This window comes from Brachypodium distachyon, chromosome 2, assembly GCF_000005505.3.
Source record: "Brachypodium distachyon strain Bd21 chromosome 2, Brachypodium_distachyon_v3.0, whole genome shotgun sequence".
Classification (NCBI taxonomy): domain Eukaryota; kingdom Viridiplantae; phylum Streptophyta; class Magnoliopsida; order Poales; family Poaceae; genus Brachypodium; species Brachypodium distachyon.
The window spans coordinates 4991019-5055789 of record NC_016132.3 but is presented as its reverse complement, the minus strand read 5'-3'; the positions used below and the strand labels follow the sequence as shown (position 1 = coordinate 5055789).

Genomic DNA, 64771 nt, shown 5'->3' with positions numbered 1-64771 from the left:
TTGTTAGTATACCCGAAAAACAGAATGGGCCATGTATCAATTACTAATTGATTCATTGGGGCAGTGGAGTAGTGGACCATGACTTCAATTTGGTTGTTGGCAGATACAGCCATATAAGGAGCTGGAGCTTTGCTTTTTTCAGCCCCCGCTTTCAATTGCCGGTTCACATAGTAAAAGACCCATGGCACCATCATAGCAAGCTTTTCTTATCGCATCATTTCCCGGTGGGGGCATCACGGGTCAGTGAGCGAGGATTGGGATGGCCGGATGGGCACCTCATGTACTAGGAAGGAAGCAGCAGTAGGTGCAAACATTTCCTTCTTGTGGGCCAAGGTAATAGATGTGTGGTGTTTCTTGCTTGCAGATTGCTGTGCAGCATTTCATCGGCTGCGTAAGTGCGTAGCGTAATGCTGAAGTGTGATTCACTGTATCTACTGTTTTTCTTGTCCTTGTCTTGTCACCTTTTTATTAGTGGAGTATTTTGTTGTGTGGAATTCAGTAAGTTGTTACAACATACCTATCTATCTTTTACAGACAGAGACCCGTCGAGTAAAATTATCAGGTCCTGCCCATGGATCTTTCAATTCTCGAGAAACTTGAGTAAAGTTCCTGTGAAAATAGTGTAAATCAAAGAAAAAATACTACCGGAGGCCATTACTGCCACCGAAATGGTTTCCATGCTCCGTTGGATGATTTTCCGATATCGCGGTATCAAGCTAGAATTGTTTCAATTTGTAGGACGGGAAAGAAACCTCATCCTTTGGTGCACACTAACCGATGAAGCTCAATCCTCTCTCGAACTGAGCTATTTAAGCTTTTTAGAACACAAAGTTCGAGTAGTTCGGTGAAAAAACGGTCAAGCTTTCTTCCATCCTTCCTAGCTCCTCAAGCTTGCACCCGTCTCGCGCATCACTGCTTACTTGTGATCTAGATCTGCATCCTGATAAGATGCATCCTATTATGATCTTATGTAAAACTTATCACCACAGATAATAAACAGGGCAGAGTTTTGAAAAGTACAACTCGATCTTTCACCTCAGCTTATGGTGGTTACTTTACCTATTTAGGAAGTATAGCCTATATGTCATCATACCTTGTCGGATCATAACCATCCTCATCTTGTCAAGTTTATATGGCTAGTAGTGTGAATCAATCAAAGAAGACCATGCACATGACCATCACTTTTGTGTAATGCACAACACATGGATCCCCCTTGTTTGAATCATAGCCCTTAGTTCCATGCTTGACATGTCAGACCAACCCATTAGCATCGGCAGGCCGTTAACGAGTTCGCCCTAAACCATGTCGACGGCTTCTTCTTCGTCGATGGTATTAAGGTCCGCCAACAAAAATCTGATTGGCATTGTCCTCGCTACTAGCATTGGCGGGCAACCACTGCTACACACACATTGAAGCGTGAACTGTGCAATACAAAGGTACTTTAGGAGATGCAACATTGGCTCACCATCCAATTTTATAAGATGCATATTGGTCTAAAAAGGTATACACAGATTATGAGATATGGAAGGGAGTTAGTCCCGTATAATTTGCTTGCAAATAACCTTTGACAAAACGAATTACACACATCCTTAGATGTAATGAACGGTGGATATTGCAGGGGCGCGGTATAAAAGATTATTGTAATCGCCCTTAAGATTATAACAAAATGTGTACATGCTAGGTGTAATCCGCTTGTGGATGTCATTGATGTAACCCTTATTTGATCCATTAAATCTTCCTTGTACAAAATTCACGCCAATTAACATGAAACGGAAGGAGTAGTAGGGTGAACTGAGTAACTAGTTACAAATCAGAAACAAATTAGTGATGGTCACCGTTAATTTGGAGAAATTGGACCCAACTAAATAAAGCTGACACCGGTGGTTTGCCTGTCTAGATCTACTCCAGCCTAGGAGTAGGTTTTACATGTTGGACTACGGCAGTTATCAATACCACGCCCCGCCGCTTTCTCAAGGTCATCCTAGTACTTCGGTACTCTCTAGCCCTAAAATCTAGTCCCTGCTAAACCAGCGGATTAAACTTGGCATACTTTGCAGTTAACTCACCGTCATCCAACCAAACCCGTCGGGGTTTTCTACCAGCAAAACAAAGCGGAGCGCAGGCTATCCAAGCAAGCAAGCAAGCAAAATGCACTGCGTTTGTCCTGGCCATGGTCCAACAAAACAACCAAAGTAGGAGGACCACGATCAAGGGCAAAAGCAGCCACTGTCCTCGAAAATTAAGCCCCGCCTTTTCACTCCCCCTGGTCCATACTGTCCCACGCTATTTTTGTCAGCTCTCCCCTCGCACGACGATCCACTCACTACATAACGCGGCCTGGAATCTTTTCAGGCCGCCCGCCTTTTGCTCGCCTCCATTGATTACTCCTCTACTAATGTTTGATTAGTCCCCCTGACAGAGTTGACTCCTCCTAATAAGCTAACCGCGCTTGAAAAATGGAGCGTTGGTGCCAATGGCGGCGTCACCCCCCGCCTCCCGATGCAAGGACTGGATTCTGTATTTCAGTTTTGTCCATGCTCGGCTCGGGGTCTGTTCTGTTTGCTGCGCTACGATTTTACAGAAGTTGCACAGCAGATTGTTCGATATTAATGCTCGTTGCTCAGTGTTGTCAGGTCGGTGAAGTGGAACGTACCGAGAGGCCGAGACGCCACCAACAGATGGTCACACGGTACAGTACACTCCCACAGGAGCAGTGCAATGACGGCAGACGCGGATGGACTAGCCGTAGAGGGTGCTACTAGACTGTTGGGGCGCCCGGTGCTGATCCTGCTTGCAAGGTGGAGGGCACTGATCACAGTGGCACTGACAGCTTAACACTACCCGTCACTCACTTGTCACGAGCTGCAGGGCCATTGTACTGTCGGCGGCTACTGGTCAAACGACAGTCCTTTTTTGCTCGAGTGAAGGGATAGGATAGGATAGGATAGGCTCGGATCCGATGGGTTAGTTTTGTTTGCCGAAGTAACAATGGCGCCCGTAGCGTAGCGTAGCAACTAGCAAGTGGAGTAGAAACGCCAGTTCAGTACGGCATGTGCCCGGCCGGGGATCGGAAGATGCTTCCAGCCGAAGACACCAGGAAGGAAAATGCCATGGGGGGCGACGGTTGGTGGATGCCGAGGACGACGACGGACACATGGGGTGTACGTACGTGCGTGCGGTATGCTGGATCGATCGATCCAGCACCAGCGGCGGCCAACGCAAGGGGACAGTACAGCACAGCGTCTGTACTGGCGGTTCTCTCTGCCTGCTAGATCCAACTCCAAGATGCGCCGGCCGTACTGCCGTTTCGCAGGAACCGGTAAAACTGGCCGTGACTAGTAAGATGTTTCTGATTTAGAAATCAATCCTTTTGGGTTGTGACAGCAGAGTCAACTGGTCAAGTTCCCGAGGAGCACTGCAAGTCAATCAGCATCTTGTTGATAGGGCTTTTCCTCCGAGGCAAAGGCGGACAAGCTAGCTCCGGTCAACTTTCTCTCCGCGTGGCTCGCGGCCGAACCTGCTAATGGGCCTCCATCAAGCTCGCCTGAACGAACCGCGGCGCAGTGCCGCGAATTGCCCGGCTAGCGGGCTGGGGCCCAAGTGCCTGAGCCCAAAGACGGCTCGAACTTGTCGTGCACGGGCCAGGGGTGCTGGGGGCAACACGGCCATGCTCCTCGCTTTGTCAGGGGCGGAACTGGAGAAAAACTACCCAAGTGCACAACTTTGACGTTCACACAAAAGTAAATGCAATTTCAACCAAAAATATATCGATAATAATGTGTTTCAGAATTCTTAGAACAGCTAGCGTGTAGTAGAAAACAAGTAATCTTTAAGCGCGTACCAAAATGAAGAAACTAAGGACGAATCCGCTTGTCGAAGTTAGGTGGCATTGACAAAATACATCGTCCAGTCTCAAGCACTCGGTAACCTATAAAATTGACGATCTGACTAAAAAAAATTCAACTAAAAATACATAGCAAAATCACCAAATAAAATTACTTAATTGAGAACGTACCTTCAATATTTACGATCTTTTAGTTTTATGAAGCGATCAACCACTTGTTTATTGGTGACCTTTTTCATTTCTTCTCTCTCGATATAGCAAATGAGATTATCACTCAAACTATCATCATTGAGCCGATTGCGCAAGTCCGTTTTCACAAGTTTTATAGCTGAAAAACACCTCTCAACTGTAGCAGTGGCAACAGGCAACACAAGTACCGGTTTCAGAAGCCGATAAACCAAATGATAGCAAATATGCTCCCTTGTCTCTACCATTTTTTGTGAAAGCTCACAAATGGATTGTATGTTCAAGAATCTGGCATCTTCTCGCACATCAGCAATATAGAGGCTAAGATGATAGTTAAGATCTCTCAATTCTCCCAAATCAAAATCATCTGGGTAAAGCTTAGCCAAGCTGACCAGATTCTCCAAATTAAAATCATGAAATGAGTCTCTTGGACTAAAAGCCGCTGACCTACAAGCAAGTTAGAAGATGTCTCATTGAAGCGGCTATCAAGCTCTTGAACTAGCCAATCAATAACATCATTGAAACAATCAATCTGCTAATGATGTCTATTGCTAATTCCAGTTATTTGTCGTTTCTTTTTTGGATTGATGTATGCTTCTTCCATTTCCAACATGACAATATCATGTTTCTCACAGAATGCCTGCACCTCGCACGACAAAGATTCCCATCCATTTTCTCTAATCCCAACCAAATGAGTTCTAGTTGATTTGACACAATTCATTGCATTCACTATATCTTGATCCTTCCGCTGGAGTGCTAATGACAAGGTGTTGGTGGTTACAAGATAGTCAGCATGAGATGCAAAAAGAAGACAAAATCAAATGACTGGAAGTACACTAAAAGACCAAGTGCTTGATCTCTATTTGTTCTGTCCCTGTCTTCCTCTTCCACAAACTCAAGCACTTTGATAACTGCTTGGAACATATCAACCAGACTCTTTAATGTTCTATAGTGAGAACTCCATCGAGTATCTCCAGGTCTTTGGAGACATTGCTCTTGATTTAATCCAGTTCCAGTTTTAAGTAGACCACATCCTAAGGCCTTCTGCACTTGATCAAGATTTATATCCCTAATCATATCTCTTCGCTTCGAAGATCCACCCACCACATTTAATAAGGTTGAAATCATATTAAAGAAATTACTAATGTCTTTATGCTTTCTTACCACAGCCACGACAACTAGCTGAAGCCGATGTGCAAAGCAATGAACATAATAAGTTGTACTATTTTCTCTCATAATCAATGATTGGAGGCCATTGAACTCACCTCGCATATTGCTAGCACCATCATATCCTTGTCCTCGTACTTGCTTGAAGCTCAGCTTATATTTTACAAATAGAGATTTGATTGAAGACTTGAGGCAGGAAGAAGTTGTCTCTTTGACATGAATAAGACCAACAAAACTCTCTTTAACAATTCCACAGCTATCGACATACCGCAAGACCACTGCCATTTGCTCTTTGCAAGAGACATCTCTTGACTCATCAACAAGCAAGCAGAACACACTACAACCAATTTCTTTCAGAATAGAACTAATTATCTCTTCTGCAAAACAAGTAGCTATATCTTTTTGTACTTCTGGGGACGCCATAAGAGAATTGCCCACAGCATCTTTTCCCAATGCCTTGCCATAAGCTAGATCATGCTCTGCTAGGACATCACGAAATTCTCTAAAATTCCCCTTGTTTAACGATTCCTTTGACTCATCATGGCCTCGGAAAGCCAATCCTTAATTCAATAGTAATCTAGCGGTGACAATTGAGGAATCTAGTCGTGTAAAATAAGCACGCCTCGTGGCTTCACTCTGTATATTGATAGCAACATCAATATGGTCATCTCTTCTTAGCAAAGCATCACAATTTTTAAACGCTTGATTATGGACACTACCAACATCACCAATATGCTCTTTCAGACTTGCCTTTCTGTTCCAGGCGTTCCAACCTGTCATAACAAATGCCCCATACCCAGCTTCTTTTTGACTGCCACGGTCCCTGAATAAGAAGCAACAAAAACAACATGCTTTTTTTTTGGATTCGCTATACTCAAGCCAACTCCCAAACTCATCAAACCATTCAGGATTAAACCTTCGATTTTTACCCCCAATCATTCTATATTCAAATCTACAGCTGCGAGGGGAAGGTCCTCTAACCAGGTACTTTCTTCTCACGAGATCTTTCAGATTAGGATGGTAATCTTCGATCATTTTTCTTTTCCCCGCATCATATTCAATCTCCTTTTTCCAATCAATATCTTCTGGACGAACAATCTGTTCTTGTGACGATGATTTTTTTTCCAGAAGATATCTATCCATGTTATTAGTTACCTACGTTTGATCATTGAGCAGCTTAATTAATGGAGCGTAATTGGGGAAGAACAGATCGAGTTCAAGGCAAGAATAGATCAGGGAAGAACCTGATCCTGACGGCCCTGCTGACGGTGTGATGAATTTCGCGTGCAGTCCTCGCCGGCTCCGATCCTCCGATCGTCGATCGAGTTCAAGGAGCAGCGGCGGCGGCCGCCGTGATTTTTTTTGTCGAGTTCTAACTTCTGCCTGGAACTGGAAGAGGCTTGAACCGGAAGACGAGAAGACGACGGCATGACGAGACAGGGGCGAGTGCAACGGGCGGATTGAATCACGAGCAGGGCGCACGATCGATCGATTGATGGACTTTTTCTAATCGACTTCTTCTAGGCCTGCAAGTAGCGCCTGGCCTAATAGGCAGGCAAGCCTGCTGTCGCGTACTCGCGTGGGCTTCAGGTTGACGACGTGGGCTTGGCCGGCTGGAGCCTGGTGCACAACAATCACACATCCCTGGTTCACCAGCATAAATTATGTATAATTAGCACTAAAATTATTTTTTGACCCTAGTGCCTGTGCACCATGGTGGCTCCACGTAGCTCTGCCCCTGCGCTTTGTGCGTGCACGCGGCACGCCGCCGGCCTGACAAACTATCATGGCCGAGCGGCCGAGCCCCAAGGTGCGCGAATGTGGCCCTTCATGACCAAGAGCCTCCGTGGGCCATCTCTGGATGAGTATTTCAGTTCCAAACTCTATAAAAAGGGCAAAGTATCCGGTGAAAACTCTCGTTCAGTGCAAACTCCATAAAAATCGCGTTTAGAAGTTTCAAAAAATTCTAAAAAAAATACCATATGTTGGGACTGTAATGTTCTACAAACCTATAAAATTTCAAGTTCAAAATCAAAATCATTTGGGAGAAATTAAAAAGAGAAAATTACAATGAATAGTGTCAAACACTGAAAAACCAATGCAGAATTTGTCTTTTTCGCTGCTACCAAACGAAATTGAGTTTGGACTTGAAATTTTACACATGTATAAAACATCATTTTTTAACACATGTGATTTTTTTGAGAATTTTTTGAACTTTTTTAGATGGAGATTTCACGGTTTGCACCGTGGAGATGGTTTTTACCGGATACTTCGCCAAAAAATTTACCAGACGTGATCCAAATTTCATAAGAAAAAGTTGCAAAACCTCATCCTCTATTATTTTTTCTCTTCTGAATGCTGATCAGAAATCATTTTCCGCCATGTTAGGCTCACGTACCTGCCTGATAAAGGCGGTCGGAGGGAGTACGTTTATCACTCTGCTAGCTAAATCAAATTAGATGTGCAGACGTTTGTTGACCGGTTGTTCTCAGTCGCACACTTCACCTCGCATGTTTGGGAATGTAAAACGTATCCATCTACTACAACTTGATCCGAGTGCTCATTTTTTATGTTACGGATACCGTAAGAAGCCGGGGGCCCTTTCTACTACTGGTAGCAAGTTAAACTTGCAATCCAAACTTACTCAATCCGATCCATATCAGTTGTCGAAATCTTACATGTATCTATAGGTTTTTTGGACATAAATACATTCATATTTAGACAAATTTGAGACAATTAATATATATCAGGAAGTAGATCATTTAAGTATCCTCATTAGGCCCTGCATTAAGGCCAAGTGTCGTTGTACTTAAACTTGCAATCCAATTAACATGATGGGAATAAGATCATTATATCACTGGTCGCCGCAAAAATTATGCTCCACACTCCACAGTACTTCACTTCTACTCTTCCCCTACTTTTAAATCACAGTGCACTGTCGCTCTCCCTCCACTTTCAATCTTTTAAATTCCAACAGGAATCCCGCCATACACACAACAAGCACACAGTGATCATCCACAGCCAGCAAACAACCATGGCCGAGCCCTTCGTGCACGTCGTCCTCTTCCTCCTTCTCGCCACTGCTTCCCTTCCGATCGCCGTCGCCGCTTCGCCTCACAAGTTTCGTCTCCCGGCCACCGAAGTCGCCGCGATCGATGCGCTTGTACCGCCGCCTCCGCCACCGCCATCGGACCAACCCAGCACCTTCTTCGAGGTGGACAGGCCGCACCGGCCACCGCCGGGCAGCTTCGGCCCTTGCTCCACGTTGCTTCTCTCCCACTCCTTCGCTTACACCTACACCAAGCCCCCTGTCACGGCCACCTACACCCTCCCCCGTGCCTCGCCGCCGCGGGCGGCCGCGCCTCGGCGATCTCCCTCGCGGTGCTCGAGTGGCGAGCCGCCTGCCGCGGCGTCCAGTACGACCGCATCTTCGGCGTCTGGCTCGGCGGCGTCGAGCTCCTCCGCGGCTGCACGGCCGAGCCGCGCGCCAACGGCGTGGTCTGGTCCGTGTCCAAGGAAGTCACCAAGTACGCGTCCCTCCTCGCCGCACGCGGCGGCCCCTCCACGCTCGCCGTCTACCTCGGCAACCTCGTGGACGAGCAGTACACGGGCGTGTACCACGCCAACCTCACGCTCCACCTCTACTTCCGCCACCCGCAGCCGCAGCCGCAGCCGCAACCTCCCCAGCAACCAGGCCTCGGCCCCGCGGACGCCATCGTGCCCGTCTCCCAGAGCCTCCCGTTGAACGACGGGCTGTGGTTCCAGATCGAGAGCGGCGACGACGTCGGGTCCGCGAGCCTCGCCGTGCCGCGCAACGCCTACCGCGCCGTCCTCGAGGTGTACCTCTCGTACCACGGCGCCGACGAGTTCTGGTACACCAACACGCCCGACGGCCACGGCCCGTTCCGCGAGGTCACCGTCCGGGTCGACGGGGAACTCGTCGGCGCCGTGTGGCCGTTCCCGGTGATCTACACGGGCGGCATCAACCCGCTCCTCTGGCGCCCGATCTCCGGGATCGGCTCCTTCAGCCTCCCGTCCTACGACATCGAGCTCACGCCTTTCCTGGGCAAGCTGCTGGACGGCGACGCGCACGAGTTCGGCCTGTCCGTGACCAACGCCCAGAGCGCGTGGCTCGTCGACGCCAACCTCCACCTCTGGCTGGACCCCAGGGGCGCGCCGAGTACGGCGGGCATGACAAGCTACGACGCGCCGCCGCTGGACACGACCATCGCGTTCCGGACGGACGAAGCCGGCAGCGAGCTCTACTACACGACGGCGTTCCGGCGCGTGTCCGCCACGGGGTGGGTGCAGACGGCGTCCTACGGCAAGGTCACCGCGACGTGGAAGCAGCGGCTGAGCTACGAGAACACGAACGAGATCCAGGGCGACGACGAGCGGCAGTCCGTGAACCAGACCACGGACGCATACTCCGGCGTGCACGTCACGGCCGGCCGCGGCGTGGCGTACTCGCAGGAGGCGCAGCAGAGCTTCCCGCTCTACATGTACGTGGGGGTTGCCAGTGAGGCCCCCAACGGCTCCTACACCGTGGCGAGGCACGTGCGGCAAGGGTTCGCGGAGGAGAGGGCCGCCGCCGGCCGGTCGGGGCTCTTCTGGTCCAGGTCGCTGAGCAACGCGCAGGAGTGCGCCGTGGACGTGGACATGGACGACGAAGGGGACGCGGTCGGCGTGTCGTGGGGCACGCGGCAGAGGTACGTGTACGAGGCCAGCGACGGGTGTTACTCCCGGGACGTGACCAGCAGCGGGTACGACATAGTTTCTGATCACTCTGACGAGGTCTGCGTCAAGGGAGCTTCTTCTTCTTCTTCTCGTGCCGGCGGTGCCCGCGCCGTGCCGGATGAAGCTTTGGCACGGATGAGCTCCTGAGCATGGCACTGCTCTTGCAAAATGGTCGATGTAAACGTTGTATGGCCGCTACATATAGAACCACGAGATGTATGTTATTTTGTTGTAATAAGAGAGAGATCGCGACGAACACCTGACGAGAATTTGTACTTGGAAAATAGGCATTGCAGCTTCAGTTCAGTTCAGTTCGCGCACAAAGAAGCTGTAGGTCTTGACACGATGCGCTCAGAAAGATGATCGAAATTAGGGGGGACGGGCCGGACGGCCACAGATGGCGATGGAATAGAAGCCCGTTTGACCTCGGGCTGGTATGGATCTGGAAAGGCCTGACATAAAGCATCTGGCCTAGAACATGTTGAAAGACTGAAAGTACTTCTTGACCGGATCATCAGCGTTGAAACAGAACAACTACCCATGCAATTTCTATGAAGCCTTATGGTCTACCTCTTCCAGGCCTGTTGGGCTTTCGGTTGGGCTTAGAGCCGAAAATCCGAGTCCAGGACCAATGGAGAGCTTTACTTCTTGAAATTACAAGATCCATCTTGAAAATAAAATAAAAAATACATGCAAGTTTTTGTGGGAAAACGTCGCAGTCTTTCTTCTGCACTCGCCGGTAGCACGCCGCGAGCGAAACTCAATGCCGTCTCTGGACCTCCGAACCACATTAGAGACAGAAAAATGTTGTTGACGTACCAGCCGGAAAGTCGTTGGTCGGAGCCAGAAGACGCCGGCAACAATGATATGAGAAATAGACTACCGTCCCGGCGAAGAAGACGACGAAAAGGGTTGGATAACAATTCCAGATCCGGTTAGAAGGATCAGGGAAGACATAACCTCAATAACTCAGCGAAGTTGAAGCTCACCGAACCTCGCCGAGCGGAGAAGGAACCAACAAACCAAGACAGTAGACTACCTGTTAAACAAGAAGACAAAACTACTTCAAAAGAGCAGCGACCAAACGCCCCACACTTCTCAACGTTACCGACGAGATCGCTATCGACGAGGTGGACGAGGAGTTGAGAAAACCTTATTCTTGATATGCACGCACAATGCCGCTATCGCCACCATAGTGTCGCTCATGGTTGAACCAAAACTAACTTTAGTGATCTACTATGGCACCAAACGCAGGTCTATTGTCCATACCCTCTCGTACCGCTGGAGCGGCAAGCGGAGAAAGTAGGGACCCGGAACGGTCGCCGGCTGGCCGGAATGAGAAGAGAAGAGATCTGTTGCGGGGGCTAAGTCACGGGGTTTGCCTAGCGGCGGCTTTTTTGCGTTTATCGTAATCTAGCTCAATATCAAACTTAACCTAATAAGTCTGTATGGTTTTACTAGATGAAAGGCTAACGGTGCATGTGATAGACAATCCCCTATGGCTGTTTATGCTAAGGTGCTCGACATCACAGGATTAAAGACTGGCAATTTCGAAGGATGTCTTTTACAGTGCCTTCAAATGGCTGTGAGCCGTCCAATTTAATAGATCTAAAGGTCCCTATCAGTTTATACCGGTGGTAAAAAACAGGAGTAGCAAAAGAGTAGCAGTATGATGGAGGGCAAGATCGGTAGAATACCGAATAGAAAATTTTCTCTTTTTAAGAAGATGGCCCAGGCCCATATGTCGGCTATCGAGCAAGCCGTCCCTCGTGCTCTCGGTCGCTCGAAACAGGGAAGAGAACGTCCCTCATCGCTCGAAAGACGGAGGAACGGCCTAAGGATGCTGGAGGAGCAAGATGCTCGACGACGAACAGATGGAACGGCGCTTGTGTTGTTTCTCTCACGATGGCGGCGACGGAGTGGTCATTCGGTAATTTTGGCCTGAGCCTTTAGACTAACAAGGTTGTTGTATCTAAATTGTCTGATTTTTAGTCAGAGATTAGTGGAATCCTCAGCCGTTGGATATGGTTTGTGCTCTAAGATTCGAAAAGAATGATGAAAAAAGAAGAATAAAATAGCATATACTCCACAAATCTGCGACACTTATTAATGGATCGGAGAGAGCAGATACTAATCTGATGTTTCTGATTTGTCAACTCAGATTTAAGGTTGTTGCGCACTTGAGACGTAACCACACCCTTAGAATAATTCTATTACTCTCTTCTTCTTGTACGGAGTAGTATCCAAAGTTACCGTAAAAAACCTCTTTTAAAGTGCCTAGCCAATTTATCGCTTGTATGCGAGATTGCCTAAAAGACCTCACTTTTCCCCTTGCAGAGCTGCTCGCTGGATTGCTCCGGCCGCTGGAGCTATGAACATTTCAGAGAAGAACCTGTGCTCCTAGGGTGCGGTAATTGCTTAGATCAACAACAACAAGAAGGATCTCATCCCTTCGGCTGTTTTCTTTCTGCCATAAAAGAAGGAAATCGAACATGGATGATGCACACCTGCTCACCGATGGGTGGCGGCCACTCTGTCTTCTGGCCCGTCATGTGTGTGTTTTTCTCTATGCAGGACATAACTTGCATACACTAGTATATATCCTATGATGATGTTTTAAGCTAATAAAGTCCCTGGCTTTGGCTAAAAGAAAACCCTACCATGATCGAGTCTAGGTGGAACTTTGGAAGCGGTTGTCATGCGCCTATGCATGTTCATCCATCGAGACGGCGGGACCAAGAAATCCTTACGTTCTTTGATCATTGGTCGTCCAAATATCATCGGTCGCTGGACGCCCAGCGAGGCAACAACCCAGGCAACGCCAACAGAGAAGGGTGAAACGATCGAACCAAAACCGAGAGCACACACTTCCCTAGCTAAGCTAGCGCTCGTCATCCCAAATCCCAAATCCCCACGGGACGTGGCGCCGCCAGCCAGCCCGCCAGGCTGATACGCGGTCCCGACCTCCCTGACATGCACACAAGAAGGCTCGCTCGGCCGGAACGGCCTGGGAGCGAGCATGCACGATGTTCAGAGCCAGACAAAAAGCGTTAGGAGAGACGTCGCAGTCAAGCGAGCCAGGACCCAGCCACAGGCGACCGAGCCACCGCCGCAGCAGTTGCGTGCCGGCGCCCGGCCCAGCCTGTCAGTGCGCAACGGGCATTTGAGCGGTGTCGCTAGCGGTTGGTGCGAGGCAGCCATCGCAGAACGGGGTGGACCGAAGAAGAAAAAGCCTTGGTGTCCGGCTGGGCTTCGATCCTACGGAGTAGTTCCGACCAGTAATCCTGATCAGGCGGAAAAAAGTGCGTTTGAAAACGAGGCACCGGTGGATTCCAGCCTAGTCTCGGCAAGAAAACGACAGCTAACTATGAACGATCTGCGTGTCACCACAGCATTTCGAATCCGATCGATTGGCTTTTAGGTGGGGGCTGTTAACGAGTAACGAGACGGATCTCGACCGGGGTCAAGCTCGATCGGCCGACAGTGTGAGCGTCTCAGATCGGCTCGGCTTGATTGCACGGTGGAAGACGAGTGGCTTACATGTTCTCTCTCACGAGCTTTATTTTCTTTCGGAGGGGGCAATAATTGTGCTAAATGTCCGGCTGAGTATGAGTGGGATTACTAAATACATTTGCCACGATTGTTGTTTTATTAGGTTCATGAGCACGTATGGGATTGTGAGCACTATATTAATTTTGAAAACCACCATATGGCTGTAGTACTAGTGGTACTATGTGCGAGTTGATAGTGATAGATACGCGCCTTGATTCCACCTACATTTGTATTGTGATTAGGTGCGGGAGCCAGCGGCCGACAGTGTTGATAACTACGAAAACAATCCACTGGTCCCTCCAGCATGGAGTCCATGCCGTTTTGTTAGATGGCTGAGACCGTTTTCGCTTTACGACACTAGTAACATGCAACTTACGGAGTATTCAGCCACAAGTATCTCCTACGTTCTGTTTTAGACGATGGTTTTCTGTGTGCGGCGGTATTGACGCTGAAGATCGTCCTACGTCCTACGCAATACGGAGTCATTTCGGTGGGAACTTGGGCGGGGTGGCCTGGAATTGTGTTTCCAGCTGTGTATTGGGGTTATGTGCACTCGTCACACGTTTTCTTCTGTATTTTTCTGGGTCATTGTACATTTGTACATGGACAGTTCAGAGGCACTTCGGGGTGCCTTATTCGGCGCCAACAAACCGGATTGTCCTTTCTGAAAAGAAAATCGAAATATACATTCTTTATACACCGAAGGCGTCTCCCTTAAATTCCCGGCCTTCACGAGGACGGACACAGTCACACAGATCGTACGTGCAAATCACCAATCACACCATGCCTGCTTCCTCTGCTCCCCGCACCCTCCTCCTCTGCTCCTGCTTCCTCACTCTGCTCTTCCACTCCACCGCCGCTTCGCCGCGCGGCCTTCGCTTCTCGGCCGAGGACATCGATGCGGCGGCGCTGCCGGCTTCAAACCGGGCCAGCACCAGCCGCAGCAGCAGCAAGGCCAAGTCTACCTTCTTCGAGGTTAGCCGGCCGATCCACCCGCCGCGGGGCAGCCGCGGGCCCTGCTCCACGCTCCTCCTGTCCCACTCCTTCGCGTCCACGTTCAACAAACCGCCCATCACCGCCGCCTACTCGCCGCCGGCCTGCCTTCCCGCCGCAGGCGCCGGGGATGTCTCCTTCGCCGTCCTCGAGTGGACCGCCGAGTGCCACGGCGTCCAGTACGGCCGCACCTACGGCGTCTGGCTCGGCGGGGTGGAGCTCCTCCGCGGAAGCACCGCGGAGCCGCGCCCCGGCGGCGTGACGTGGTCCGTGCACAAGGACGTCACCAAGTACTCGTCGCTCCTCTCGGCCGGCAACTCCACGCTCACCGTGTACCTCGGCAACCTCATCGACGACAACTACAACGGCGTCTACGACGCCAATCTCACCCTCCACCTCTACTTCCGGGGATCCGCCGCCGCCGCCGCCGCCGCCGCCGACCGGTCGCCGTCCACGGCCGCGCAGGCTCCTGCGGACCTGATCCTGCCCGTGTCGAGAAGCCTTCCTGTGGACGACGGGCTGTGGTTCGTGGTCCAGAACACCACCGACATCGAGTCCGCGCCGGTCGCCGTGCCGGCCAACGCGTACCGCGCGGTGCTCGAGGTCTGCGTGTCGTCGCACGGCTTCGACGAGGCGTGGTACATGAACACGCCGGCGGAGAACGGGCCGTTCCGCGAGGTCACCGTGCTGCTGGACGGCGACGTGGTGGGCGCCGTGTGGCCGTTCCCGGTGATCTACACGGACGGCATCAACCCGCTCATCTGGCGCCCCATCACCGGCATTGGCTCCTTCAACATGCCCACCTACGACATCGAGCTCACGCCGTTCCTGGGCAAGCTTCTGGACGGCAAGGCGCACGAGGTCGGGTTCGCGGTGACCAACGCGCAGAGGTTCTGGTACGTGAACGCCAACCTCCACCTCTGGCTGGACCCCAAGAGCTCCGTCACCACGGGCGGCCTCGTCTCCTACGACGCGCCGAAGCTGGCCGGCAGCATCGTGGGGCACTCCAAGGACGGCTTCGACGGGGAGTACCGCGCCTCGGCGAGCCGGAACATCTCGGCCACAGGGTGGGTCATGAGCTCCACCCATGGCTACGTCACCACGAGCTTCACCCAGCGGCTGGTGTTCGCGAACACGAACGTGGTGAGCCACAAAGGGGACGCGCAGGACATCAACCAGACCATCGACGCGCGCACGGAGGTGGCCGGCGCGTACTACGCGCAGCGGGTGCACCAGAGCTTCCCGCTCTACATCTTCCAGGGCGCCGACGGCAGCGGCTCGAACCAGCGGCTGACGCGGCGTGTGGAGATCGGGTTCGTGGAGACCCGCGAGGGGCCGGCCAAGACGAGCACGCTGCGGAACATGCAGAAGGCGGAGGCGGAGCTGGTGATGCGGGCCGACAAGGAGGCCGGCGCGTCGTGGCGGATGCACCAGGTGTACAGCTACGGCGCCAGCAACGGCGCCTGCTACGTCAGGAACGTCACCAGCGTCGGCTACGACGTGCTCTTCGACCATTACGACGCGTCCTGCGGCGGGGCGAGCCGACGTTGACGCCTGGATTTAGCAAGTGTAGATGACCGCCGGGATAACGGCCGGAAGGGACCCCGGTGCAGACTGTAATGGGGACAGATGCGGGCCCTCGTAGTTTCCTTTAGTCCTTGCGTGTTATGATGTGTCCTTTCGTGCCCTTAGCTATGAATAAGAACAATGATCTGATACTCCCTCCGTTTCTTGAAATATGGCATATTAGAGCATCTCTAACCGCGCCCTCCTTTGACGTCCGGCGCAGCCGTTTTTAAGCCATTTGGGCGTGCCGGCGCAATTAGTTTTTTAGGGTTCCGTCATGACCAGCCGCGCCCCCAATACGAACTCCCAAAAAATTGAAAATAGACAAATTTTAACTAAATTCGGTGAAATTTAATTAAACATAAAGTTTTTTATTACATAATTCTAAAATAAAACAAACGGCCCGCGCGCTAGTCGCGGAAGTCGGCGAGGTAGGCGTCGGAGTCGGAGTCGAGGTTGATCGGCACCAGCTTCACCTCCGTCTTCGGCTTCTTCCCCGCTGCCTTCGCCGCCTTCTTCTTGGCCGCCTCCCTCGCGGCCTCGCTCGCGCTCCAGGCCATCTGTCATGCCGAAGCCGAGGCGTTCTGCCTCCTCGGCCTCGCGCTGGCTGGCGCGCTCGCCAGCAGCCCCGGGAACTCCTCGGGTTGCCGTCCGATCGGCTTTCGAGCGCCTGGCACTCGTAGGTCGGCTCCGGCCGGACCAAGCGGAGGTGGTGAGAGGGCATTTCGATCCCTAAGTGTTTTGGTGTTAATGACAACATGAGTCGTGGACTAATTGTGCTCGAGTGTTTCAGATGTGAGATCAAATGGCAAAAGACGGTTCGTTGTCCTCAAAAAGGAAAGAAGCGTAGAAGGATTTACGGCTTTTTATTTATATTGAGTCGTAGGAAATCCGTACTATTAAGAGGGAGTTCACATGGGAATGGTTTGGGTGAATCAACTTCACGTACACAAATCTACTATATTTGCACCCACATAAAGCCATTTTCTAAGTGGGAGAGAGACCACCTCATAATCTTAGGCTAAGGGTTTTGTGCCTAAATGTCTCCAGGGCGGCAGTGCGGCTCTATCCAGGCCGGTAGTACCGGGACTGGTAGTTCCGGCCCAGTACCGGAACCGCACCTAAACGCTACTGTCTTCTAGCGGTAGTGGGGCGGTACCGGAGCGGTACTACCGCTGGCGGTAGTACCTCTTTGCTACCTCTCTACCACCCGGCTGCGCAAAATACACTTAACGGCCAGTTTTTGAGGCGCCCTTTAAATAGGAGTCGTCCCCTACCTCGGGACTTCTTCTCCACTAAGTTATTCCTCTCTCCCCTAAATATAAGAGCTTCAAATTTCTAGATCTCCCTCCCTAGTGCTTTCCCACTCTTGATTCTTTGAGGATTGGAGGAGAAAATCTTGATCTAGGGTTTCACCAAATTGAAAAGTTGATTCCCCTTGTTTCCTTTGTGGTGCATCTACCTTTGTGGTAGAGCACTCCTCCAAATGAAGACGTACACCGACCCCAATAGGTGGAACTCCGGTGAAATCTTCGTCTCCCTGTGTGGTATCATTCTTGCCCCTTTACTTACTCGCAAAGCTTAATTGTTTATCTTGTGCTTCGGCTTTCAAGCAAGTTTCAATTGATTATCTATTGCTTGTGCTCGTGCTTCGGCTATTGCATCATACTAGGGCTGTTCATCATTTAGACGTTTTAGTGAACCCATGTATTGATGCGTGTATCCCATAAAAGTGAAAAGAAAAAGTAAAATTTGTTAGTTGTCTATTCATCCCCCCTCTAGTCGACCATACCGATCTTTCAATTGGTATCAGAGCCTCGTCTCTTAAATAGGGCTTAACCACCTTAAGAGTATGGCCGACGTGAGTGAGGTGGTTGGAAACAAAGCTACTATGGGCACCAAAGTGAGTATGGACATGTTGATTAAGCTTTTGAGATATCTTAAGCCATCCATACTCATTGAGGTTAAATCCGTAGTGGCCAAGTGCCTTAAAGCCAATGCTCCCACTACATCTTATACCAGCACCGAGTTGCCCAAATCCTCACCCGTTGTGGAAATGGACAAACCGGGTGTGGATGCCAAAGCAATAAAAGCTAAGGCTAATGCTAGTGATGTGAGAGCAAACCATTCCCAAGAAATAGGCGGTTTGGGGTCATATTGTGAGGTGTCCTCATCTCAACATTTTGCATCCCCTTTCATTTCCATGCCTCATTTTATCCCTCAAGGCCCTCCACCAAATCTAAATGCATCTAACTTTTCTAATTTGTTATTTTGTATGAGATCTTATATTTGTAGTACTTCAATTGAATTATGGAGAATCATTGAGGATGGGTACAAGCAACATGATCAAAGAAACTTAACTTCGAGAGAGTATATTGATTTTCTACTCAATGCAAGTGCATTGCATATTATTGAAAAGTCTCTTCAAGTGGAGAATTTTTCTCATATCCATTCGTGCACCACCGCCAAAGAAGATTGGAATTATCTTGTCACAAACCTTGCTTTGAAGGCCAAGGTGTCACATCAAGAAGAAGAGGAAGAAGAGAGAGAGAGGAAGAGGAGAGTTGTCCCGAAGCAATACAATATGCTTATAATGAACATATGGCTCTAGCTTCAAGAACATCTTGGGACAACAAGAACTTTAAGCCAAGTAATTCAAAGTATATTACAAGCTTAAAGCCACAAAGCATGTCGGTGGCTCAAGAAGAATACTTGTCGGGAGATGATGAAGAAGGACAAGATGACGAGGTAGTGGGAGTGGCCTTGTTGCCATTTCCACCACCTCCTCACCTTCAATCTCCCTGTTCGACTCTCCCAATGAAAAAAGAGATTTACCAACAAGTGCCTCATGGCCAAAGGTAACAGCGTAACTCCTTCCAATAAAATAATCATGCGACCAAGTGTATCTTTGATGAATTGTGTGGAAGAACAAGATGTGGCCAAGGTTGAGGTAAATGACTTTGATAAGTTCATGGCTAGCATAAAGGGAGAGACCAAGAGGTATTTTGAAGTCCTCTTGGGACCAATGCCCTTCTTGAGGAGAAAGAAGAGATCATCATTGAGAAGGAAGGTTTTGAACGTGAAGCCGCGAATGAGATCGTGGAGCTCTCTCAAGCTTTGGAAGAAGAGCAAGCAAATAGGGAAGTTATTGATGAATCTCTTACTTTAGAACTTTCTAAGGTTAAAGGTTCTTATAAACATGCTATGTCGCTTGCGGATGAATATTTGGCTAATATTGAAAATATTGAGGATGGTCATGCTAGACCCCTAGGGGACTTTGAGCAACTTGAAAAGGAACACAAATCTTTGAAGCGTGAGCTTAAGACACTCAAAGAGTCTCGTGATAATCTTCAATGTTCTCTTGTGGAAGAAATGGGTTCTAATAGTCCTCCTAGTGTTAATGTTGCTTCAACTAACCCTTGTTGTGAGCATGTATCTCTTGTGGAGGAGAACATTAGGTTGAAGGCCCAAATTGAAAAGGGTCTAGCCACTTGCATCCAAGGGGATAAGAACCTAAATGACCTTTTGAGCAATCAAAAGGAATCTAGTGAAAAGGAAGTGCTTGAGTATGTGCCTAATTCCAAAAGCAACAACAACAACAAGAAGACCAAGCCTACTCCCCAAACTAACGTTTCTTTTGTGAAGGAAGGGGAGTTGGCTAAGGAGAAGGCTAAGAACAAGAAGAGTGGCAAGGCCACTTATGATAATAGTGCCGGTGATTTTAATCCCTCATATGTTCTTTGTCATGCTAATGATGGGCATGTTTATGCCAAATTTGTTGGTTTTCTTTACGAATATGTTGAATGGTCTATTTGGATTCCTAAGACCCTTGTTGCTAACAAAAGGGAATCGGTTGAAAAATGGGTTTCCAAGACCAAGACTTGATCTTTTAGGTGTTTGCTTCCGGTGGTGCGCCATGGATAATTGGTAGCAGTGCTACAAATCATATGACCGGGAGCATGTAAGGATTTGGTTGTTGAGCTTAAACCTTATTCATCTAGCTACAACCAAGTTATATTTGGGGACTTTTCAAATTAAAAGATTGTGGTTGTGGTACTTGCATTGAAGGTAAATTACATGAGAAGAGAGGCTTCCCCACAAGAATATATTGTCACTTCCAAGAGGCCCTTGGAGCTCCTTCACTTGGATCTCTTCGGCCCTCCAACTAATGATAGTCTTGGCGGTAAGAAATATTGTTTCGTCATTGCTGATGATTATTCTAGGTACACATGGGTATATTCTTGAAGTTCAAGAGTGAGACCCAACAAACCATCATCGACTTTGCCAATGAAGCCCAACGCCAATATGGTATAATATTTTGGCTATTAGAAGCGACAACGGCACCGAGTTCAAGAACTACACCTTGGATGAATTTTTGAGTGATGGGGGTATCAAACGTCAATATTCCGCTGCATTTACCCCTCAACAAAATAGTGTTGTGGAGAGAAAGAATATGACTCGTATGGAAGCGGCAAGGACATTGTTGGAGGAGTTTAACTCTTCTTACAACTTTTGGGCCAAAACAATTAACATTGCATGCCATGCAACCAACCATCTCTATCTCCACAAGATCTTGAACAAGACTCCTTATGAAATTCTAGCGAGACACAAGGCTAACCTCAAGTACTTTCGGGTGTTCGGTTGTAAGTGTTTCATTTTCAAGAAAGGTATTCGTTTAGCTATGTGTGAACTTAAACTTATGAGGGCATATTTGTTGGTTATGTTTCTTACCCCCATGCTTATAGAGACAACAACAAATCCATTTGAATTGTTGAAGAATCTTGTAGCATGGAGTTTGACGAGAATAATGGCTCACATGTGGGGCAAGTTGATCTTGTTGATGTAGATGTTGAAATTCCTCCCCAAGCCATACGAAGAATGGGCATAGGTCAAATCATGCTCATTGAGAAACCCCGTGTGGAAGAAGGAGAAGAATAATGCTCCACTCAAGTGGAGTCCTCACCTACACAAGATCCACAAGCAAACCAAGAACAAGAACAAGTCTCTCTTGTTGATGACCAAGTTGATCAAGGGCAAGATCAAACTCAAGATGTTGGTGATTCATCATCAAATGATGCCCAAGATCAAGATCCTCAAGATGATCAGGCTTCCATTGAGCGTCAAGATATATCTCAAGAAGCTCTTGATCGTCGTGCTATGAGGATCGCCTCACGTCTTCAACAACAAGAACACACCTTGGACAAGGTCCTAGGAAGCGTGAGGAAAGGGGTAACAACTCATAGATAATTAGCTAACTTTTGTGAACATCATGCTTTTGTCTATTGTGTTATGCCTCAAAAGGTACATGAAGCACTCGAAGATCCGGTTTGGCTTAATGCCATGGATGAAGAATTAAACAACTTCGAGCGCAACTAGTGTGGTCATTGGTTGAGAAGCCATAGGATTAATTGCAAGAATGTCATATGGACCAAATGGATATTTAAGAACAACCAAGATGTCCTTGGGCAAGTGACAAGGAACAAGGCAAGATTGGTGGCTCAATGTTTTCCCAAGTCGAGGGTATTGACTACAGTGAAACTTTCGCTCCCGTTGCTTGCCATGAATCTTTTCATATCTTGCTTGCATATGCATCACATCGTAATATTACTTTGCATATGGATCACATTAAAAGTGCATTTCTCTATGGTCCACTAAATGATTTGGTGTATGTCAAAGAACCACCGGTATTTGAGAATCCTAAATTTCCTAACCACATCTATAAACTTGATAAGGCGCTCTATGGACTTATGAAAACTCCACATGCGTGGTATGAGCACCTTAGAGAGTTGTTAGTAGATTGTGGGTTTGAAATTGGGCTAATTGATCCTACTCTTTTTACTAAGAGATTTGGTGGTGATTTGTTTATACGCCAACTATATGTTGATGGGATTATATATATTTGGTTATTATAACAATGCTTTGAGTGATGATTTTCTAAGCTAATGACCGATAAGTTTGAGATGTCTATGATGGGTGAATTGGAGTTCTTTCTTGGATTCAAAATCAAACAATTGAGAGGACGGATTTTCATTAATCAAGCTAAATATACCCAAGAAATGCTCAAGAGATTCAAGATGGATGATGCCTAGTGTGCAAGAACTCCAATGCCAACATCAAGTTCTCTTGATCTCGATCCCAATGGTAATATGTGGATCAAAAGGTATATTGTTTTATGATTGGATCTTTAATCTACCTTTGTGCATCTAGATCGGATATTATTTGAGTGTGGGTGTTTCTGCAAGATGTCAATCCGCACCAAGAGATTGTCACTTATTTAGTGGCGGTCAAAAGAATCTTTTGATACTTGGTTCATACCTCAAACTTTGGATTATGATATCCTAAAGGTTCAAGTTCAATTCTATTGGATATTCGGATTTGGATTGGGCGGGAGACAAAATGGATACGAAGTTCACATCCGGGGCTTGCCAATTTATTGGTAGGTCTTTGGTGTGTTGTCTTCTAAGAAGCAAAATTGTGTGTCTCTATCTACCACCGAAGCCGAGTACGTCGCAGTTGCAAGTTGTTGTACACAATTGTTATGGATGTAGAAACCTTATTGGACTTTGGAATCACTTGTGAAAGGGTGCCTCTTTTGTGTGACAATTGGAGTACTATCAAGATTATCCACAACCCCGTGCAACATAGCAAGATGAAGCATATTGAGATTCGTCATCATATTCATTTGAGTACACGTGGAACGTGGTGATATATATTGAGCTCTCATTTGTAGCCACCGGCAAGCAACTAGCTGATATTTTCATGAAGCTACTTGACGAAGCAAGATTATGTCAATTGAGGTGTGAGCTAGATATCATAAGATTCAAGTAATGTGGTATGATGAACTTGCACACCTACCCACGGTTGACATTTATCTTGTTTTGGTGTAGGCATGAATGTAGGGAGAGCATAGCTCTATTCATGGGCAAATGCTACTTCTACTATTCATAAATTGTTTTATTTACTTTGTGCTTAATTGTGAGTTTTGATTCTTGAGCCCAAGATTTTATCTTCGAGGTGTCAAGATCATATTTGCTCAAACATGGTGGCTAAGGCCACCACCTCCTCATGTGAGGAGTTGGTTCTTATTTGGAATTCATTGCATATCTAGTAAAGTATGACACTATATGATTATCTATGGAAAAAAACACTCATAATTGGTTTTTAATTTGCTACTTGCAATTTGAGTGTGTATTGCCATATTGTATACTTTGTGTGCATCTTATCCTTAGCCTTTAATCTTACCTTGAAACCATCTATTCTCAAAGCACAAGTTCCATGTTTTGAAACTCGGAGGTTCCACCATTTCACTGTACTACCGCTCCTCCCAGGGCGGTACTACCGGACGATGGTACAACCACCCTTCACAGGGCGGTACAACCACCGATAGTGGATTTCTAAAGAGTGAATGGGCCGGGGCTGGTCAAGTGGGAGTTTTCTTCCTTCTCCATCCGTGCCCCCAACTATATAGTTCCTCCACTCCCTTCTTTGGCGAACTCCCCAAGCTAATGTTTGGATCCACCGGTTATCCGGTCCTCCCAAACATCTATTCCACGGGAACCGTTTCCCTTCGTCTCCTCTATCATGAAAACGGGTAATTTTCTCTAGAGTTGATGCCCTAGGTGTTTTTGTGAGCAATGTGCCATGTCTATTGGTAGAATCTAGTCTTGGAGTAGCTTTGTTTCCAGGAGTTTGTGTGCTTATCTATTCCCTCGTATCTATAGATCTTTCACAGGTGCTAGCTCAAGCAAAGCTATGGAAAGAAAGTGATCAAGAAAAGAGAGATCTTTAGAAAAAGAAACATGCCGAGTCAAGGTTTAGTTTTCAAGGTGACTTCGGTCATTGTGATGATATTGTTCTTGAGATGCCACATAGAGCACCAAGCAAGAATGAGAGTGTGTTTGGAAAGATAGAAAGGAAGATGAAGAAAGTGTTTTGTTTCCAACAAGAATGCAAAGATCATCCATTTCAATGAAAAGAAGATGTTGAGAGCAATCAGTATGGATGATGCTAGTGGAAGCAAATCAAATTTGTCACCCTTGAAGAATGGAAATCAATTCATGGAGTTTGAGATGAAGATGAAGTTTTCCACGTCAACCTCCAACCCAATATGAAGAAGATGACTCCCAAGACAAAGAAGAAGATGAAGCCTCCATAGCCTCCGGTTGATCTCCTTTTTTGGGACATTCTTTCCTTTTTGGTGTCTTGATGCCAAAGGGGGAGAGGTTTAGATAAGTCTCGGAGAGATTAGCGAAGAGTTGTGAGGTTTAGATTGCTAGACTTGCGGGGATTTGCAAGGGTTTTTAAGTCACAAGCTTGGTTCTTTATACATTTCATTTGATGGTGCTTGTGAACTTTATTTGTGTGTGGTTTGATTGATACATTTATTTATGCCATTTGTGTCATTGCTTTGAACTAATGATGACCTTTTTAGGTCCTTATGCTTTGGTACATTTTGTGTAAGACATGTTCTTTGTATGCTTGATATGTAATAGCTTGTCATGTGCTTAATGTTCACTTTGTGATGTGTTTTGTGCCTATTATGACTTGCTATATATCATATGTGCTTTATATCTATCTCATGTCTTACTAATCATGTGTGGAGATGCTTTTAGTTTTGCCTTTGTAGAGTTTGCTTCATCACATGATCTATTTGGCAAAGGTATGCCCTTCGTGGGATTTTTTGTGAGACATGGTTGCTTTTATATGCATGAGTCTTTATAGCTTAAGTCATTTGGTGTTATTGTGTTTTACTCTATACCTATGATGTGCTTTGTTTTTATGGTCTATCTTTTCATGCATATTTGCTCTATGTCTATATCATGTCTTACTAATTGTGTTGTGGAGATGTTTTTAATTTTGCCCTTCTAGAATTGCTCCATGACATGATCTCATTGCAAAAAGTATGATTTCAATTGTTGGATGTATCTAACCCATATGCTTCATGAAAGCATTGCTCTATATATATTGTTGGATAAGTCCATGTACTGTTCATCCACTTTTGATATGCCTCTTGGAGGCATGATCTATATCTTGTATGAATGATCCCTTACATATCTATGTGAAGCTCTCGTTGAAATATCCTAAATCCTTTGCAATTGAGTTGTTGGTTTATAAAATCTAGGGAGCGTTGATCCTAGAATATGTGCACTTTGCATTCCAAAAGCAAATTTGAACGGTGCATATATCTAGGGGGAGCCCGTCTACAGTTTATATCCCTTTACTTTAAGCTCTATTGTTATATCTTATTGCAAATCGTTGTGTTGTCATCAAACACCAAAAAGGGAGAGATTGAAAGGGCATTTCGATCCCTAAGTGTTTTGGTGTTAATGACAGCATGACTCGTGGACTAACCGTGTGCTCGAGTGTTTCAGATGTGAGATCAAATGGCACAAGACGGTCCGTTGCCCTCGAAAAGGAAAGAAGCGTAGAAGGATTTACGGCTTTTTATTTATATTGAGTCGTAGGAAATCCGTACTATTAAGAGGGAGTCCACATGGGAATGGTTTGGGTGAATCAACTTCACGTACACAAATCTACTATATTTGCACCCACATAAAGCCGTTTCCTAAGTGGGAAAGAGACCACCTCATAATCTTAGCCTAAGGGTTTTGTGCCTAAATGTCTCCAGGGCGGCAGTGCAGCTCTATCCAGGCCGGTAGTATCGGGGCCGGTAATTCCGCCCCGGTACAGGAATCGCACCTAAACGCTACTGTCTTCTAGCGGTAGCGGGCCGGTACCGGAGCGGTACTACCGCTGGCGGTAGTACCTCTCTGCTACCTCTCTACTACCCGGCTGCGTGAAATACACTTAATGGTCAGTTTTTGAGGCGCCCTTTAAATAGGAGTCGTCCCCTACCTCGGGACTTCTTCTCCACTAAGCTATTCCTCTCTCCCCTAAATACAAGAGCTTCAAATTCCTAGATCTCCCTCCCTAGTGCTTCCCCACTCTTGATTCTTTGAGGATTGGAGGAGAAGATCTTGATCTAGGGTTTCACCAAATTGAAAAGTTGATTCCCCTTGTTTCCTTTGTGGATTTTGTTACTCTTGAGATTTTGGGATCCCTAGCTGGAAGGTGTCTCTTCAAAGCCTCCAATCTTGTGAGGAGGTGCTTGAGGATTCGGGAAGGAGTTTCCAATTAAGTTGTGCAATTGTGCTCTTCTCCTTGTTTATAAGGGTTCGACGTTCGCCTTGAAGGAAGCCACTAGTGGAACTCACCCCACCTTTGTGGTATTGTGAGAGCTCATCCCACCTTTGCGGTGTGGTGAGTTGGAGGATAGAGTGAGCCCTTGTGGTGCCTCTACCTTTGTGGTACAGCACTCCTCCAAATGAAGACGTACACCGACCCCAATAGGTGGAACTCCGGTGAAATCTTCGTCTCCCCGTGTGGTATCATTCTTGCCCCTTTACTTACTCGCAAAGCTTAATTGTTTATCTTGTGCTTCGGCTTTCAAGCAAGTTTCAATTGATTATCAATTCCTTGCGCTCGTGCTTCGGCTATTGCATCATACTAGGGGTGTTCATCATTTAGACGATTTAGTGAACCCATGTATTGATGCGTGTATCACATAAAAGTGAAAAGAAAAAGAAAAATTTGTTAGTCGCCTATTCACCCCCTCCCCCTTTAGTCGACCATACCGATATTTCAGGTGGCCGCGAGGTGGCGAGGGCACCCGACGACGGGAGGACTAACCCGGCTCGTTCTTGATGCGCAGCGCCGGCAAAGAGGCGCTGCGGGAGGACGAACCGGAGCCGGAGGGACCGGCCCAATACCAGTGCCGGCCCGCCGGAGGCGGAGTCTCCAGCCGAGGTTTTTGCCGGCGGCGATGTGAGCCAACACCAGGTTACCAAGGACCGGGTCAGGATATGACTCCATATGGGTAGTGGTTGACCGTTTGACCAAGGTCGCCCATTTCATACCGGTAAAGACCACTTATACCAGTGCTCAGTTAGCAAAGCGCTATACGTTCAGGATTGTATGCACATATCCTTAGACAGCTTATTTAACGAATCGGGGAGTAACGAAATAGAACATCGTAGAATTAGAACCAATTTTCCCTTGAAAGAATTATGCACTTTTTTTTTCATTTGTTATGGATGTTGATTTCATAAATAATGCTATTCCGTATATTAGGAGAAACTACCAAATCTTCCTTACGATTATGCAGCAAATGGTCAGCAAGTATAACACTATATGGGGTACCCAAAGAAATAGTCTCAGACAGAGGTATCCAATTTACCTCAAGATTTTGGGGACATCTACATGAGTCTCTAGGAACGAGACTGGAATTCAGTACAACGTTTCGTCCGCAGACGGATGGACAGACCGAAAGAATAAATCAGATCCTTGAGGATATGCTGAGAGCCTGCGCTCTAGATTATGGATCCAATTGGGATGACAACCTACTGTATGCAGAATTCTCATACAACAACAGCTTTCAAGCAAGCATTGGAATGTCACCGTTTGAAGCTTTGTATGGTAGGAAGTGCAGAACACCATTGTTATGGGATGGTGTAGGAGACTATAGCCTATTCGGTCCTGATATGATAAAAGATGCAGAAGAAAAGGTTAGGCTTATCCGAGACAGACTAAAGGTAGCTTCAGTCAAGACAGAAGAGCTATGCAGACTCAAAACCTACGAAGGTTACCTACGAGGTTGAAGATAGGGCGTATCTCAGAGTCTCACCGATACGCGGAGTTAAGAGATTTGGAATCAAAGGAAAGCTAGCATCCCGCTACATTGGACCTTTCAAGATCCTATCCCGCCAAGGAGAGGTAGCCTACAAATTAGACTTACCAGAAGCACTTTCAAGTGTCCATAATGTGTTTCACGTATCGCAACTGAAGAAGTGTCACCCTGAGATGGCCGACACACAGTTGAGACACGATTCCGCTCGAGGAGGTCCAGCTGCAAAGTGATCTCACCTATGAGAAGAAACCGATCAGGATCTTGGATACAGCTGAGACACATACCTGATCCAAGACCATCAAGTTCTGCAGGGTACAGTGGGACCATCACACTGAAGAAGAAGCCACATGGGAACGCGAGGATGATCTTCGAGAAGACCACCCACACCTCTTTGCTAGCCAAACCGAATCTCGAGGACGAGATTCATCTTATGGGGTTAGGTCTGTAACATCCCAAAATTTTAAACCTTTTCATGTGCATTGCATTCATGAGCATCATGCCACATTTGCATTTTTGGATCGTGTTTTAAATTCCAAAAAGGCTTTGAAAAGAGTTTTCTCCATTTTTAAACCTTAGTATTTTTACCCATTTGAGTTTTAGGATTTTAAAACCAATAAGGTTTTGAGCATAAAAGGGGTTTATTGCACTATTAAGCTGCCCCATATTTTTGGTGTTTAAATTTGGGTACAAAAACTATTTAGTTTTATTATTTATAAAGCCCTAAAGGCAATCGTATAAGCAAAACTATTTTTAAATATTTTATTTTGAGGGGAAATTAGTCCCAAAAGTTGAATCATATTGTAATATGATTCTACAAATTTTTCTGGGATTTATTTGAATTGATTTGGACTTCAAAATCAAAAGTTATAAGGGAAAAACAGAAAAGGAAAAAGGGAAAAGAAAAAGAAAAAAAAAGAGGAAGAAGGAAACCGGACCGACCCAACTGGGCCGGTCCACTTACCTCGCGCGCCCACAGCCCAGCCCGCATGCGCGCGCCCGAGCAGCTGGCAGGCGGGCCCCGCCTGTCAGACTCATCTTCTCCAGAAGGCAAGCCCGTGGAATCCCCACGCGTGACGGCCGCGTGCCATCGCCGGGATTCTTCACTTCCCGTGCTCCCCGTTAGTTGCCCTGCGCGTCCATATAAAGCCCCGGACCCCCTCTCTCTATTCCCCCTTCTCGCCGTCCCTATTGCACCCCTAGGCCGTCGAAATTTCTCGCCGAACATTGCTTTTGCCGCTGCCAAGTCTTGCACGCCGCTGGCGACCAATTAGGTAATCGACGCCGCCGCTTGCGCCATCTTCTTCCCCTCTCCTTTGCGCTGTTTGTGATGCACTTCGTTTTGTTTATGGTGCCCCACAACCCCGACCTCGCCGTCGACTGAAGCACCGTCGTCGCCGCCACCTACCGGAGGAGCTAGACGACGCCCCCGGCCACCCCAAGGAGGACCGGCGCCGCCCTCTTCTCCGCCGCGCCGAGGCGCACCGCCTGCGCCTTTTTCCCGAAGCCGAGGACCACCGGAGCCGCCCGCGCCGCCACTTCCCGAGCCGCCGCCGCCGACGCGCCCTCGCCGGAACCCTAGCGCCGCCGCCGGTAAGCCTTGGTTGAATCTCACCCGTCCGATCTAGAACCGACGCCTAAGATTAGATCACTTACTCCCCGAACCGGTATCCAATCTCGGCCGTCCATCATCACTTAAATTGAATCTAACGGCCCATGTTTTATTCCCACCCGAACCGGTACGCGCCAATAGGAAGCCGCCACGTGTCGCGGCTTAAAAATTAAAACTGAATTCCCGGTTAGATTATATGGCAATTTGCAGAAAAACCCCTAGAACTTCAAATGCTCATATCTTTTAATCCATTTGGCCAAATTTGATGTTCTACACCTTTTTGGAAACCTCTCAGCCTCTAGAATCTTTTGGCATAATTTAATCTTAAATTTGAATAATCTAAACCCAGTCAAATTACAGAAAGGCTTTTAATGTCATTTAATTCATATCTTTTGTTTTAAAAATCCTTCTTAATTGAAACCAGTGCCAAAATTTTTGGCTTAATGTTCTCTGTTCATTGTAACAGAGAAATAACTTTTTGATTTAATTAGTTGGCTGCTGCTAATAAAACCTTGTTTTAGGCTTTTAAAACCCTTTTGTAAACCTTGCTTTTAACTTGTAGTTTTAAAATTAATTTGTTTAATCCTTTTGACCAGAGGACTAATTTAGTGAGTATGTGAAACTGAAACCTTTCTTGTCGAATAAAATAAACCAAATCATGTCGCATGCTTGCATGGCATCATAGCATACTTTCTTTTGTCGTGTTGTGAATTGTTTGTTTATGTATGTGTATGTTTGTTTATTTTAGTTTACTCGGAGAGCAAACCATGCGATTGTGACTAGTGTTTGAACTCCAACTGCTATCAAAGCAAGTTCACTTTGACCATGATCGTATTATTTTAATATGCACTAGATTTTATTAGTTGCATTGTTATGATTATTATTGTACCTATGCTAGCTATGATTCTCCTAGTAGTATAGGATACCCTTACCATGTCCTTACCACTAATTGCCATCGTAGGTAGTCAAATGCTATGCTATGCTATGTTAGTATACGTGGGTGGTTTCATTACAATGTGATATTATTGTCATTATGGAGTAAATTTATGTTTTCCTAATGTATGGCAAAACAAGTAATTTAATGAACCGTCCTGGGTGGGCTGCTTTGGATACTTTTGAGATGTTATGCGGCGTCAGGTCCATTTCTATGGATCCATTTCTATGAGCCGTCTCGCCATTTCTATGGGAGCGCCTGCGTCGCAAATGAGGAATGCCACCTGGGGTATCAGAGACTGGACTAGTTTCCTATTTACTAGTTTCTAGTACAACCACATGCTAATATGGGCTCTGACTTGATGGAGTAAGACATATGATCCTGGATCTGAGGTGACATCGGTACGTAGTAGTGTAGGTTGGAACGCGTCCCTCAGGTGGTCTGGGTGATTATGGTCTGAAAATTCTCGTAATCGATGCCGTTGCTACTCTACCCTGAGGACAGCAAGGGATTAACACGTCGATTTCTTGTGGGGAATGTGTACAACCTCTCGAGAGTGTCAAACTAAGTACTTAGCCGTGTCCCCGGTTATGGACAATTATGAGCGACTAGATTTAGGAGCTGTAAGAAAGGTCTCACTCATTCTAATTTCTTAATAAAATGAATGGTTTGAACCTGGGTAAGAGCATTGATGTGTCTACTCAATGTCCACTAGTTTAATAGGAGTATGGGTGTGTCTACCCCATATCCAATAGTGATAAAATTATTTGTTTAAAAATGATAGGATGAAACATTAATACTTTTATGCTAATAGCCAAACCCCACTTAGCCAAAATATGCATGTTCTTGGTAGGTCCATTTATAACCTCCGGTGAACTTGCCAATACATTCAATGTATTGACCACGTAGTGGCTGCAATTAACAATGCAGGTGGATCAGACGACGAGTGAGGTTCGTCGTTGTTTATTTGGGTTACGAGCCTGCATTCCAACATGCTCTCGCCTTGGAGTAGTTGTGGCCCATTTTCTTCTACCTTTCTGCTGCTTAGTTTTTGGAACTCTATTTTGATATGCTGACCCAAGAGGTCATGCAGATTTGTAAGTACTCTTAAATTCTGAATGAATGCGATGTAATAAAGTACTTTGACCTTTGTATCTCGATATTACATCATGAAACTGTGTGTGCTAGTGAGTCGATCCAGGGACTAGCACTATAAGCACAGAGATCGAACCCTGTACGAGGGCGGTCGCTTCAGGGGAACCGTCAGGAATGCGCGGGGGGGCGGCCGTGTGGCAACCGGCGTGCGACCGCCATTAAAGTCGACTCGAGAGTCAAGGAGAGCTGGTGAGAAACCGGTGAGGCGATTAGTTGGTCCCCGACATCGCGGGCCTACCGCAATAACGCGTTGCCCGGTGCCCCCGCTCCCCCCCCCCCCCCCGGCTGGGTTCGTACTGGGGGCGCCGGCTAACTTCTTTTTGGGACGCGCCGGATAAAAAAACATTTTGGGGAGGCCGGCTGGGCCGGATTTTGCGCGCCGGCGCCGCCCAAGCCCGTTTAAGAGGCCTTTAGGACAGGCAACTGGAGTTGCTCTTAACTTTCATTAAGACAAAATTCTGATCAAGAATTACTCTATTAATATGTGGCTTATAACATATGAAACCACAAGTATTATAAAATACTTTTGATAACGAATCTAACGATACTAATTTCATGTTATATAAATCACATCTTAATGTAGTAATTTGTGATTAAAATTTTGTCTTAATGAAAGCTAATATGCCATCTTTAAAGGAATGGAGGAAGTATATGTATAGCCCTGACCGCAGTTAATTACCGGTTAATTATTGAGTATATATTGATAGTTTCAGGTGTTCGAAAATTCACTTCACAGGAGTATTTTAATCCTGCATCTTCAAAAGCCAATGAATTATAAAGGATTAATACAAGTATACATACTTCACAGGAGTACACAACACAGAAACGGACTGTTCAACCGAGTTGAGCTCTTTTTTTTTCTTGTTTTGTTCTTCGCGTGCATGCAATGCGGTGCACATCAAGGTTTTATTTGGTCAGCTTTTTAAACGAGCGCACTTGTTCGTTTACGGTGTTGAAAACCAAGTTCGGAAAATTATACGGACTGCTTAATTAGTGGAATTTGATGCTAACATTCTTTCTCATCAAGGATGCTGCAAATAGTACTCCTTCATTTTTCTCATTACATCGCGCATTATTCTGTACAAAACAAATCGCTCCATTGGATTGCACCATTTCAGGTTTCCGGGTTAACTGAACTGACGTGAGTTGGTGCCTGTCTCCCGGGTAAGAATTTCGGTGACTGTTTGGGAGACTGAAATTTAAAAAATCCCGTCGGAGCATGGGTCTCCGGCACCGGGGATGTTGGACACCTCCTTGTTGTTCGGTGGAGGATGAGGAGAACGCTCCGGCGATCGCCGGCGTGACCAAAGACACTAAGTGTAGACAGCTAGATTTACCCAGGTCGGGCCATCTGGAGATGTAACACCCTACGTCCTGCTCTTTGTTGTATTCACGAGTGAGAATGCTTTACAGATCGCCCGGGGGTTCCTGGATTGGCTACTTGTCCTCTAAGGAACTCTCCTACGGGTGAACACAATGCTGCTTTCTATTGACTAAGGTTGGAATACTTTGATCGGTGGCATTGGTCCTTCTTTTATAGCCAAAGGATACCACGGGTGCCAAGGCATGCAGCGCGACACGTTAACAGCACGCGTGTCATTGCCGCACGGGTTTCTCTACTGTTGTTCCACGCTGGGCATCATGCAGCGCCCGGGCCACTGTACACGGTAAATAAAATGAATTATAGGATAGCCGCTCTAGCTTTGCTGAGCAAGACTAGCTCTGCCGATGTGACCCCTATCGGTGCATTAAATGCATTGCGTCTGTTGTCTCATCATGTCTTCACTGTTCTGCGGGCCTTATTTGCATGTCCGAGCGTGGGTTGTTGGGAGCCCCTTCCTGGCGAGAGCGCCCAGCTCGTTGTCGGGGCAGCATGCTTTCTGCTTCCCGGGACCAGAGTTCCCGGGTATCCTACCGCCGAAGCGGGCGCTTCTCCTGTTCCGGTTTTCAAGTTTGTTTTCGCCAATGACTGTCTCTTTGAGATGAGTTTTCCGGGTCTATCCTTCCCAGAAAGCCAACCTGAAGGGTTTCATAGTCGTGACCCACGAGTCCCGTATCAGTGGGACCCTGCGGGCCAATGTTACGACAGATCCAAATGAAACGAACCGTGTTACTGAATGCCCAACCGAACCGTGTTACTACTGAATTGCATCCGGCAACGAATCAAATCAAGTTTGGCGGCGGTTCACGGTGCCGATTGCTGTTTCTGGGCCTTCCCTTCCGGCCTTTCGGTGCAGCGGCAGCAGATTGGAAGCCCGACTTGCTAGGGGTGACCTTCAGATCTCATCTTCCGGCATGGGTGGAAACTGCAGCTTTCAAAGCCCACATGGTGGCGGTGTATGCATGTCTTGGGCCATTTATTTATTTTTACAAAAATAAGGTATTCCTCGATTCCATTGCTGAAACCATCAGGTTCACTGACAAATTTTACATGCAGTCTCGCTGCAGAAACAAATGAGGCAAGCCAGAAAATAGATACAACACCATACACGAATACAACACCTCTATAATTGCTTGGAAGCATTCCCCGTTGTCTGAAATGAAAAGTATTGCTCCCTCCGAAATTATACTAAATCATTGACACTTATTATGTAACTAGGATCACGGAATAATAGCTTTGATAGAGTATTGCCGAAGGATACTGAGCTGCTCTAAATGAGTACATCCTGAGGCCCGCAGGGCAGCTTTCCCTTGCAGATGAGGCATTGAGGCTGCCCGTAGCAAAGTAGCGGTGCGATTGCACACTAATTTGAGCAAGTGGTCATTCTTCTATTCTAAAAGAAACTTCAGCGAAGATCTTTGTTTTCTTTCTCCCCCTCCTTTTGAACAGTCTCGGTAGCTCGTGTCAAGCCTTGAGGAGGTGTACATACGAATTTTGCAAAAATTGTACTGTACTGAGAAAACAGCGACGTATTTGACGGGAACTCTTATGAGATGCACAAATTGGTTCTGCGGACGCGTCGTCCCGTCACGTGCACACAGTGTGGAGCAGATGGTTTATTTTTTTCGTGGAGTTGCGAAGTGGATTTTCAGTTTTGTTGGCTTTTAATCGATGTTGGATCGGATGCTTGACTGACTCGTCGTGAGTCGTGACCTGGACAAGGAGGGTTCGGCGAATCGCCGGTGATAGTGACTTGCATGTTTTCATGCGTCGTAAGTTACAAGATCCTGTCGTCTACATCGAGGCCGAGTTCCGCGAGCGTAAGTTACAAGATCCTATCACGAGTATCTGTCAAAAAAAGTTTCGTAACGCAACTTGCCGGCCGGCTACTGGTGGGAAAAATTCCTCAAGAATGGGATCTGGACTCGCTGCCTTCGACGGAGCACCGGCGCACCGCTTCAGCCGTAAATGAATTTCGTTCATCAAAGAGCAGGTCCACACTCCACGGTGCAGAGTGGGTCCGCCGCAGGAGAGTAATGGGGCGGCCGTCAGGTTTGAGCAACCCTGCAATTGCCATCCCTGAGAGAAATCTTCTGCTAGAGTACGGAGTATATTACACTTCCATTTGTACTACTCCGTAGTGTACTATCGTAATCCGGATCCCGACGGAGCAGGTTCACGTTTCCATAGTCGACACGTGCACGCAAGAATTTTTGTGTACTCCCGAAGATGGAAATCGGCACCGAGCACTCATTCGGGCCCACCTGTCAGTCAGACGGTCCAACAAAGACTAAGCCAAGAACGCCGACCTGAATCTCCTAGATTACGGCGTGGGTACAACGGCCTCTCTTATTATACGACTTGCTTTACCTCGTTTAAACCCCCAGGTTACCTGTCTTTTTGCCCAGCTCCACTCCAACCGCCGGCCCCCATCTCCTGTGCTCCCCGCTCTCCAGCCATGGCGTTGCCCACCGCCTGGAGCCACCTCGTGCTCCTACTCGCCGTCCTCCTCCAGCTCGTCGCCTCGGCCGCCTCCGTGCCGCACAGGCACCGCCTCCCGGCGCACCGCCTCGCCTCGCTCAACGCGTCGGCGCCGCCGACCACCTACTTCGAGGTGGACCGCCCGATCCGCCCGCCGCAGGGCAGCTTCGAGGGCCCCTGCTCGGCGCTGCTCCTCTCCAGCTCCTTCGGCGCCACCTACGGCAAACCACCGGTCACCGCCGCCTACGCGCCGCCCGCGTGCCTCGCCGCGGCGCGCGCCCGGGGCGGGTCCCTCGCGCTCGCAGTGCTCGAGTGGAGCGCCGACTGCCGCGGCCGCCAGTTCGACCGCATCTTCGGCGTCTGGATCTCCGGCGCCGAGCTCCTCCGCAGCTGCACCGCCGAGCCCCGGGCCACCGGCATCGTCTGGTCCGTCTCCCGCGACGTCACCAGGTATGCTGCCCTCCTGGCCGAGCCCGGGGAGATCGCGGTGTACCTCGGAAATCTCGTCGACAGCACCTACACGGGCATCTACAACGTCAACCTCACGCTCCACCTCTATTTCCACGCCGCGCCCCCGCCGCTGACGCAGCAGGCGGATCTGATCGTACCCGTCTCGAGGAGCTTGCCTCTGAACGACGGCCAGTGGTTCGCCGTCCAGAATGCCACCGACTTGGAATCCAAGAAGATTTCTATTCCGTCGAACACCTACAGGGCGGTCCTTGAGGTGTTCGTTTCGTTCCACTCCAATGACGAGTTCTGGTACACGAACCCTCCCAACGAGTACATCGAGGCTAACAATTTGTCCAGTGTTCCTGGAAATGGCGCCTTCAGGGAGGTTGTTGTGAAGGTCGACCAAGACATCGTCGGTGCTGTTTGGCCGTTCACTGTTATCTACACTGGTGGTGTCAACCCGCTGCTGTGGCGGCCGATCACCGGCATTGGCTCATTCAATCTACCTACCTATGACATTGACATCACACCATTCTTGGGCAAGCTCCTTGACGGCAAGGAGCACGATTTTGGGTTTAGTGTGACCAATGCATTGGACGTATGGTACATTGATGCCAATTTGCATCTGTGGTTGGATCACAAGAGCGAGAAGACAATTGGGAGCTTGATCAGCTACGATGTGCCTGCATTGGTGCTGAACGTTGACTCTGGGTTCAGTGGGCTGGATGGGAAGTTTGTTACGAGCGCAAGCCGGCATATCTCGGCCACCGGGTGGGTGAAATCATCATATGGTGAGGTCACCACGACTTTCTACCAGACATTCACCTATGACAACAGCAACATGTATACGAAGAATGGCACGGTGCAGGCTGTGAACCAAACGATTGATGCAAAGTCTGGTGTTTTCGTCAAGGATACTTCTGCTGTTCTTCTCTCGGAGGAAGTTCATGAGGTGTTCCCGCTGTATGTCTATACCGGAACGTCAGATCAGGTGGGCGATGAGTACTCATTGGTTTCACTTGTCAAATTGGGCATCAATGAGAAGAGGATCTCAGGTGGAAAGCACGGGTTCTTGTACAGCAATCTGCGGAATGCACAGTCCGCACGAGGCACTATGAAGGTGAAGAAGAATTTGGTGGTTAGTGGATTGGGGCAGACCCATCAGGTGTATAAATATGTGGGTACTGATGGATGCTACTTCAGGGATGTGAGCAGCAAGAATTACACTATAATCTCTGACAACTTCGATGATTCTTGCTCAAAGAGATCTCCATCTAGTGGTGTCAAGTTCTCCTCAAATAAAGATCAACCAGCAAGAAAGCTGCTGAAGCTGTAACGGGAAAGGTAGGGAGCTGAATCATCAATCTTTAACCACCTGGCATATGTTTGTTTGTTCAGGTTGTATTCCTTCACGTAATAGGCAAGAAACTTGGAGTTATCTTTGTAAACACCCCACTTGTAACATAGTCATCCAAAGAATAATTTATCTTCTAGAATGTGGAGATTGATGTGTGTTTGATTGTCTAATCTCTCTAAGTTCGATACACAAAGGACTACGGAGTACTAATACATAGAGGTTGGTTATTTGTTCTAGACATCCCCTGAACCGGTCACAGTTCATTGTCCAATTGTCCCAGTGACAGTTTGAGATTCATGCGTGCATATGGAACCAACTTTAAATACGGTGCAGATTAGGCAGTTGGCTTGTCGGGATCATGACTTGCAAGGGGATTTCCAATGGGTCCGTTTGTATTTGGCATAGGTAAAATGGTCAGTTTTGTTCTTCAGAGCTACTCATCTGAATTCCTGAGCGCACAACAGAGCAGCACACGATGGATCAATCTGTCGTAGTTGTATCGGACAATCCCAGGATGTCTTCACACTTCCCCGTCAAAAGATAGAAATCGGGAAGAGTACAAGTGGATAAACGCAGCATAATTCTTTAATCCGAATGATGGCACACGCACTGTAATCTAATGTGTGTAATGTCAGCTGCATCACATTGTTTAAACCCAAGATGCTTCCAGCAGCTCCACCCCCCACTACTCTCTCAGCAGTCAAGCTCCAGCCGCCCAGCCATGGCATCGCCGACGACCTGCTCCTGCCTGCTCTTCCTCCTCGCGCTCCTCCTCCCTCTCGGGGCGGTCCCCGTGCCGCTCAAGCACCGCTTCCCGCCACTCGACCTCGCCTCCTCCTTTAACGCCTCGGAGCCGCCCACGACCTTCTTCGAGGTGGACCGCCCGATCCGGCCGCCGCGCGGCAGCGCCGGGCCCTGCTCCGCGCTCCTCCTCTCCGGATCCTTCGGCTACACCTACGGCCAGCCGCCGTCCACCGCCGCCTACGCGCTGCCCGAGTGCCTCGCCGCCGCGCGCGCCGGGGGCGGGTCAATCGCGCTCGCGGTGCTCGAGTGGAGCGCCGAGTGCCGCGGCCGCCAGTTCGACCGCATCTTCGGCGTCTGGCTCTCCGGCGCCGAGCTCCTCCGCAGCTGCACCGCCGAGCCGCGCCCCAACGGCATCCTCTGGTCGGTCTCCCGCGACGTCACCAGGTACGCCGCCCTTCTCTCCGAGCCCGGCGAGATCGCGGTGTACCTCGGCAACATCGTCGACGGCACATACACCGGCGTCTATCACGCCAACCTCACGCTCCACCTCTACTTCCACTCCGCGCCGCCGCGGCCCCAGCAGCAGCAACAGCATGCCGATTTGATCTTGCCCATCTCAAGAAGCCTACCTTTGAACGATGGGCAGTGGTTCGCTATCCAGGATTCCACCGATGTGCAGTCCAAGAAGCTTGCCATTCCGTCGAACACCTACAAGGCGGTCCTCGAGGTGTTCATCTCGTTCCACTCCAATGACGAGTTCTGGTACACGAACCCTCCCAACGAGTACATTGAGGCCAACAACATATACAGCGTTCCTGGAAATGGCGCCTTCCGGGAGGTTGTTGTTAAGGTTGATCAAGACGTTGTTGGTGCTATTTGGCCATTCACTGTTATCTACACTGGTGGTGTCAACCCACTTCTGTGGCGGCCGATCACCGGTGTTGGCTCATTCGATCTCCCAACGTATGACATCGACATCACGCCATTTCTGGGGAAGCTCTTGGATGGCAAGGAGCATGATTTTTGGTTTGGTGTGACAAATGCATTGGATGTATGGTACATTGATGCCAATTTGCACCTTTGGTTGGATCAAAACAGTAGCAAGACATCTGGAAGCTTGGTCAGCTATGATGTGCCTGCATTGGCACTCAACGTGGATTCAGTGTTCAGGGGGCTGGATGGGCGGTTTGTGACGAGCGCAAGCCGGAATGTCTCCGCTACTGGGTGGGTGGAATCCTCGCATGGAAAGATCATGACAACTTTCTACCAGAGATTCAGCTACCGTAACAGCAATGTGTATAGCAAGAATGGCAGAGTGCAAGTGGTGAACCAGAATATCGATGCAAATTCTGGTGTTTTCGCCACGAACGGCACCGTGCTGCTCTCAGAAGAAGTTCACCAGGTCTTCCCGCTCTATGTTTTCTCTGGGACCTCGGATGAAGTGGATGATGAGTACTCGCAGATTTCAGTTGTCAAGCTGGGCATCAATGAGCAGAGGATCTCTGGTGGGATACATGGTTTCTCAAACAGCTCCCTGCAGGATGCGCAGTCGGGACGCGGTAGCATGAGGGTGAAAAAGAATTTGGTGATTGCTGGCTTGGGAGAGACCCATCAGGTGTATAAATACATTGGTACAGATGGATGCTACTTCAGAGATGTGAGCAGCAAGAACTGCAGTGTCATTTTCGACCACTCTGATGATTCATGCTTGAAGGGATCTCGACATGATTGGCTCGGATTCTCCTCCATGTAAAAGTCTAATTATCAGTGGCAGGGTGCTAGATAAAAGTTGGTGGTGATCGAACTGTACAGCTAGAGAGCTCAGTCGTTCTGGGAGTCTCCCAAAAGCTATCTTATGCCTCAGTAGTGGGTAGATATCTTGGGAATTTCTGTAAAAATACGCTGCTTCTAATTACTAGTAATCTCAGTTGTATCATTTATCTGTGTTATTTGGTATGTAGTTGTTCTGCTTTGCACGAATTATGACTCAGTATACCGCTAGTACTTACTGTAGTAATCAATCTTCTGAGTTGCGACACATACTGGTAATATTGTTTTCTCCATGTTTCACATCATCTGGCCCCATTCACATTTTCACCTTTGACAATAGGTATGTCCATCTTCGAATTAATGAGAAACCCTCTCTTGGGTACATAACATATGTATGCAGTACTGAAGTTGTTCTTTTAGGTCGTCAAAACACACACTCTTTCAGTGAGGACTGCATTAGAATGTGCAATTCTTAGTATAACCCTAAGATACTTTAAATACGAATGTTTTAGTAAGCAATAGTATTTTTTTAAAAATGGTTAAAGCGATCATCATGGAGAAGTGGATACTGGATAACGAATCAACATGCTCTAGATACGCAATTAGTAGGAAAAATCAGGCTGATGATAGAAAAAAGGACTAGCTCCTTCTAAACAGGAATTGGGATCTACAAACTGTTTAACGTCTGCACTCTTCATTAAATCCTTAGTTCAAAAAGGTGGAACGTTTTTAAAGGACACAACATTTATAATATGCACACCGGCAAAAATCATGAACGAAAATACAATTTGTGAACCCCTGTAACAACAGGTTTGTGCACATATAGGTGCTCTGCTATCCATTCACCTTTATCTTTTTTGCCTATACACAAATTGTATATTTCGGAAAAATTAAAGCAAAAACAAGCGAATACTTACAGCATTTGAAGTTTTTCACCTTGTTCCAAGCGTACATTCTGGAATGATGGAAAGGAACGAATTGAGCAATAGTTCATTGCAACCTGGCCACCCGGATCCAATCTTTTTGAATTGAGTGCCGATGTGTCGCACATTAATCACACACTTACGTCCATGTGTATAGGACAAATCGTGAATTTATCTGAGTAAGGCTTTGATTTATTGTTATAAACGGAGTCCAATTATTGCACAAAACATAAAGGGATTCCTTTTTTACAGCGAAAACATAAAAAAGGGATTTAATTTAGTAAGAACCGTTTAAAATTTAATGCAGGAGGAGCTGAACTGAAACTCTTCCAACGTTTAAACGAAGTCCAAGCCCACTCTGACCGGAAACAACAACGGCAGCACAGCTTCCAACTTTCCATATAGCCCATCGGACTCTCGAAAGGCCCACCTGCATTCTCCACAAGACGAGACCGACCGTCGCCACCCGAACGAACCCCGATCACTCGCACCGACCATCCAGTGTGTCCTCGTCGTCTCCGACCTCGGCGAAACCCTAACCCCCCATCGAAGCGCAAGGCCACCCCCGCGCCGGAGGAGGAGAAGATGTCTCGCGTCGGGCCGATCACCCAGGACTGGGAGCCGGTGGTCGTGCGCAAGAAGCTGCCCAACGCCGCCGCCAAGAAGGACGAGAAGGCCGTCAACGCCGCCCGCCGCGCCGGCGCCGACATTGACATCGTCAAGAAGCGTATGCCTCCCCTCCGAACCCGACCTTTCGAAGCGTTAGCTCGGAGTAGGAAGAAATCGTTTGACGCGGTGGTGGATTTGGTGGCTGCGTGGTTGCTTGCTAGTTCGTCTCGACTCTCGAGTAGGCGCTCCGTTTCTCGCCAGCTTGGTGCGCGGTGCTGTGACAGTGTGAGTGTGAGGGCGTTGGGTTGAATCTCCTTGCTTTGCGGAGGTCGGCTTGGTAATCCAGAAGCATGTTCGTGTTGCGCTGGGGTTTTGGGGCGAAAAAATTATTTGGCTTTTTTTGGGGAGAATAAATTATTTGGCGTTTTCTGAAGAATAAAATGTTTTTTCTTCTTCTTTTGAGCTAGACGAGCCCTAGAAGATTAGCATGGTCCTCGACTCCTCGTTGCCTGGTTGGTCCGTTGACTGTGCTTAGTACCTTCCTCTTACGATTCACTTGTCTGATTTATACTGATTCAACACTTGTACTGAATATGATGTGAGGGCATACGATTAGTGGAGTGTCCTTGTAGCCACTCATTGATTGTATTGGTGATTTCGATTGTGCACTTGAGGTGGAACTGTAGGTTATAATCTTTTTGCAGATTGTCAACAATCTTTTTGCAGCATGTAAACTCTTTGAAAAGCATTCATAATAACCTATTGTATATAGTAGAATGATGTTGCATTCACCAATCACGATGCCTTGGTCTTGGATGGAAGTAAATATCATGTTGAAGCGTGGGGTATATGGTCATTTATTATCTGTTTATTTTTGTTGGACATGGGACTTAGGGATGTCAACTGTCTAGGTACTCTTGGCAATATGCACTCCATGCCACATCTAATGTTATTTCCATGGAAGAATTTCAAGGTTGTCATGGAATATCTTTCTCTACCTTTCTATGCATGTTGTGGTCATTATAAATGCTTGGACATGACTAATATGTGATGTCTTGTACAATAAGGTATGCTGTCACAGAGATAACTTTGCATTACGCGAGCAGATTGCAGGATATATCATATATGTGCATATTCTCTTACACACTTTGTTGAGATAATAGATAAGTGAGAGTTATATATGTTGTTTTAACTTGTATGTCGTTGTTGACAAAAATGCAGACAATGCTGGGACAAACAAAGCTGCTCATAGCGGCACATCGCTCAATACAAAGAAGCTTGACGATGATACAGAGAATCTTGCTCGTGAGTTCCTTCGTTTGTAACTTCTCTATGTTCCAAAAAAGAATGACCACCTAAACAGTTGTGCCTGTTTGTCCAATCATTTTGTTTATCTGGTGTGTATATGCATTTCAATTAAAATCTGAGTGTCTGTGAATGTTTAACTTTGTTTGGTAGATCGTGAATGTTTATACAACAGTATATATTTTGTCTGGTAATCAGTACATCTGGTAAAGAATGTTTTGTTTGCTTCATTATCCATGCTATCATTCTTGTTCCTAATCGATCCTCTATAATGGTGTTCTCATTTTTTGATGTATTGACCCAACGTTTGCAATAAACAAAGCTGCAGTGTAGAACTCAGGTCTTCTTTTAGGTTCTATCATTATTTTCTTTCTGTAAACAATTCACATGTTGACCACAAGGAAAACAACTCTCTCTGAGGTCCTGTCCTTTCCAACTGTGGTTTACAGTTAGAAAACGTTCTGCATTCTGCTGCATTGGAGTTCATGTTTAATGTGTATGGGAATCGTGGTTTCTTTATGTTTGCAGTGCTCACAGGTCGTGATTATGGGGGACCCCTGAGGGTACTTGTTTTTATCATTAGTTGCGTAGCATAATATTGTAAAAGAATGCTGCTATTGATGCTCTGATATTTTACTTACAAGAACTAGAACTTCTCTGGCTAGCCTGAATATGAATAGTATTCCAGTAAAGAGACCGCCTATTTTACAAGTCAAAATCAACACATTTTTTCTGGTTTTGACCATTCGGCACTTCTTCTTAACAGATGAGCGTGTCCCATCAGACCTGAAGAAGAGCATTATGCAGGCTAGAATGGACAAGAAACTCACACAGGCACAGCTTGCACAGGTAGCAATCTTCACTCATTGTTAAGTTGTATATAACATTTCTGCCTTTATTCATAAGCCATATTGTCTAACTACCAGGTGATCAACGAGAAGCCGCAAGTCATCCAAGAGTACGAGTCAGGCAAAGCCATCCCAAACCAACAGATCATCGCCAAGCTGGAAAGGGCTCTTGGCACAAAGCTGCGAGGGAAGAAGTGAAACAGTCGTACATGCGCAGCAGTTCATGCTTTCAAGAGTTTGACTGCATGTGTTCTTACCGCTAAACTGATGTTGGCTTAGAGCCTGTCTACTACAAAATCATGCAACTGTGAGAAACCCTGGAATTAGTATTTCGCTTAGGCTTCGGTGAATATAATTAGGTCTTTGTGAACTCTGCGTATCTGGGTTTTGTATTGCCAGTGTGTTCTCACCAATGTGAATGAACCAAGTTATGAATTCCTGAACCTTTATAACCAGTCTTGGTGACTCAATGTCTCTGTATTAGTATTAATACCTCGTGATGCCTACGTGTTTATTTCTAGTTTATTTAGAGAGGTTATAATGCTGGCGGTGCACGCATGTGCAAATTGGTGCATCAAGTGAAAAATTGGTTTGATCGGGTGCCTAAACTTGGCATGCGGGTGCATTTTGGTTCAAAAGGGCCAGACCAAGGCCATGTAGGCCATGTAGGCAAAGAGCACACGCGGGTATGTTCGCTCGGGAGGGTAACTTTGCATTTAGGCCTTGCTAATTTTTCTTATTTGGGCATAACAAAGTCCTTGTGGTGTTCGAGGTGAGGCAACATCGTGTACGGGAATGTTGAGGGAGGGATTCGTGCATGCTTGTATTTGGTACTGAATTTTTTGGCTGATCCAGTTGCTTAGGAGAATCATATAGGGCAAGGGGAATAAATTGTGATGATGGACAGTAGTTGTTAGATGAAGACAAGTTACTGTTTCTTTCTGAATGTTGCTGTCAGTTGCAGTTGGTACTGAATTTTTTTTTCATTGCATTGTTGCAAATGTAGGTCCAGGGGATGAGTTGTTCACTGTTGAATTGCAGCACCAAGGTTTCTTCTGTGGAATTGGAAAGAACAGGACCTACATAGATGATCAAGTCGATTATTTTAAATGGATGGTAGAGTTTCTAGATGTTCGAATCAAGTTAGAGGGCTCTGCTGCCGCATTGTATTGGTCTTTGCCGGGGATTGCAGAGGGTCAAGTTAGAGGGCTTTTTGCCCACGTGGCACGTTTCATGTGGTCTTGGTTTGGCCGACCCATTTGAACCAAAATGCACCCGCTTGCCAAGTTTAAGTATCGGAACGGACCAATTTTTTACTTGATGCATCAGTTTGCACTTGTGTGCCAAATTCATGCACCGTCAACGTTATTACCTCTTCTTTAGATCATGGGTATGTTTTCGTTTACTAAATACTCAATACTCAGGACCTCTTCTTTAGATAATGGCTATGCAACATTTGATAATAACCATCAACGTTATTATCATTCAATTGTATGTTTTCGTTTGCTAAATACTCCAATGTGGCATCTAATCGTGAGAGCATTTTCAGCAGTAGCCCCTAAAATAGGGTCCCTAAACATTCTTTAGGGACTATCCTCAATTTTAATTTACAAACATTTTCAGAAGCAGCCCCTATGTGCTTCTGACGTGCGGGTCCCATCTGTCAGTGGCTTAGTATCTTTTCTTCCTTCTTCCCAAAAATCCCCACTGGATCTCGCAGACAGGCAGAGCTCCCAGGCAACTCAGCGGCGTGGCTAAGCGGAGCCCGGGCGACGGAGCGGCCTGGCTAGGCGGAGGGGCGATGGAACCCGCGGCTAGGCAAAGGCCGGGCGGCGACGGTCGGGGGCGGCGGAGCAGCACGGCGACAGGGAAGACGGTCGTCAAATTTGTATTGCAGTGAGATTAAATGGATATAGTTATGAAATTTCAATTGAACATCAATGAAATAATATTGTTACATATATTTTATGAATAAGGAATTGATGTCAATAAAAATTGATTGATGTATTACGATATTTTGGGCCTGGGCACCTACGACTGGCCCAACAAAATAATTGCGTCAATTACCAGGGCTCCAACCCCAGGGCCCGTGGCGAGACGGAGGCCGATCGGCAGAGCGGCCTGGCTAGGCGGAGGAGGGGTGGCGGAGCCCGCGACGAGGTGGGCTTGGCTAGGCGGAGGGGCGGTGGAACCCGCCACCGCTAGGCGAAGGCCGGGCGGCGACTGTCGGGGGCGGTGGAGCAGCACGACGACAGAGGAGACGGTCATGAGCGGCGAAGACGCGCGGCGGCAGGGAGACAGTTGCAGGCGGCGGAGTCGTGTGGGGGAGGTCGCCGGCGGCGGGCGGAGGCGGCTCGGCGTGGTGGATCGGTGGCGGGGCTGAGCGGTGGCCGTAGGGGCTCCCTTAGGCCCCGTTCGTTTATGCCCCGTCCCCACAAAACCAGAGGGATCGGCAGGGATTGCAGTTCATTTTTCCTCTAATCCCTCCCAATCCCCCTCAATCTCCAGAGGGGGAATCACAAGCCCTCATGAGTCCGTAGGAACGGGGCCAAATGGCTTGATCTATTTGCCTCTCTAGTTTAGGGACACGGGGCTCTTCTGGAAAAAAAAAATTCTCTAGCTCCTAAAATGGGATGCATCTTATTTAGGGGCCCTGCTGAAGATATCTGATTTCAATTTCCTGCTGCCGAAGTTGATCTGATTTCAGTTTTGATGAAATGGCCTGAACAAGGATATTTTTTAATGAAACTGTTTCTGAGTTCTCACGGTCACGGGCAAGGTCAGGACTCTCTCCTCTCTGGTGGACTGGGCGTCTGTCTCTGTGGAGGCGGCCTAGTATAATGCAGCGTATCATTTATTTTGGGTGGGCTCCGATCCCACTTGCGGTTTTGTAACATGGATCCTCTTTTGCAAGGCAACATTGAATCCTACGAATAGTGTAAAAAAAAAATTGCGTGTTGTGATCGCCCATGCCGTGCAGGGAAAAATGTTGTGGCAGACATCACTCGCTTGAAACGAAATTGAGTGCCGGCGAAAACTTTAATGGATGCTTGGTCGAGGAAAAATAGATGGTGATTTCTGAAGGGGGGGAAAACAGGTACGGGCAGTACCACTTAACATGTGAATCTTCGGAGTCTTCAGTTTCTGAATATTGATGACTATCACAACTTGATTCCCTTTCGTAGATGCTGTTTTCTGGCCAGTCTCTGTTGTTCACGGGAATCACGTGCCAATTATTCAGAATCTACTCACTCACTGAATCAATCTTGTTCTTCCACGCGACAAACTTGTCTGGTCAAAATTCAGTTTCTCAACCCAAGTTTTGACAGATCATCGTAAATCACGTGTTTATCATCGTAAATCACGTGTTTGACACTTGGCGTGACCATGGCCCATAACTGTAGAAAATTAAACACTCGCACGTGGCAAAAAAAGAAAAATTGACAGTACTACCTCCGTCCAACAAGAAGGAACGTATTAGATTTCCTTTGACCGCTGCTTTGACCACTAATTACTCTATTAATATATAATTATATGAAAAATATTAATATCCATTATATTTCTACTTAAGGATATTTTATTATGATTATGATTTTGATCACATTGGTCACCAATACTCATGAAGTAATTTGTGGTCAAAGACTTGGTCAACCGAACCCTAATATGCCCCTTGTTGTTGGAACGGAGGGAATACAAATTTCCTTGTGTCAGAGTTTTAGATGAATTCCTGTGTGATTGACACGTGGGGGAGAGACTTGGCAGGCCTACGCGTACACATGCTTGCGCAAGGAACAGTGCGTTTCGTCTACGGCTAAAACATGTTGATTTCGTTGACAAGAATTGGCCACGGAAGGCCAAAAAGTTACTGATCAATTAATATCTGAATGAATGTGACATGGCGAATGCTGCACCTGCTGTATAAAGTTCCAGCCAACCAAATATGCCATCTGACGTCCATGGCAACCTAACCAAGATGCCAAACTAGGATCGTCTTCAAAGATTCTTATCATGTCGTTTGTCAGAAAAAAAAAAGGATACGTGTTACCGTATGAATGATGTATTTATCCTGATTTTGTGAAAAATTTGGGACTTTTAATAGAATCGATGTAAGAAGCTCCATATGAATTCGTATGTAATATTAGAGCGTGTGGTTTTGATACCCAACTGTGCACTGCGAACTATTCGAGTAAAAAATCAAGGTAAAAGAAGAAAAATAAACCGATTGGATCCAGATGTCATAGTAATATACAGTACAAAGCTTGGCACTTTCATAGATGTTGTCGATGGATACGCAATGTACTAACTAACAAGCCCACAAAACACGGATAAAATGCAGACTAGGGTTTCCTTCACAGTTCACACACGCACAAAAATGCAGAGAAAGGCAAGTTGGTATCAGTTGCATCCAGATCACACGAGATTTGGATCAACTATGGCCAAACTTCCCAGAAACATATCCTGATCACATGCAGGTTGCACTCTGAACTCAAGGCAAATTGTTTGATTATAGAAAACCTAACAGCTTGTGATAGAGATTAGAAACATCAACCATGATGGCCGCATGCAGCTCAAGATAAGTGGCTCCCAAAAGAACACCTCATCACATTGATTCGACGTGTTGTTAAAGAAGCCAATCATGGATGCCTTTCAATTACTATTCACATAATACATTAAGAAGCATGCAATGGCTGCCCCAGAGAAGGCTAGGGTGATGGCATGGCTAGATTCAGAGCACCACAGCGATCCTACAAATAGCATCAGAAACCACAGCCACCCAACAGAAGTACCTGGCCTGTTTTTAGAGAGCCTGTTCCAAGTCCAGAGGAAGGGTGAGTCCTGGCCTCATGTCACAAGGAAAGCTCTAAACACCGTAGATCATTTTTCTCTCTCTCTCTTCGTCTCCTTTCTCCTTGGAGGATTCCAAGCAGACCAGAAGTATCTTGGTTCCCCACAATCACAGCGTTCTCTCTCGCCCTTCACCTCTCCTCCCTCAGGGAGGGAGGAATACAGAGGCACGAAGCGGCGCAGAGTAGACGCTTATGAAACATCCCCTCTAGTTGCTGCTGTTGCGCCAAAAAATCAAAGAGGATGGAGAAGAAGGCCGCCATCCTCATGAACCGGTACGAGCTCGGCCGCATGCTCGGGCAAGGCACCTTTGCCAAGGTGTACCATGCACGGCACCTTGCGTCCAACCAGAGTGTCGCCATCAAGGTCATTGACAAGGAGAAGGTGTTGCGTGTTGGCATGATTGAGCAGATCAAGCGGGAGATCTCCATCATGCGCCTTGTTCGCCACCCCAATGTCGTCCACCTGCACGAGGTCATGGCCAGCAAGAGCAAGATATACTTTGCAATGGAGTATGTTCGGGGAGGTGAGCTCTTTGGCAAGGTAGCCAGGGGCCGACTCAAGGAAGATGCTGCTAGGAAGTACTTTCAACAGCTGATAGGGGCTGTGGACTTCTGCCACAGCCGTGGTGTCTATCACCGGGACCTCAAACCCGAGAACCTCCTCGTGGACGAGCACGGAAACCTCAAGGTGTCAGACTTTGGGCTGAGTGCCCTCAAGGAGTGTCAGAAGCAAGACGGGCTGCTGCACACGACGTGCGGCACACCTGCATATGTTGCACCAGAGATAATCAACAAGAAGGGCTATGATGGAGCAAAGGCAGACATATGGTCTTGTGGTATCATACTTTTTGTTCTGCTTGCTGGCTACTTACCATTCCAAGACTCAAATTTGGTGGAGATGTACCGGAAGATCAGCAAAGGTGATGTCAGGTATCCACATTGGTTCACTTCTGATGTCCGGAAGCTTCTATGCAAGTTGCTCGATCCAAATCCAAACAGTAGGATCACCATCGAGAAGCTGGTTGAGCACCCGTGGTTCAAAAAGGGTTACAAACCAGCAGTTATGCTGGGACAGCCACATGGCTCGAACAGCCTAACGGATGTCCAGGCTGCTTTCGGCACTGACCAGAAGGACAATAAAGCAGAACAACCAGAGAGCCCTTTGAAGCCAGTGAGCTTGAATGCATTTGACATCATATCCCTCTCCAAAGGATTTGATCTTTCTGGCCTATTTGACGACCAAGAGCAGAAAGCGAACTCGCGGTTCATGACCCAAAAACCCGCATCAGCAATAGTATCGAAGCTTGAGCAGATAGCTGAGACAGAGAGCTTCAAGGTGAAGAAGCAGGATGGACTGGTGAAGCTGCAGGGATCCAAAGAAGGGAGGAAGGGGCAGCTTGCAATCGATGCGGAGATCTTTGAAGTGACGCCATCCTTCTATGTCGTCGAGGTGAAGAAATCGGCAGGAGACACATTGGAGTACGAAAGGTTCTGCAAAAAGGACCTAAGACCTTCACTCAATGACATCTGCTGGAACGGGCAGTCAGATGAAAAGCTTCGATCACTAGCAGATTCATCAACTCTGACCCAGTCTTCTAAGTCGACCACAAGAAATGCCATTTGAGTGCAACCTCATCAGAGATGCAATTAAAATCCATTCTCCTCTCTCTTTTTCCCTTTTTTCGTCAAAGAGCTGAGACTTCGCTCACTTGAGCATCAGGCTTTAGGGCTCTTTGTTGATCTTTTTGCAGTTTTTCTTTTCTAGTAGCAATCGCTGAACATGGATTTCCATCTCTTTTCGCCAATAGAAGCATGGAAATCATAGGGTAATAAAGTACTTCTTTCAGTGTTGCTCTGGTGCAAACATACTATCGCCTGCAGAAACCACAGACATTATAGGGTAATAAAGCACACTAATAAAGGGGTAACATGAATCAAATTCTAACTGGCATAGGAAAAGATGCCAAAGAAAATGATGATTAAGTAATATTAAATTTAACAAGAATATGACCAAAAGTGAAATCACTGTGGCGAACAGCACATTAACAGGTTCCTCGTTGTGTTATATTTCTGGTATATTATCTCGCGACTTGAGCACATCTTAGTTGTCAGATGTTCCAAAATAAAGAACACATACACAAAATAAGTAAGGTGACTCTGGTGAGGTGTAGAAAAAAAAATCCTGAGTACTCAACAATTATCCATCTACTCCGTATGTGTTATGTCAGAATTTATTAGAACAGAAATAAATCAGGGGATCAGAATAATATAATCTGCCAAGCACCACCAGAAATGAATGCTTCTTATCAAACAGAAAATCTCAGTACAAACAAGTTGCAATCAACTTAAAGATAACCAAATTCATGTGAAAATATAGGAAGTGATCCCACAAGGAGTCAAGGAAGTAGAGAACAATGACTATACATGAAAACTATGAAAATCGCAGTCTTATGATGGCATTTTTGTACTAATTGAGTAAATATCATCAAACCAGTTGACACAACTGACTCAACATTAATCCTTAACTGCAAACTCACATGGATCTTTTTGTCCATATACTTCAAACAATATACTGAGTTGTTTGCGGCACTCAATCGACTCCAAGAGAACAAAAAATAAGGTCACTCCAATAATCTCTAGTATATGTTACTAAGTTTTCACGGCGCCTTAGCTAAGAGAAGTGTAATATTATTCTTCATCGGACCACAGTTGAGCAGGTGAATTCAAAGCTTACAGCATTCACAATTTCGCATGGGAAAAAAGGGATGCCTAACTGTCATCACAAATTCACAATACGTTACATAGAACAAAGGAAGTGACGAAAATTTCCCCTTTGGCGAGTCGCAAGCAACACCCAGAGAACCCTAACCAGCGAAGACAGGGTCTCTTCCGACGTCAGGGCTTCGCGGCGGTGACGGTGCGCGCAGGAGGCGCGTCAGATGCTACCACCACGGCGGTGGAGGCAGCGGCTTCAGCGGATCCTGCCGCCTCTGCGGCGGCGGAGGCCTCCTGCTTGCGCTCGTAGTCGAGATACGTGTTGATGGCCTTTGTGCAGATCACTGCGGAGACAGGCGTAAAGCCCCGATGGTCAATATGACTATATGAGTACAGGAATGTCTGCGGAAAGAGAGAGACGCGCACCTCCGGCACCGATGAAGCTGAAGAAGCGGAGGACCGTGGAGGAGGCTTCGCCGGCGGCGGCCATGGCGATGGTGAACTAGCCGGAGGCGCTTGCTGCTTGGACTGGGCTACGTTTTTCGGGCTTCGTTTCTCGGCTTTCCTTTTTGGGCTATGTCTGCGATATACGTGGGCCACAATTCTTAATGGGCCTACTATGTACAAACATAAGTCTCAAGAACTCGTCCCCTAAAAAAAGTCTCTAGAGTTTCTCAAAGAAAAAAAGTCTCTAGAACTCGAAAATTTACTCGCACATATCGTTTCTAAAAAAAAGAAGTTACAGATATCAATTATCCAAAGGGACTCCCGATGACAGGAAAACTTTTTCCCAACGTGAAAAAGTTACAAAAAAGATTACTAAGGTCAGTAATGTACTACCGTATATACTTGCAAGCTTTCATGTAAAAACGATTTTGTGGCCTATGTGATCGAGTTTAGTGTGCAAAAAGCTTTCTTTTCTAGAGTACTATTTCATTTTGCTGCATACATACAAACATGTTTCATTTTTCACAAAAAAAAATGTGTTGAGATACATTTTTTTGTGAGCGAAGGAGTCATTTCTTGCATATATTGTTGAAGTATAAGTGGATTGCCTGTCCCTTTTCATTAGACCGGTCTTTTGGTTGCGTTTGCTAGCGCACGAAGCTTTTCATGGTATTAATGTTTTTTAAATGAAAAAATATGTATTATGAGCACCGGCAGTACTTGTGAATTACTCACTCTATTTTTTTTTACTTGTACATGTAGTCTTTTAGAGACAAAATAAGCCAAAGAGACAAAATACCACTTTGTCTCCCATTTCGTACTCTGATGCAATTACTTGCATTTCATCTTTCTTCAATCCCCCCCTCCGTCCGATAGGATCATAGCATTGAGATGGTTTGCTTAGAAAAAGTAAAAGTACAATGATTAATTAATACAAATATTTTAAGAAAACTTACAAGGCCTATATCTACAACCCAAAAGAAACGGTGGTTGTATAAAAGACGACAAATTTGTCGACACATCATTACTCTAATTTGGAGTTCATGTCTATAACAAAACACGCTCTTCGGAGATTTCTCTCTCTCTCTGGAGAGTATTTGAGTTTGATCCTGTGCACAGTATATCAGGTGAAGTTTATATATGCATCCAAATGTCTCTACCAACCCGCGCAAAGATGGGGCTCCTCTAGTGATCCGGAGATCAGATAGCAAGTCAACGTATCGTCTCTGCCTTGTTATTATGCTTCCTGCCAAATGCAGTAAGAAGCTATCATACTCGTATGATAGCTAACACAGTCATGATATGACTGATTAGCCCACGCAGATAGATCATCAAATATATTCGTAGACCATCCATATGCATCGTCACTCTTTCCAGAAGCAGCTAGCAGCATCCAGGATAAGGGCCACGTACTATTCCGGAGACATTGGCCGCATACATACCGCCAAATCCCGTAGAAAATTAGTCAACTGATGGCCGGATCAGGGTGTATGTATATATATATATATAATCCTTCCCTTCTGACCAGGCAGTCTGCATCCCAGAGCCTGACGACTGACGAGTGACGACGACGACAAAAAAGTTCAATTAATTCCCCAGAAATACCGCAGGCTAGTGCCACGCACGCCGGGCTCGCCGTATAAAGACGCGCGACGAGCGCCTGGTCACCTGCGTCGTGGCAACTTTACGTACTCCCTAGTCGAAATTTTCTGAAAAATATTGATCGGGTCGAAGAGGCAGCACATGCAGTCGTATGCGGCGTCTCTGGATCGATTTTGATTAGAATTTGTTTAATCGGGAGGTGCATTTTGAATTCTTTTAGCTTGTGGCTGGGATTTCATTTGTTTGGTTTGTATTACTCCTAGTAGTTGGCATTGGTAATTTTTAGGTGCACCTGTTTAACCAGATGTCACAAATTTGGAAGCTCGAGTTTGTAGACGTACACCACCGACATTTTCCCCGTTTATTTTGTGATGACGTTTGATGGTGCTTTGTTTGGAGCGAGTTCTTGCTAATTTATCCTGGCTCAAAGGGACTGCTTTCGCTTCAGAGTCAGACAACGTGGTAACGTGGGAATTGATCTGCCAGCTGCTTGATGGTACGTATGGCAAGTTATACTACGGTGTACTAGCATGTATGGGTATGACAGATAATTTTGTCAATGGATGATAAAATGTACAGTATGAATGTTGTGTGGACGCGTGACTTGGTACACAAAGAATGAATAAATATGTTTCAATTTTTCTTCTTGTCCAAATACAGAGTGAATCCATACAGCAACATCACCAAAATTCACAGCCTAACACACATCATCCCCTAAACAACACACCGTGCTTTTCCGCTCTTTGCCATACAGTAGTTGCCGTGGAATGGAACCTTCAGAAATTGAGACCATTCAAAGCACAGCACTATACCCCCAAAAAATATATTCTGTATTTGTGTGTATGTACGCACGCGCACGTATATACTTCTTGTAGATACATGCACGAGTATGTACAGCGTATAACTGTGTGTATACGCGACCATCCAAAACAGAACGTGCACGCCCACTGGATGGACGGCCACGATCTCGTCATACGCTCCGGGAGAGTTCGTCGGCGGCGTCGATGCACGGCGGCGGCAGCTGCTTATCGTCGTCGCAGAGCAGGTGGCGCAACGCGGGCTTGAGGCGCGCCCGGAAGAACTCGTCGTACTCGGCGGTGCCGCCGGCCCTGCGCCGCACCTCGACGACCACCAGCTCCGCCGTGAGCTCGTAGATCTCCGCCGCCACCGCCAGCGCGCCGTGCGCTCCTTCGCGGGTCCCCTCTATGACCACGGACCCGTCCTCCCTCGCCCTTGCCGCCATGCCCGCCGCCGCCGCCGCCCCCTCCAGCGCCGCCAGGATCCGCTCCGCCGGCGCCGCCGACACGAACCTCGCCGCGCCGCCCTCGCTTACGGCCTCTCCGCCTCCTCCACCACCACCACCATCTTCCTCGAACAGCCCGGACAAATCAAACCCCGCCGAGAAGGATATCAGATCGAACGCGTTCAGGCTCGACCGCCGCATCGAGCTCCCCCCAAGCTTTGGCCCGAACCCCCCTTCCAGCAACGACGGTGACGACCCACATGACGTCAGCATCCTCCTCCCTTCCTTCTTCCTCGGTCCTTCCTCCTCGCACGCAGCAGCAGCGTGAGCGTCTTCCCCTTCATCCGCCGTCCGCGGGGTGTCCGGCGGCGTGGGCGCTTCGAGGTAATCCTCCAAATCGAAGCAAGTAAACGAGCGATCATCCTCGACACGGAACGAGAATCTCCGGAACCCGACCTTGAACCACGCATCCTCCATGATCTCCTCCACCGCAGCCCTTCGCTGCGGCTTCGTGTCCAGCAAACGGCGCAAGAGCCTGAGGAGGTCCGGCGAGAACCACCTGGGGCAGCGGAACTCGCCCCGGTGGATCTTCCGGTACATGCCGACGAGGTTCCGGTCCTGGAACGGGAGGAACCCGGCGCCGAGCACGAAGAGCACGACGCCGCAGGACCAGAGATCCGCCTTGGCGGCGTCGTACCCGCGCCGGGAGAGCACCTCGGGGGCGACGTACGCCGGGGTGCCGCAGAAGGTGTGGAACAGCCCGTCATGCCGCATCTGCTCGGCGACCGCCGAGAGCCCGAAGTCGGAGACCTTGAGGTCCCCGGCGTCGTCAACCAGGAGGTTCTCCGGCTTGATGTCCCGGTGGTACACCCCGCGCGCGTGGCAGAAGGCGACGGCGGAGACCAGCTGCTGGAAGTAGCGCCGGGCGTCGGGCTCCGGCAAGGGCCCCTTGGAGACCCTGGCGAAGAGCTCCCCGCCGCGGACGTACTCCATGACGAAGTAGATGCGGAGCTTGGTGGCCATGACCTCGTAGAGCTGCACGATGTGCGGGTGGCGCACGCGCCGGAGCACGGCGATCTCCCGCTTGATGTGGGACGTGAGCCCCGATTTGAAGACCTTCTCCTTCTCGATCACCTTGATGGCCACTTCCTCCCCCGTGCCTACGTTGCGGGCGTGGTACACCTTGGCGAAGTTGCCCTGGCCGAGGAGCTTCCCGACCTCGAACCGGCCCAGCAGCAGCGGCTTCTTGCTGCACGCCGCCTCACGCGCGCTGCCTCCCTTGCTGCTTGCAAGCCTCCGCGCCATTGATGGACGATCGAGCGTCGGAGAATCAATCGATCCCACAACTGATCAATTAGCTTTGCTAGTGGAGGAGCTCTTAAGGATAGATGAAGGAGAGATTTGATTGGTTTTTCCTTCAAATAATGGGAATTTTTCGCTTCAGGAAATAAGAATGGGAGGAGAGGAGAGAATAGAATGGAGGGATCGGGTGCTGTTTTAAATAGAGACAAGGCCACAAGGGAGTGTGGTGCTGGCGCCAAACTCTGAAGAGGAGTTCCAATTGGTGAAAACTCTAAACAAAAGATTGACTTTTTGGTGATATATTCTGTCTTAGTTTTCCTGATTGCATTTTCTTGGTGATACTTTTGTATTTCTCTACTTCTTCATGATGAATTAACGTGCAAACATTTTTCGTGTTCTCAAGTCAATTGGTTTTCCTTGTGAAAATTTGCTTTTTTGCAGAGTTGTAGTGTGCAGGATCGACCGTTCGATGTGGATTGCGATGATATCTTAACCGTTGGTTCCGAGAAAGGATCCTTGCTGATGGTTAGTGGAGGATTCTCTTTTTCTGCTGTGATGACGGTGACATGTAGTTTGAAAATAATGAGATGTCCCGTTCTAATTTGACAATTATAGTTGGAAAATAATTTGGTGTCCAATCTTCATTTGACAGTTATGAGCTGAGTTGGACTAAAAGGTCGGTGCAGTATGACGTTTCAACATTTGACAGACAGATTGTTGCTATCCTCCACCGCTCCACGTAGGAAAAAAGTTGGTGGAGCACCACTTATAATATTCTTTCTGCTAGTCCAGAAATTCTGGCCTAGAGCCTGTAGACGCCACCTGCATGTCCTTGCAACTATCGAACTCTTTAGTACTCTTTAAATGTAAAAAAAAAATCTCTTCTAGTACTAAAAAATAGGGATTTTTTTTTATTTTCGAAATAGTCTAACAGTTCATATATTTCTCACACGTTGTTCGTGGAGAAAAGGGGGCAAGTACCATGCAAAAGGATTCTTCAGGATATCTTGTTTGAAAACTTCCCAAACAATGATTTGAAAATCTGAAAAGGGCAGGCAAAGACGATGAGATAACACCACACGCTTTACTAGGTTTTTCAGAACGGTAGTTTAATCGAGGAAGTGGCCTTTTTTGTTTTGCCAAGGTCACTGGTCTCAAGACAGAAACAGAGGAATGTCAAGCTCTCAAATCAGCCTCCCAAACCACCAGGGGACACACTTCCTGGTTGTGTCTAAATGGAAGTAATTAACTCGTTCCTTTCCTTCTTTTCTCCAAACAACACAAGGAATTACTTTTTCCACAGTGCATTCTTTGAATCTATGTTTTTTCCCACAAAGTTGCATGCATGATGGCCACGATGAAATGTTCATAAGCTTTAGGAAAATGGAAGGAAAATCATTATGGCTACCTCTTGGCACATAGAAAATGCCAAGAGAAAACTTCAAGAATAGATAAACAGTTTGCAATAAAACAATAAGAAACTTCAAAACATGCGATAATATATGGATATAGTTAGGGATGAGCTGCCAAGACTTGGTGTTACACGTCAGATCCAACACAGAGATAAGGAAAAGATCAGAAGCAGAACACTAGAGGAAAGAATGTGATGGCCACTAAACACCCAAGGAAGCTAAAGAAATTTTCCTATATGATTTTTCTGCCATAATAAACTGGGTGCTACTGTTTTAGGTTCTTTTGGTCAATGGAAGCCTCTTAGATTACCCCCCATCAGAATATGCAGATTCTTTCCTCGTGTCACTGATGATATGTTATCTGGCTACAAGCGTGCGTGAGGAGCTGCATTCCTGCAACTCTTTCGAGACTGAACCAAGAAGGTTTCTTGCAAACCACTCATTCGAGCATGCGAGAAGCCATTTTTAGTCGTATCATTAAACTGGGATCTTCCTAGTACACTCAGATGCTTAGAGAGCTCAGTTGTACTTCTTTCTTTTCTTTTGCCTTCTTTTGTGCTGTATAGTTTCAGGTTTTTTGGTTTGGTTTGTCCTTTTTTCAGCTTTGTACTTTGCGCCATTTTGACGTTCTTTTCTTATAAAAACGGCATGCACCTAAATGTGCGTTCCAAGAAGAAAAAGGTACACTCAGATGGAAGTTGAGAGTACTTGAATGGTGGTGAAGCTAACTGTCAAAGTTGCATTAACAAGGGTACCGTACCAGATAACTGAAGTATCCTGTGAAATTCATAGTACAGAATAAGTATGAGAACATACCCTTGTGTAAGCCCCCTCATAGCCGAATGGACCTACATTACCAAAACAAGCACAGGATGAACTAAGTAAAACATAACCGTGGTATTGAGGATTTTTGTCAATGCATGAAGAGAGAAAGATCAAGCAATGGTAAGAACAGTTTATCACGGATAAACAGGGTTACATTTCAACAGAAAACTAGAAACTAAAGAATCCCTACAGCTGAATGTTATGGAGTTTCTTCCGTTTGAAATCAATCCAAAACAAGTGACCCTTGCGAGTAATGGATGTCCCACCGGGACACAAAAAATTCAAATGAAATCAATGAGAGTATGATATTTTTTAAATGTGAATACATTCCACAGGAAACCCAAGGTAATATTTGCATGCTGTCCTGGTGATTCAGTGGATTTAAGCACATCAACGACTCCATACTTCTCTGTAAAGGGGGGCATAATCAACACTCAAACACAAACATCCAGCATTCAAGTTGTACATCTTTCTAGTACACTCAGATGCTTAGAGAGCTCAGTTGTACTTCTTTCTTTTCTTTTGCATTCTTTTGTGCTGTATAGTTTCAGGTTGTCTGGTTTGGTTTGTCCTTGTTTTTGGCTTTGTACTTTGCACCTTCTTGGCGTTCTCTTCTAATATAAAATGGTATGCACCTAAATGTGTGTTCGGTTGAGACTTGGGAGTACTTGAATGGTGCCGGTGGTAAGTGTAACTGTCAAAGTTTGCATTAGCAAGAAGGGTACCGTACCAGATAACTGCAGTATCGTGTGAAATTGATAATACGGAAGTATGAGAACGTACCCTTTTGTATGCTCCTCATAGCCAAACGGACCTGCATCACCAAAAGAAGCACATGATGAACGAAGTAAAATATAACCTGGTATTTACGATTTTGGTCAAGGCATGAAGAGAGAAAAAATCAAGCAATGGTAACTAAGAACATTTTATGAAGGATAAACAGGCTAGATCAGATTTGGAAGTGTGTCTTGCACATTTGCAGTCCGACATCATGCATTTCACAGTGACAACAGCAAACTGGAAACTAAACAGTGTGTACAACTGAATGTTATGGAATCTCTGCTATCTGACATCAGTCCAAAACCAGTGACCCCTGCAAGTAATTAATGTCCCACCAAGACAAAGAAAATCCAAATAGAATCAAGGAGAGTTTGATATTTTCTCAAATGTGAATACATTCCACAAGAATCCCAAGGTAAAAGTATGCTGAGTAATATTTGCACGCTATCCTGCTGATTCAGTGGATCAACAGACAACAGTCAACACAGACATCCACTACCACCATTCCACCGAATGCGGTACTGGCACACAACAGAACCAACAAAGCAACAAGTATTCAATGTGCATGTGAGAAAGCAGCTACACTATTATTATTTCTTAGGCAGGGGTAGCATAATGCAGCTCTTAAAGACCGATACGCTTCTCGACCTTCTGGATCTGATTCAAGAATATCCAAGTCATCTGCAGACAATATCTCATTATGTAAGTTTGGTAGAACATGAATGCGTAAAGTTGTCTGATAAGCAGAGAAACGTTGTTTAACACATGCATTACCATGACATGTGGAGCAATCCTGACGCAGTAGACTGGAAAGCCAGTGTAGAACTTAAATGGACCGCCACTCTTCAAGGTCTTCAGTGCACAGTCAAGAGACCCAGTATATGGGTACTTTCCAGTGGCATCAGGCTGCATCTTTTGAACCTGTGTCTTCACATAATCGAAGGGCAAACTGCAAGCAGATGCAAAGAATCCTGAAACAGCACTGGCCCCTACAAGACAAATTCAATGTCATGTGAGGAATGAGTAGAGCATGAGTAAGAATAATGCTAAGCAGTTGCAGCACGACCACATAGTCTTAACAGAAAGCAAAGCATAACATAACATGATGAAAAAGTATCACAAATAAGATTAGAAGCAAAGTGTGTAATGAAAGGCAGATGAACTGAGCTATTTGGGTGCCAGTGCCAGTGCATGTTGGAGCAGATCGTATTTTTACAGAAACTGTTAAAGGGGATCCATGCAAATCTGTCAATTGGGTCACAAACTAAGCAAATGGAAGGCTACTTTCGGCCGCATGCCTGCCATCATGCAGCTTTCAAAAAGGAATTGGCTGGAGTGCTGCCTGATCTACGAAGGAAGGGTAGCAGAGAAATATGTGCCTTGTAATATGAGATTGGGCGACGAACTAGGCAAAGAGCTACAAATGCTCGAAATCCAGATATCTTAACTTCAATTTAGAGCATGACATAACAGTTAAGGTGGCAAGCGGTTCTACATTGAATCCTTAAAGGCTGAAAGATAATGTGACCAGTATGCCACTCTGCTTCACGTCTCAAAATGCATATGCAATATTCAGCATCAAAATGATAAAACATAAAGATTGGATCAAACATAAATATGAAAATAACACAATCTTACCAAGCATTGTAGAAGTTTCTCCAGTACCAAGTTTGTCTCTAAGTAACTCAACGCTCTGATCATAGGAGGCAAGCATGCCCATGTTGAGCGACATAGCTCTTGCTACAGTTGGACCTGCACCTTTCCAAAGTGCCAGAACACCTTCGTCAGCAACAATACGATAAAGTGCGTGAAAAGCATTCTTGTAGTTGCGGCGCTGGGCTACTGGTAAGGTTGAATCAGCCTGCATCCTAATGAGTGCCAAATCCGCAGGACTACCAACACACGCTCCAATTGCCCCAGCAGTGAGACCAATAAAAGCTTTCTGGACTAGGGGCAGTGGTTTCCCATCGTTTGCTTCAACTGCTTTATTTGTTAAAACCCTGAGGGAATAAAACATCGACACATAAAATCAAGTCAAACGCTGAACAGATATCTTAGTCTGGATGTACTTCCTTCCTACATAAAACACGATCAAAATAGCTGACAGACTATGGGAAAGTGATTTTCCTGATTGATCTTTATAGCAGTAAAACAAAAGTTGGCATATCCTCTGCCTTGTCAGTTGCACAGAATGATGTAAGAACACTTGATTGATTTTCTATGTTGGTTCCAACTGTCACATTTTATTCCCTCGCCGGAAATGATGGATTTGACAAGCTTTACCTTAATATAAGTTTTCCCTATTGAAATCTTAGCATCACACATTGCCAAATCATGAACAAAACCATTGTTGATACGGCAGTTATCCTACAATCAGCGAGTCGTGTAGAAGTGCACACTTAGATTGTCATAAATGCAGCAAAACTAGATAGCAAAATATCTGAACTACTACAAAACCACAAGAATTTGATACAGAATGGTATTTAAACTATTGATGCATTCTCGATTTCACTAGCTTAAAGGCCAGTCATACTATTAACTTCGAAGTCACAAACCTTCATGCGCTAATTATTTGGATTTACTGATGAAATAGGTTACTTGTTCACAAACCTGAAGGATCCAAGACGAGCGGTTGTGTATGTTGCTTGCCTTAGCAAACCAGCTGACAATCCCTGTGCAAAGGAAATGTATAACAACAATCACAAGCTGAATTCCCAAACTACTTACAAAGAACAACAAAGACAAACAGAAGTCGCAGAAGATGCCAGCACCATCCTGAATCTTCAGTGCATTCAGCTTCAAAATCAAAATGAACTATTTGACTCACTATTGTTCTCTCCAAGAAAAGAGTTGCGGCAGTATAAAAACATTAAAATTGATAACTGGTTACTCATTTGTAACAGCAAACTCTTTCTATAGTCTCCCAAGAAGTGAAAGGCACCAATTTGAAAGCACCTTATTATACTGCAGGTTTTAGCATAAACAATAGAAAACAATTATGACTAAAAGATGTAGTGTGCCAATGAAGTTGTCCCAAAAACAACGGTGTGGCTTTTATGTTACTTTGGTTCATGAATGATCTACAACTCACTGAATCAAGTCACACATACTCCATGCTCTTAGAATGCATAGGAGTTGACTTCAATTGATAAAAGTGTGAAGTTTTTATCAAATGATACAAGGCAAACACAATCATATTCATATGGACTACTTTTCTAGGAAGATTTCAATAGTGACCAGAATCTGTAAGGTATAGCACCTAAGAGAACATACCTTGTAAAAGGAACCAACTCCCTCATTAGCAAGCATCTTCCTGGTGACAGAAGTTGCAGAGCCCTCGCCCAACTGGATCTTCACCTGAAACAAAACAGTAACCATCAATTAAGTGCCTGGAACCTAGACCGAAGACTCCCCAAAACAACGGCAATTAATAGAACATTCTCACAAAATGCAGAAGTGAGCAACTTGCTAGTATTAGAGAGGGACATTTGCAGATGGCTATTAGGATTTAGTGGGGTCCGGAAAGTTTTCTGTACGCTCTCTGTATTTGGCTCTGGAAGCTTCTGAAGCTGGGTCTCCTTTCATGAAGTTTTGGTTTGTGAAAATCCCTTCAAAGGTTAGTGTTTTTATGGTTACTACTTAAAAAACCGACATCTTGATTAAGGATAATTTAACGCATAGAGGGTGGGGGGAGTCAAAAGTGCATGTTCTGCAGCGAGAAAGAAACTGTAGATCATCTTCTTTGCACCGGAATAACTAGACATACGATTTCTGAGGTCCGATGCTCGTACAACACAACTTTAAGCCACCCAGATTGAAAGAGCAAAGCAATCCAACGATGCTACTGGTTTGTCGTACAAAAATCGTATAAAAAATACCGTACATATATCATCCCTCTTTTTTTTTTTATAAACAGCATCCCTCGTTTTGCACTGCACTATTACTAAATTGACATCAGGGCTGATAATACAGCTGAGGCTGAGCTAAGAGCTCAGATTTTTGTTTTTTCTTGCAGAAATAGGAATGCGGTAGCAGTAGGGTAATTGCTTTAGTCTGGGCCATTTGCTTTAAGTGATTCCTTATGAACCAACTAGCATTGTGGTAGAGATGGCTCACTGGCTTACTTTCTGAGCTGGTCTCCAGAAACCATTGTTCAGAGATGTGCGCCAAGGAACAAAGCAGTTGCTGCAGGTGGCGGCTGAAATGTTTGAGTAGACACAGAGGTTGGGCGCCGATGGTGGTCAGAATTGCTGAGATCTTTTCTTGTGGTGCGTTCTGTTTCCTTTGAGAACTAATGATAGTGCGTGCTGATCTAGTTTTCTTTTTTTGGCGGGTGACGTGCTGATCTAGTTGTAGCGCTTTGAGTAGAAGTTCATGTGAGGTTTTCGTTTTCTTATCAGGTGTTTGGAAATGTAATAAGCGTGCTGGACTATTCACGTGAAGGGCACCACAAACTCTGTTTTGTTTTATCAGTTTCAGTCATATTGAATAATGAATAGGGAAGGTTGTCTACCTTCTTATCCCAAAAAAATAAATGAAATAGGGGGCGATGTACCTCTTAAAAAAAAGTAAGCAACTTGCTACGAGCCTATGATCCTACTCATCCTAGGCCAAGGATAGTATCCAGGGCCAGCATCTTCTCGGAGGGAAACTAAATAATCGAACAACCAATATGAACTAGACCTGATAAATAAACTCCTGAATGCAAAAACCAATTACAAATCTCGTGAAATTTTCGTTCCTGACGGAATACATCAGGAACAATACCCCAAATCCACTCGGCACTACAGTCTCACACACTTCCAGAGTCCCCCAGTCGTTTCATTTCTAAAACGAACCCATACTACATCGCTCCAAATTCTTCAAATTTGCCTTAAACCCACGGAGCAAAATTCTCCTTGAACGCAATTAATCGAACAGCTCATCTCCACAGAACACTCACTCAAACCCCTGCACCGTTCCCAGTCCCAGGAGCTATTCCGCGAAAGCACAGAGCTCCAATTGCAGGGCCATCAAGTAGCGCGCGACGCTAAAACTCTCTCCCGGCGACCACGCATTCATACCTTGACCATGTCGATGGGCTGGATGACGCAGGTGGCGAGCATGCCGGAGGCGCCGCCGTTGACGAAGGGCTTCACCGTCTTCCACACGCCGCTGGCCGCCACCGCCGTCTGCGGCTGCTGCTTCGCCTCCGCCATTTCCTCCTCCTCCTCTCAACTCCCGAGCTCTCCTCCCGCTGCTTGAGCTAGCTTCCGGAGAAGAAGAGGTGGTGGGAAGCAGGCGGCACGGCAGGGCCGGACGCGTGCTATCGCTGCGCACCCTGGACGCGTCCTGAGCCACGAGCAATTTTCCTCGTCCCAGCGTTTCCTTTGGTACGCGAATCATTTCTGGTGAAATGCGATGTTCGTGGTCACGCTCGAGGGCTCTATCGTTTCTGGTTGTTTTCCTCGCCGCCTGTCCGGCTGTCCGGCTGCCTAAAAAAGGGCTAAAAGTCTTGAAAGAGTTATTTATTTATTTTTTGAATAAGAAAATGTAAGCAAAGCAAAATAGAAATAAGATACTCTTTATGCTTCTAAATATATGTACACATGAGCAGTGGCGGACCGAGGCTTGCCTTGAGCCCAGAGCTGAGCATCTAAGTGTAGGGCTAAATAATGTATCATGTGTCAAGTTAGTAGAGATTTTAAAAAAAAAATCTATACATATATAAAGAAATTCGGTTCCAAGCCCAAGACTATAGCCCGGGCTGCCCTGGACGTTGGTCCGTCCTTGTACACGATCTGTTCTAAGTCAAACTTTATCAACATTGACTGACTTTATAAAAAAACATCAACAAAAACATCAAACTAGTATAATTAAGACAATCATTAAATATATTTTCATATATGTAACATGTGAAAACCCATTTCTATAAAAACTTGAAAACTTTCGATCTTAACCATTAGATCTCAACTATATGAGTCATCATTTAACGCATTTATGAAAACCACCCTCATGATTAGAGGTCTAAGGGTTTTTTCATAAAAATGTATTGCTCCAAGGGTTTTTTTCGTAAAATGTGTTGGCATCTTGACCAGAGGAGTTTTTTGTTGACTTGCTCATTGCCACGTAGTCTTCATGGCCATGCCCACACAAGAATTTATTTCACTACAATAGAAAATAAGTTTTGTCCATAAAAACAATCAAATAAATTTACAAGAATTGAATGGGGCTCAGATAATTTCTAGGTAAGCAGAACACACACTTCCAATGTTTTTGTAAGAACTTTTCTTTACGAGAAATTTCGAAAAATAAAAGATGG

At 46.5% G+C, this 64771-nt stretch overlaps 7 protein-coding genes and 1 pseudogene across 10 annotated transcripts; 5 read left to right on the top strand and 3 right to left on the bottom strand.

Annotated features, from left to right (window-relative positions):
- Window positions 1-8206: 8206 nt before the first annotated feature.
- On the top strand, window positions 8207-10203 carry LOC100846800 (annotated as a pseudogene).
- A 4010-nt stretch (window positions 10204-14213) lies between these two features.
- On the top strand, window positions 14214-16216 carry LOC112271131 (peptide-N4-(N-acetyl-beta-glucosaminyl)asparagine amidase A-like). The gene has a single exon (XM_024460159.1). It carries the CDS (start codon window positions 14270-14272, stop codon window positions 16028-16030), a length of 1761 nt encoding a protein of 586 aa, XP_024315927.1. The 5' UTR covers window positions 14214-14269; the 3' UTR covers window positions 16031-16216.
- Window positions 16217-35189: 18973 nt separating this feature from the next.
- On the top strand, window positions 35190-39863 carry LOC100846493. The gene is made up of 2 exons (XM_024458315.1): window positions 35190-37074; window positions 37700-39863. The coding sequence occupies exons 1-2, from the start codon at window positions 35269-35271 to the stop codon at window positions 39593-39595; spliced, it is 3702 nt and encodes a 1233-aa protein (XP_024314083.1). The 5' UTR covers window positions 35190-35268; the 3' UTR covers window positions 39596-39863.
- A 1128-nt stretch (window positions 39864-40991) lies between these two features.
- Window positions 40992-43767, top strand: LOC100831625 (multiprotein-bridging factor 1a). Its single transcript, XM_003565251.3, has 4 exons — window positions 40992-41262; window positions 42366-42449; window positions 43216-43298; window positions 43376-43767. Exons 1-4 carry the CDS (start codon window positions 41121-41123, stop codon window positions 43493-43495), a joined length of 429 nt encoding a protein of 142 aa, XP_003565299.1. The 5' UTR covers window positions 40992-41120; the 3' UTR covers window positions 43496-43767.
- On the bottom strand, window positions 42132-51437 carry LOC104582515. Of its 2 annotated transcripts, XM_024458579.1 has the most exons (4): window positions 51286-51437; window positions 51029-51203; window positions 48893-48898; window positions 42132-42142 (listed from the first exon to the last, which is right to left on the bottom strand). In XM_024458579.1, the coding sequence occupies exons 1-2, from the start codon at window positions 51347-51349 to the stop codon at window positions 51040-51042; spliced, it is 228 nt and encodes a 75-aa protein (XP_024314347.1). In that variant the 5' UTR covers window positions 51350-51437; the 3' UTR covers window positions 42132-42142; window positions 48893-48898; window positions 51029-51039. The 2 variants fall into 2 exon arrangements, with proteins under 2 accessions (XP_024314347.1, XP_010230602.1); XM_010232300.3 differs by lacking the exons at window positions 42132-42142; window positions 48893-48898 and having other exon boundaries at window positions 50659-51203.
- Window positions 47786-50008, top strand: LOC100829174 (CBL-interacting protein kinase 5). The gene has a single exon (XM_003565245.4). The coding sequence runs from the start codon at window positions 48386-48388 to the stop codon at window positions 49766-49768; it is 1383 nt and encodes a 460-aa protein (XP_003565293.1). The 5' UTR covers window positions 47786-48385; the 3' UTR covers window positions 49769-50008.
- A 2090-nt stretch (window positions 51438-53527) lies between the features above and the next one.
- Window positions 53528-58676, bottom strand: LOC100845888 (putative CBL-interacting protein kinase 13). Of its 3 annotated transcripts, XM_024458578.1 has the most exons (3): window positions 58474-58676; window positions 57682-57713; window positions 53528-56291 (listed from the first exon to the last, which is right to left on the bottom strand). In XM_024458578.1, the coding sequence occupies exon 3, from the start codon at window positions 55454-55456 to the stop codon at window positions 53879-53881; it is 1578 nt and encodes a 525-aa protein (XP_024314346.1). In that variant the 5' UTR covers window positions 55457-56291; window positions 57682-57713; window positions 58474-58676; the 3' UTR covers window positions 53528-53878. The 3 variants fall into 3 exon arrangements, with proteins under 3 accessions (XP_024314346.1, XP_024314345.1, XP_010230601.1); XM_024458577.1 differs by having other exon boundaries at window positions 53528-58384; XM_010232299.2 differs by having other exon boundaries at window positions 53528-57713.
- Window positions 58677-58821: 145 nt separating this feature from the next.
- Window positions 58822-63841, bottom strand: LOC100826429 (mitochondrial dicarboxylate/tricarboxylate transporter DTC). The gene is made up of 6 exons (XM_003565236.4): window positions 63534-63841; window positions 61744-61827; window positions 61081-61142; window positions 60109-60470; window positions 59245-59459; window positions 58822-59151 (listed from the first exon to the last, which is right to left on the bottom strand). The coding sequence occupies exons 1-6, from the start codon at window positions 63666-63668 to the stop codon at window positions 59095-59097; spliced, it is 915 nt and encodes a 304-aa protein (XP_003565284.1). The 5' UTR covers window positions 63669-63841; the 3' UTR covers window positions 58822-59094.
- Window positions 63842-64771: the final 930 nt, after the last annotated feature.

Coding starts and splice junctions, on each gene's coding strand:
- LOC100826429 (XM_003565236.4), bottom strand. CDS start 63,668: ATGGCGGAGGCGAAGCAGCAGCCGCAGACGGCGGTGGCGGCCAGCGGC. Junction 61,828..63,533: donor AGCCCATCGACATGGTCAAG/GTATGAATGCGT, acceptor GTTTTGTTTCAG/GTGAAGATCCAGTTGGGCGA. Junction 60,471..61,080: donor GCTCGTCTTGGATCCTTCAG/GTTTGTGAACAA, acceptor TTATTCCCTCAG/GGTTTTAACAAATAAAGCAG.
- LOC100845888 (XM_024458577.1), bottom strand. CDS start 55,456: ATGGCGCGGAGGCTTGCAAGCAGCAAGGGAGGCAGCGCGCGTGAGGCG.
- LOC100829174 (XM_003565245.4), top strand. CDS start 48,386: ATGGAGAAGAAGGCCGCCATCCTCATGAACCGGTACGAGCTCGGCCGC.
- LOC100831625 (XM_003565251.3), top strand. CDS start 41,121: ATGTCTCGCGTCGGGCCGATCACCCAGGACTGGGAGCCGGTGGTCGTG. Junction 41,263..42,365: donor CATTGACATCGTCAAGAAGC/GTATGCCTCCCC, acceptor ACAAAAATGCAG/ACAATGCTGGGACAAACAAA. Junction 42,450..43,215: donor TGATACAGAGAATCTTGCTC/GTGAGTTCCTTC, acceptor TCTTCTTAACAG/ATGAGCGTGTCCCATCAGAC.
- LOC112271131 (XM_024460159.1), top strand. CDS start 14,270: ATGCCTGCTTCCTCTGCTCCCCGCACCCTCCTCCTCTGCTCCTGCTTC.
- LOC100846493 (XM_024458315.1), top strand. CDS start 35,269: ATGGCGTTGCCCACCGCCTGGAGCCACCTCGTGCTCCTACTCGCCGTC. Junction 37,075..37,699: donor CAAGAAAGCTGCTGAAGCTG/TAACGGGAAAGG, acceptor TCCGAATGATGG/CACACGCACTGTAATCTAAT.
- LOC104582515 (XM_024458579.1), bottom strand. CDS start 51,349: ATGGCCGCCGCCGGCGAAGCCTCCTCCACGGTCCTCCGCTTCTTCAGC. Junction 51,204..51,285: donor CAGCTTCATCGGTGCCGGAG/GTGCGCGTCTCT, acceptor CTGTCTCCGCAG/TGATCTGCACAAAGGCCATC.